The sequence below is a fragment of the Acomys russatus genome, chromosome 3, assembly GCF_903995435.1.
Source record: "Acomys russatus chromosome 3, mAcoRus1.1, whole genome shotgun sequence".
Classification (NCBI taxonomy): Eukaryota; Metazoa; Chordata; class Mammalia; order Rodentia; family Muridae; genus Acomys; species Acomys russatus.
The window spans coordinates 24,802,226-24,874,314 of NC_067139.1; the positions used below are offsets into that span (position 1 = coordinate 24,802,226).

The 72,089-nt window shown below is 43.0% G+C and overlaps 1 protein-coding gene across 2 annotated transcripts; it reads left to right on the plus strand.

The window, feature by feature from the left end:
* Positions 1–5,595: 5,595 nt before the first annotated feature.
* On the plus strand, positions 5,596–35,424 carry Tmem170b (transmembrane protein 170B). Of its 2 annotated transcripts, XM_051170426.1 has the most exons (3): positions 5,610–5,783; positions 28,216–28,386; positions 34,440–35,424. In XM_051170426.1, exons 1-3 carry the CDS (start codon positions 5,687–5,689, stop codon positions 34,568–34,570), a joined length of 399 nt encoding a protein of 132 aa, XP_051026383.1. In that variant the 5' UTR covers positions 5,610–5,686; the 3' UTR covers positions 34,571–35,424. The 2 variants fall into 2 exon arrangements, with proteins under 2 accessions (XP_051026391.1, XP_051026383.1); XM_051170434.1 differs by lacking the exon at positions 28,216–28,386 and having other exon boundaries at positions 5,596–5,783.
* Positions 35,425–72,089: the final 36,665 nt, after the last annotated feature.

The window sequence follows — 72,089 nt, forward strand, 5'->3', positions numbered from 1 at the left end:
AGATACTTAGGGAGGGAGTGAATTATCTTTTCAGTTGATTCAGTCATGGCTCAAACCTGATATTAGATTACAAGACCTTGGAAATATTGGGGCTTCAATCTCTTACAAAGGCAAAGGCCAGATGTTCATCTTTTCCTAGTTTTATAATCTGCTCAGCATTTTTGGGGAAAAATATATGTAATTTTGTGTTACTGAATGTACATACATAGATCATGAGTGCACACCTATATGTTATATAATATATTCAATACCTTTTACTAAGTACTTATACATTAAATATTATATATACGCATATAAAAACACCTGAAGCTGGTCATTGTGTGTGTTTATATTTATCTCACAGTTTGTAAAACACATTGTGGTGGTTTGAATTAGAATAGCCCCATAGGCTCATATATTTGGACTGCTTAGTCACCAGGAAATGAGACTGTTTGAATGGCTTAGAAGGATTAGAAGGTGTGGCCTTACTGGAGTAGCCATGGCATTTTTGGATGAAGTATGTCACTGGCAGTAGGGGTGGGGGTGGGATTCTGAGGTTTCAAAAGACCATTCCAGGCCCAGTCTGTCTCTGTCTCTCTCTGTCTCTCTGTCTCTCTCTGTCGCTCTCTGCCTGTGGATTAGGATGTACCTCTCAGATACCACTTCAGCACCGTATCTGCCACCGTGCTCCTTCCATGACTAACCTCTGAAGACTGTAAGCCAGCCCTAGTGAAATGCTTTTCTTTATAAGAGTTACCTTGGCTATGGTGTCTCTTCACAACAGTAGAACAGAAATGAAGATAAAGCTCAAACCTTAAGATCAGGTAGTTACACTTGTTCAGCCTGTGACAAGGGGTCTCTTTACCTGTGCTTCAACATACCTATGTCAGCGTTGTCTGTTGACTGTCCTTTCCTATGAAATGCAAATGTATTGTATCTAGGGCTCTTGATGGACTCATCTGGGCTCCAGTAGTCATGGAGTCCATCTCTGAGGCTGGCTTCACTCCCATGATTGTAACTTTTCTTGGTAGACACCTGCAGCATCCTTACCGTTCTCAATTTACAGTTATTATTCCCCTTCCCAGCTTCATACAGTTTCCTCTTGGGGACTTCCTATACGACATCTGACCTAGCCATGCATCATGGGCTGCAGCTTTCTAGAATCTTGGTACAAGACTCTGTGATGACCTTATTTTTGCACGTTTCATGCCTGAAAAGCTGTATCAAGTGGTCAATGCGACCTAGCTCTGATGTTAGCTCTTGATGAACCTGGCTGACCCCCTTGAACAGTTTCATTTGCCTCTGTGGGTGGAGCCTGGTGAAACATTTTTCTAGGTGATTGATTTTGAGCCAGGAGTCTCTTCAGTGGATAAGAGCTATCAATAGTAACCATGACATAGCCTGAACACTCTCCTGAATTCTCTCTACCAAACAACTTAGTACTTTACGTTTGAATTCAGCCACACTCAAGTTCTCGGGGGCTGACAGAATGCGATTCTCTACCAGACTACAACAGCAATGCTCTCTCTCTCTCCTGATTCCTGATAGAATCCTTGCTCGCCTCTGAAACTCCATGAGCTGGGCTGTCCACAGCTGCTGGCATTCTGCTGAACTCCCAGCAGGAGGATCATTAAGCACGGCTTGCAGCTTCGGAGGGCTCTCCTAGCTCAGACCTCCAAACTCCTTCACCCCGCTCCTACACACCTGCTCCAAATGCCTAAGAAATGCATGCTCAACTTTATACAGCAACAGCTTCACTTCCTGGTATGATTCTTCTGTATTCCATTTGTGGAAGGAAGAGTGACTTCTTGTTTAATTTTTTTATTATTTAAATCAGGTATGCGCACAGGTGCCCCCAGAGGCTAGAGGGTGTTGGGTCATCTGATGTGGGTGCTGGGACACAGACAGGATCTCTAGAAGAGCAGCAAGTGCTGTAACTGCTGCGCCACCTCTCCGGGTCCCAGCTTTTTGTTTTTAAAGCAACCATCAGTGAGGTTGAGTCAGGTTGCAGCAAGCTCAGGACTTCTGTGGGTGGTGATTCCAGAGCCTTCACACTGACGCCTAGAGTTTTCTCATGACATCACCTCATGGCTGGGCGGCTACTCTGATAGTTAAGTGGCAGTCTGCCTTAGGAAGCATGACTGGCTAACTGCCACAGACTGGGTAGTTTAAATAATTTATCTCCCATAGTTCTGGAGGCTGGGAGACACAAATAAGGGTGCCATCAGACTCCAGGTTTGTTGAGGGTCCTTTCCTGGGTTGCAGATAAGCACCTTATTGATGCGTTTTACAAGGATGATAAACCATCTCTCTCATCTTTTCTAATAAAGGTATCAATCCCATCCTTGAGGGCTCCACTGTGATGATGTAATGATTTGGGAAAGTGTATCCACTTGGAGATACAAACACTCAATACACAGCATGGCCTATGTTGAGGTTAAGGTTTTCAGGTCTGTTGTATGTGTCTGAGGTCAGATCCACACTTTCCCCAGAACCGAGAAGGAAATGATGAAAAGATGAAGTTTAAATCTGCTGAGTTTTTTTTCTCCCATCATGCACAGCTTAACCTGGCTGAAAATTGGGAGAGAGTCACAAAATCCTTGTACCTGTATTTGGCTGAGGAGCAGTGAGCAGTGGTAGGAGGGCCCTTTTCAATGTCCACATTTCATATGCTCAAAGTGATGAGCCACGTGACGATATTATAGTTTTCAAAGTAGGAAAATATAAGCAGGTGTTGTCCTCTCAAAAGTCTTGTTTACAAGCTCCCTTTGCTTGTTCTTTAGAAGAAATGCTTACAAGGTAGCAATTTTCATCTGGCTTCACCAAAGTCCATATTTAAGTGTGACAGTAGTACAAACTAGTGTCTGCCATCATCTATAGATCCAGATTCTACTCTAAGTGCTTAATGGCCCAAGTGTGAAGTACTCCGGTCCTCGAACTCTCTCAAGAAACGTTGCAATGAAATGTAAGCATAATGTAATACCTTCTCTACAATGAGCAACATGAGACCTAAAATGAAATACTAAAATGCTCAGACTGTGAAACTGAAGCTTAGAGATTAACAACCCATTGCAACTAGATGCTCACATCGGCTAATGCAGTCAAATTAGGGTGAGAACTCAGTCAAGTTAGGCTGAGAGCCCAGAGCTGTAAGAGTAGACAAAATATACAATTCTACTGTGCTATGATGGGGGAAGAGAAGAACAGTTATGAGGAAGTGGGAGTGTGTGGCTTTTGGATTGCCTGGAGTTGAGTGGATAACAGGCTCTCAGCTGAAGTGCTTCCTGAGTCACGGTGACAGACATCCTCAGAAACGAGCATAGACTCGGACTCAAATGCTGTGTAGGTACTTCCTTCAGCTGGGAACACTGCTCCGTGGATGGAAGCAGGGGGACTCACAAGAGAATTACAAGAACTTACAACAGAGTGAGAGGACTTACATAACCTCCCTGAGGTTACATAAGCAGTAAACAGTTGCTGGAGGAAAGGCTCTTGTGAGACGGGGGTCATGCAAGTGAGGCCGATGACAGGCAGGTGTTAGGTAGTGTCAAAACACTGTCAGAACACATTAAGAACACTGCTAGTGTTAAGGGTAACCAGGCTGGACTCAAACTCACAGTGATCCACCTGCCTCTGCCTCCCTGAGTGCTGGGATTAAAGGAGTGCACCACCACACCTGGCTAATGGTAATGTTTTATTGTGGGCTTTCTTTCCAATATCCATCTAACAAAGATGCTGGGAATGGCTTGATTTGACCATTTGGCAGGTGTCCACTCCCCCTTGTTGCTCTGTCAGCCTTGAGCCAAAGGACTTCCAATCAAGCATTCAGCCAGTCTACCGGCACCAAGCTTCTGGAATATTCCATGGATTGCTATAGGAAAGGAGCTCCAAACGGCTTGCCCTGTGCTTTTTGCCATATAATCTTTGATGAACTCTAGCTGATCTTGCAACTATTTCCACCTAGGGGAGCGTCCCACCCTCCCAAGCCTAGTAGTAGGATGATTGTTGCTGATACAATAGGGACTGCTGTGTAGTTGGCACAACCACAAACCTTCATTAGCATGCGTGATTTTCTGTGGTTGTTGCAAACATCTCTCCTTTGGCTACTTAGGCAGGGTTTCTGGTTCATTTTGTAAGCTTGTGACAGGAGAGTTTAATAAGTACCTCTGAGACTTGGCTGTAAGTCTTTCACTGAGTGTGGCCATACTCCCTAATAATGTCAAGTCCCTTCACAGCACCATTAGGTAACTTTCCATTCTGAACTTGAACGCTAGAGAGGGAGTAGTTTGTTAGGACAAATCTGTATATACATTATTGCCATTTTTAAAGTGCTCACCACCAGCAACAATATTTAGGCAACTCGACCCTTCAGTGTCTGGGCAAATACACCTGATTGGTTTAGCTATAGTTTCTTCAATTCCCTCTGTTAACTTTATTAGCAGAGCCTTTGACAAAAAGACAAGAGTTGGGTGAGGGGGGGTGGGGTGGGGTGATTAGCACTTACGTTTTTTGCAAAACACAAATTTTAATTTTTCAAATGAAAAGGTCTGAAACTTCAAGAAAGAAGTAACCGGCAGAATTGGACTTAAGATGATTGCGAGGTTGACCGTGGATTTGATGGTGGACAGGTCGAGGGGGCTGATTTAGTTTAAGGCTGAGTGGACTTATAACAGAGTTTCACAATTTTAGATGAAAAGAATCCTATCAGGAAGAAGAGCTAGAGCCAACCTTGGCCAGGAGGATTCGGACACTTGCAGGGCCTTGCATCAGTAAGCGATTTCAGATCCTGCAGCCATGGGAGTTCAAGTTCTTACTGCCAGCAGGAAGGATGGTTGAAATGACAAAGAGGATCTATTTCTGTTTCAGTGGCTTTAGCAAAGGAAGTGAAATATCCAGGTCATTGGACAGAAAACCCCGCAAAGAAAAACACCCCAACACTGGCATTTACACCTTTGCAAAAAGTTGCTCGCAGACGCCCTCTCGGAAGAGAGAAGGATCTGGAGCCGCAAAGCACTGTCTCCAAAAACCTAACGACTCCCCTGCTCCACGCGCAAAGCTCTCACCTCCGCCCAGCTCACAAGCTCCTGGTCTCTGGGGGCGCGCAGTCCGCAGGGGGCGAGGGGCGTGGAGGCTGGTCCCTCGGAGCAGCCAATCAGCAGCGAGGCCCGGCGGTGGCGCCAGTGACGTAGGCAGCGCTCCTTCCGCCCCACTGCGGGCGGACACCTGGAGCCGACAGCCACCGGAGCTCCAGGCTGCTGAGGGCGGCGCGCGCGTGCGTGCGAGGCCTCTCACCCGGGGGAGGCGGGGCCGAGGAGCGGACACGCGCATGCGCGCGCCCCGGGGCGGTCGCGGGCGGAGGGGGCGGCTCCTCGAGTGTCGGCGACTTGAAGGCCGAGCGGCAGGCAGCAAGCGGCAGGTGCCGCGGCCGGGCGCCGCTGCCTCGTCGCGCGTCCCCGCGATGAGCCTCGTCCCGCGGCCTGCCCTTGCCGGCTGCCGGTCCGCGCGGGCCTCACGTCGTGACCCGGGCCTCGTGGCGTGGCGGGCCCCCGCGGCGCGACGCGGGCCCTGAGCGGGAGCGGCGGTGCCTCCCGCGGCCCAGGCCTCGCCCGCCCGCGCTCCTCGATGTCTCCCCGGCGGGGAGGACGCTGCCTGCGACACCCGCCGAGCGGCGCCCCCCGGAGCGCCCCGCTGTCGCCCCGCGGGGACGATGAGGGCGGAGGGCGCCGACCACTCGATGATCAACCTGTCGGTGCAGCAGGTCCTGAGCCTCTGGGCCCATGGCACGGTGCTGAGGAACCTCACGGGTAATACGCGAGGCGGAGGGAGCGGTGGGGACTCACTCCACGGGTGTTCGTGGCGTCCGCGTCTCTGGCCGGGTGCCGGCCGCTGGAGCACGCGCGAGTCGCGCCAGTGCCTAGACTGGACACAGTTCATGTTTCTGTCATTACCCCTCTACCCCCACCCTCCCGTGCTCGCGCCCGCACACACTGCTTCTTGCAGTTTCGATCTTTTTTATTGTTTCTTTTCTTGCTGACAGATCTCAGATCGAATGCAGCCCTTACATTGCCTCATCGCGGTGGACCGACCGTTCGTTTCTTTTTTTGTAGAGAGAGATGACTAAGTAGATTATAGTGGGTCAGGGGCTGGGCCAAGGTCTAGAGCAGTCCAAACAGTTGTCTGTCTCCTCTCCTCTTTCCTTTTGTCTGACTGTCTCCCTCTGGCCTCAAGTTGCAGTATCTGTGACATTTGAGAATTCTGTGTATTTCCCTTCATTAATCAAGGTGTTTGGGGATTGGGTTTGTGGTTGTCAGAGTGATCATTAGTACACACAGTATTTTCATCTAATCTGTTGGCTTGCTTTGTGAAGAAGCTTCTGGTTTTCTTATGTGGAAGTGCTTATATGCTTGAGTTCTGAGTTTTAGAAATCGCTTCTAAAGAGTAATATTGCCTGGAAGTGGCAGGATTAACAGTTTGAGTGGTGGTGGGGGGGCGGGGTGGTGGTGGCCACTTTTCTGAAACAGCAACAAAAACCCCAAACAGAAACTCCCGGTTCCTTAAAATGTCTTAACTCTGATTGAACATTACTATTTCAAAATCTGTGTGATAGCAAATTAATAGCTATTTGCTATTTATAGGTAGTATTTATAGGTAAAATCTGGCGTGATACAGAATTGACATGTTCAAAGAAGAAAATATAATGGAATTATGTACCACGCGGGACATTTTTCAGGGTACTTAATTCCTTATTTATGGAAACTACACAACTAAAGGAGACTCCAGAGTCAGCAGACTCTTCTTGGTTGCATGAATATGGTTCTGAAAAGTTAAATCCACATAAAGATTATTTCTAGACTCCTTTATTTTACTTACGACCTTGTGTGTGTGTTTAGTCACAGTTCATATTTCCAAAGTATGAATTGTTTGTTAAAGTGTTGTGATAAAAAGACTTATTAAGAATAAATGTTGCCTATGTTAATGACCAGCTTGGCTCATTGAGGTACTTTACAGAAAGTTAGTTTGGGGAGTCTTAGAGTAAGTATGAAGGTAGTGGACCTGTTGGCAAGATTTCACAATATTTTAAAATAGTTAAGATTCTTATCATTAATATGGCTTTTCAGCTTCATGAGCCACCATTTGGTTACTGATAGCAGATATCAATCCTGGAGAGCTCCAGTGTGAGCTTAATAATTGTGTACAGAAAGCTGCAGCCTGCGGTCCCTTTGCCCTGCTCATACAGGGGACTGTAGTCATCCCATACTGCCTTGATGTTTAGGCAAGAAGTGTTGTCTGCTACGCCACATGCAGCTTCATCTGTTCAAATCAAGCAAGTAAACACAGCTCCCAAGACAAGACGGTAAGTCCACCATGTATTGAGTGTCCTCTAGATGTTACTCTTTCTAAGTTAGCAAAGTATATTTTATATATAAAGCAATTGCCCATGTTACAGTGAGCAGATGGGGCTTCAGAGCAAGCCTGCCTGCAGAGAGCCTTCCCTTTACCTCTGTAGATGCCTCATTCAGCTGCCTCCCCCTTGCTCCATCCAGCAGGGTGAATTTCTTGCTTCTCCTGCTACTTCTGCTCTTTGTACCTACTTTTGTTTTTAAATGCATTATAATTGTTGTCTCGTCTAGCTTGAGTGTTTTGAGAGTACGTCTTCTGTCTTGCTCATTCATTCTGAATTCTCAAGTCCTAGCATAATCTGGCACATAGTATGTGCTGAATCCATGTTTATTGACTAGAGATTGCAAAATAATACCCCGTGCAGGATTTAAGCATACTGCTGTGTTGTAGTTCATCTAGGTCTCTTGGACTAAATATACCATTAAAGTGCACCGGGATGCTTAGGCAACCTTTGTAGACAACCATCTTTTAAACTTGGAAGACAAGCAAATACATATTGAATGCATTTGTGTTTTGTGCTGGGTACTGCCTTCCATGTTCTTTATTTGATAATTTCAACAGTTTTTAAGAGATTGTTTGTCTTCACTTTACAGACATTGAAGCAGCGAGCGAGCTTCTGTTTGGTAGCTAACACACGAGGAAATCCTTACATTTTTCCCAGAACGTAACATGTATGGTTAACTCAGAAAACATATTTGGCATCATAACAAACTTGTGAGTGAAACAATTAATAAAAAGAAGTATAGTATAAAATCAGGCTATCTTGGATTATGGCTTGAAGGAATTACAGAAGTCTGAGTATTGAAAATTTAAATACCAAATAAAAGGGAAGTAAGCTCTCATTTCTGTTCTTTGTACAAATGATGAAGTGTAATGTTACTCTTTTCTTAGGATTTTACCCAAGAGGCAAGACTCTGGCCCTGGAAAAGCAGTCTTATATGTGTGCTACTTTGAGAGGAATAAGCTTAAACTAAGAACTGGAAGCATCCTAACCTAGAGCAGGAACTGCTTAGTTTTACAGTCTCTGAAAGACTTTGTCACTCCCAGCAGCCTGTGGTGAGAGCTGCTTAATGGCAGAGGCTGGGCTGGAGCTTGTCCTGACTCTTAGTTCCACCCCTGTCCTTCCTGCCCCAAATAGCTACTTAGTTAAAGCAGGAAGGTCTGAGAGGTAGTAAATCCTAATGATACTTAAGATTAGCCTGACACATAATTTGTCCTAGCCTGAGGATATGTGTCTCCAGTAGCTGGGCCCCATACATTCCAGGACATCACACGCATGCGCACGCGCGCACACACACGCATAGGCAAGCACACACCATGGCTGCCTGATGCTACATACATACTTATGGTATGGATTAATTTGTGGTAGATGCCGTAAGATGCTTAACATTAACACAAAAAAACCAGAAAAATATTAACTACACACTGTAATAAAATCTCCTGTATCATTACTTCTGCACTCTGGTGCTATTAAGCAAAACTCGTGGCTGAGTGAGCACGAGTTGAGCACTACTAAGGCAGCCTATCTGATAGCTAACCGTCAGTCTGATAAGAGAGATAGATCTGTATGTCCTCAACAGAGATGATTCTTGCTTTGAGTGAGAAAGAGCAGAACAGCATAAGATGTCATTTAAAAAGTGTGAGTTGTTTGTTCTTAGAATTTTCCATTTACTACTTTTAGATGGTTGGTGATGCTGGTAGCCAAAGCCACAAGACTGAGATCCTGAAGATGGTTGACTAATTTTTCCACTAAATAAAGGATGCTGGGAAAATGTAAGAAAGTGTTAAAAAAAATAAATAAAACAATGCTTTCTAAATTTTGAGTGGCTGTTGATTTTTAAAAGTTACCGACCCATATTTATTGCATTCCCCATCTTAGAAATCCTCTCCGGTTTGGCCAGCTGTTCAGTGTTTCTGTTCTGGAGACACTCATGAGGGTTCTCAACGAGTAAGCCATTCTCACATCCTGTGTTTGTGACAAGATGACCACTGTCCACAGTCGCTGTGTGTCTACCCTTTTCTCTGGTATTAATTTTTAGGATTCCTGTAACCCGAAATTAACCCTGAATAGGTTATAGGCTTTTTTTCTAGCCTACTAGGGAGATGAATAGCTTCCTTTCTTCATTCACAAGTATCTTTTTCTATGAATGTGTTCTAAATTCTACCCCTAAGTGGAAGCCCATACTATGTCTACCTTTTCAGCTTTGTAATTTGATGGTTTTTTGTTTTTAAATTGCCAATTACTAGCTGTATCTTTTTGTTTTCCTTAACTAATTTGGCTCCCAGTTTGTATTCTGATCCAAATTGGTTACTGAGGATTTAGAGAAGAATTTTTCCTTCAGGAAAGGCAGGTCCTCAAACTGCTGGCCAAGCATAGTGGGGTTAGTGCTGGGAAAGGGATGTTGGGCCCTGGAAGAAAAGTAGATGCTGTCTTAGGTTTGTCCACTTTCTCTTTCACAGCAGAAATTGTAGGGGCAAGTATACCCTTCCTTCATTTTATTGGGTACTAAGTGTTGAGAGTCTGCGGTCCAATATTTAATGAAAGATAAAAGCTTATAGTGCTTTGTCAATATACATACATACATACACACACACACACATCCATACACAAATATATATATACACGTACATACACATATAAACACATGTTTATATACCATTCATTTTGTGTGTGCATGTATATTTATGTACAGCTGTTCCTCAAATTATGATATAGTTATAATCTGATAAGTCCACTGTAAATTTTTAAAATTATGAGTTAAAAATGGAGTTAATATAACTGTATTACAAAAACGAGCACTTAGCCTGACCTATCTTAAATGAGCCACATTGACCCCTGGTTGACCAGAAGTCATCTAACACAATGTCTCATTTATCATGCACACAGTGCACAACAGAGTGGTTGTGTGGACATAGGCTTACAATATGGTAAAGTTGAAAATTTGTAAGTTGAACCACTGATAATTTGTGGTCTCCATTTTCCTGTCTATCTTTATTTACTTTTAGAATATTCATGTACATACTAGTATAGTTTCTGTTTTTTATAGTTTTATAGTTGAAACTGTTTTGCTGTCAGCCAAAAAGGGAGAAGTAGTTGATACATGAATGTGCAGTCAGTGCCTCCACTGTTGTTTTCAGGTAGGTGCACCTGCCTCTGTGTGGCTGTGTTCACTGCTAGGTTGTGCCCTTTGCTAAGGCAGGCATACGTAGAGAGAGGTCTCAGAAACCCACTGGTGTTACGTGGTCAGGAGCTGCAGCTCTAATACCAGAGCCCCTGCGCTAGTGTATTGAGGATTCATTTAAAGATTATGTAGGTTATGCTTTTTGACTCTTTAATAATAAACTATATAATAAAATTTATTTTATCTTTGTTTCTTTAGTCACCAAGCCAGTGACTAAAGAGATAATTAGGAAGACAGGTCAGAGGTGTTGTGCTTCTAGTAACTATTTTAGGAACCCCAGACCAAAAGGGAATGGAAATTGTGTCCAGGGAAAGAAGCCAGAATAAAAATGATCAGGTGTGAGAGGCAAGCCATGTGTAGCTACATGACCTTATGTAGCTACGAGAGGAAAAATCCTAAACATGGCTACTCAACCCCCTAGTGTGCCAGAACTAAAGAGTACATTTCACATGTGTACTCCTGTAATCAGTGACTATATGATTTATTATCTTACTGTGTATGATTATATAAGGTATGATATTCCTATTATGTGTTTTAATGACCTAGTATTTAAGCAATAACATTTGATCATAGACTACACAGTGGTGACAGCAACACATTTAAGAGGTCTCATTAGGCTATCAATTTCATTTGGTGACCTTGAACTAAGTAGACTCAACTTAAACTTTCCTCTAAACTTTATGGAAGTTGGAAAAGCTAGATTTTATATGAGTCTAAATGCTTATGCTATCATATAAACTGTAGAAGTAACCTAGGAGCACATATGTACTTCCTATAGGACTTAAAGATGATGGAGTGCACCTTCTGAGTGGGGACTGTGAAGACATTTCAGCTTACTGACATACTCTGTCCTTGCCCTTCCTTTGAGGTGCTGTCCCATGTGCTTGAGAGTGCATTGATTGTTCTCATTTTTTCATAATTTGCTGTGGCTTATATCATCCTTTATCAAAACAACATGTGTTTAGCATTTTAGTTCTAAGGATAGGGACATGTCCATGTTAGAAACTTTATTTGTAGGATATAACATTACCCAAATCTTTTTAGTGAGCAGGACATGGCTCTAAGAACATTTTATGTGGTTTTCGTTGATTCTTATAATATTCCATGTGGTAGGCACAATAACTCCATCTTTAAAGTGAGGACCAGTCATGGAGTGTGCTTGCCCTTGCTTAGAGAGCATGCAGATCAGGACTTGAAGAATCATCACTGTCGAGCAAACACTGAACTCCCTGGGCCTGGAGCTGCTGTAGACATAGAGGTGTATAGCACTCGGTGACCACCCTTCCAGGCCTCTTTTTTGTTTGTTTGTTTGTTATTGTTTTTCGAGACAGGGTTTCTCTTTGAAACCTTGGCTGTCCTGGACTTGCTTTGTAGACCAGACTGGCCTTGAACTCATAGTGATCCGCCTGCCTCTGCCTCTGGAGTGCTGGGATTAAAGGCCTGCTCCACCACCCACAACCCTTACAGGCCTCTTTTGCCGTGAATATTAGCTTACAAATTTGAACTACTTGCTCATGCTGAATTACAGTTCTCTCAAATTTCGTAGCTCAGAACAAGGAGCATCTCACAGGTTCAGCTGTTCAGGAATAATGCTGGTTTGAACTGCTCCAGTCTACCTGTCTGTGCTCTGCAGACTGCCTGTTGACCAGAGAGAGAGCCTCCACAAGCACGTTAATGTAGCAGGGGGCAGGAGGGCTTCCATGGGACTGTTGACGGTTGTTTTCCCCTCAGAAAGAATGGAGGAGTTGGACTAAAACAGAATCTACAGAGTCCATGTAACCAAACTTAGATGTGTTATTGTGTAGTCATGCTGTATTCTGTTGGTCACACAGCACAGCCCTGTCTATTATGGAAGGGAAAAGCCAAATCCAAACCAGGATTGGCTGGACAGCTGAAGGTCTCCTAGAAGCTAGCTTGAACACTTAAGAGTGTGGGGAAAGGAAAAGAAGCCTTCAGAGGAAGGAATGGTGTCAGCATAGAGGGCAAGGGCATGCAGGCTCAGAGAAACAAAAGGGGCATGATGGAAAGCTGCTTGACATGTAAAGTCATACAGAGTAGCAGTGTGACGCCTCCTCAGGAGCTGATCCAGGGCTGTTGACTGGGAGCCCCAGGCTGGCCATTGTGGTACATTCTGATAAGCAGATACAATGATCTTGTAGGACTGAAAACTCTCAGAAGTACTTCTTTATGGCTTGTTGACTTTGGGAGGGACCAGGAATAGAATTTTGAAGAAAACAAAAGAGTGAAGAATGAACTTGTGTATGTTATGGTAGAAACCAAGGAAAGGACAGCTGCTTATAGAATGTTCCAGGCATACTGCGCTAACATGAATGATGCCCTTGGATGTATGTGTGTCGAGCAAAGATTTTTTGTTTGTTTGTTTTTGTTGTTTGTTTTCAAGCAGTAATAGGAAACTACGTTTCAATCCTTATATTCTCTCATCCCTCTGCTGTGTACAATTTCAAGCTGACATCATTGTAAATCTGTTGCCCATGGGAACCACTGGGGCTGGTTGTACAGTTGTGAGGACTTAGTCCTATGTATAAAGTATGGGTCTTCAAGGATTTTAAACAGCTTTCAGGTGATTCTGTTAGTGTGTGCTCAGCTAATGGGAATGTGTGCTTTAAAACTACTCAGAGTTTTGAGGATGATGGAAGTTAATGTGGCATATATACGATGACAGCAGACAGTGCCATATGAACAGTTCACTTCCAAGGGAAAGAGAGAACTCTCCAAAGGGATCACCTTTTAATATTAGAGGGTACTATCACAATTTATATGGAAATATTTTACTTATATGATCACTAGCCATAAAGAATGATTCCTATTAATGTAGTATATTTTAAAATTTTAAGTCATGTAGTTTTATTAAATCCAAAGTATATAGAAGAATTAAATACTTAGAATATCTATAAATACATAAAATTTAAGTTACTGGAATCTCCCTGACACCAAGCTAACTGTGGTTCTTCTAGATTTATGTCACAATGTGGAGTCAAAAGAAGCAAAATAATTTGTGTCGAGAATTGGCTTTTGTCCTTGGCTGCTTCTAGCCAGCTGTCTTGCTTTATTGTTTTTCTTTTTTTCTTTAGATCTGCTTGTTTTTATGTGTATGAGAGTTTTGCCTGCATACATGTATGTGTGTTACGTGTGTGCCCAGTGTCTGTGGGGAGGTTAGGAGAGACCACGGTATCCCCAGGAACTAGAGTGACAGATGGTTGTGAATCATGTGGGTGGCTGCTAGGGAGCAAACCCAGGTCCTCAGCAAGAGCAACAGGTGCTCTTAACCCCTGAGCCACAAGCTATCTTACTTTAGACAAGCTTGTATTGTCCAATCTTGCTTTCTTTACCCATAGCACTAGTGTCAGTTTTCATATTGATCTAGGTATGTACCACCATGCCTTTAATCCCAGCAGAAGCAGGCTGATGTCTGTGAGTTCAAAGCCAGCTTCATCTACATAGTGAATTCAGGACATCCAGGGTTATGTAGAGAGACCCTGTCTGACAAAACAAAACAGGATGATGATGATGATGGTGCTGGTGGTGATATAATAATTATAAATTTTGATATTAGGATAAAACTGACTTAGAAATTTTAAAGAGTTAAGGAAAATTCAAAAACAATTTTAAAAATTATGTGCATTGGTGGTTTGCCTGCATGTGTGTCTATATGAGGGTGTCAGATCTTGGAGTTACAGACATTGTGAGCTGCCTAGTAGGTGCTGGGAATTGAACCTAGTTCCTCTGGAAGAGTGGTCAGTGTGAGCCATCTCTCTAGCTCCAGAAAGTTTTATTAGGAGTCTAGAAAATAAATTTTCATTTGTATATAAGTGTCTCATTAATTTTTGAATTGTATCATTTTTAAACAGTCCTTAAGCCTTTTAGTGTGCTCACTTGTAGGATATAGTTAGAAGCAGGAAACAGTTTTGCTGTCTGATGACTGCTTCATAGCTCTCGGGACTGACGTTTCCATGTGCCTTGGATTGAAACCTGAGTTCAATATCTCCAGCTTTCTTCTAGTTCTGAAATGACCCTTGTTGTCATCCTGACGTGACATAGCTGCCTGCCTGTGACTGTGTTGTCTCTGTGGCAAACCAGACGTACAGTGAACTCTATGCTGAGTTTCTCTCCTTGTGGGCTTAGCGCTTGATCTTGCCATTCAGTATGTGGGTTTACACTTAATTTGACAGACATGTTATGTGTGGAGTTTCATCAGAAATTATGCTGTTGATAAAAAAGTTTTCTTCATAGTTTTTAATATAAGGAACCATATACGATGAGACTGAAAAATCTCAGCCATTGTTAAGATTGCTTTTAGGTCAGTGTCTGACTTTTAAAAATCGTGTGTTAGTGTTACTAATTTTTTTTTTTAAAGCATCACATATCTAAGTTAAGTAGCTAGAAGACATATAAGTAACGGCGTTAAATTATTTTATAGATGATCTATTCTACCTTCATATCAGGTTAAGATTTTTTTTTCTGGTTTTGTTTTGTTTATTTTTCAAGACAGAATTTCCCTGTGTAGCCCTGGCTGTCCTGGACTCACTTTATAGACCAGGCTGGCCTTGAACTCACAATGATCCGCCTGTCTGCCTCCCCCAGTGCTGGGATTAAAGGCATGCACCACCATGGGGTCCTGGCTACAGGTTCAAAAAAATTTTTAAATTGTTCCATATACTTTTTTGAATGAGTAATCAATATATAGAGACTGTTGTACCTTTAATAAAGAGCAGTTTTAAGGTAATTTAAATAACTTGTAACATTTTATATGAGTGAAATTGTGATTATTGTAAATGAAAAACCTGTTTTTCTAAATATTTCTTTTTTCTGTTCAATGTTACATATTGTAATTTACTTTTGAAATTATATAATTAGCAAGCAAGAGGGTAATTTAGTCTAAGTGAGTAATAAACAGTATTGCTATAACCTTTAAAAGGCAGTATGTTAAGCAGCTGCAGAATTGACTTTAAAAATTAGTCTTTTTTGTTAAGAAGCAAAATCAGAGAACTATTAGAGATATAAGTAGGTTTGTATGTTAAAGAAGTTTCAAGTGGGTGGAGACAGGAATTCGTCTTGAGTGATTAAAAAAAGACTTGTACTTCTTTAACCTTGTCACTCATTTCTTCATGGCGGTGGCGCTTCTGTCCAATATATTCTTGGCTAAAGAACTTGCTTTAATGTTTTTAGCACAGGAGCACTGGCTAAATTTTCTTTAAAAAAAAAAAAAAAAAAAAAGAGGAAGGAAGAAAAGAAAAAGCAGTAGAAAAAGATAAGTCTTGACTTGGCCTTTTGAAGACATTTTTGCTGGGTGTAGTTATCTGCCTGCCTTCCTCCTTTTTGTTTTCCTGAGGATGACATTGGCTTCCAGTTCAGCGTTTGTAGAGGCAGCATCTGCTTCCTCTGCAGTTTCTTTTCTCTCTAGGAAGCCTCAGGCTTTACCTTGCTGTTGCTTGGCGGTTGGTTCATGCTGCTGTCTGCATGTGTGTAAATGCTTTTCCCTAGTTGGTTTTAGATGTTTTGTTTTGCTGTGGAGGGAATACCATTTATCTGGCTTTGGATTTGTGACTTGATGTCTTATTTCTGGAAAATTTCAGGCACTATCTCTTCCAATCTTTTTTCCCTGTTGTCTCTTCTAGGATGCCAATTACATAAGTTATTTGAAGGAGCCCTGTAACTCTTGGGTGTATTCTTCTTTTTCCACTGTATTGTTTTTCTCTTCTGTTTTAGTTTTAATAATTTCTTTTGGTATATCTTTAAGTACAAGGTTCTTTGCCCAGCTGTTTCAAGTCTCTTGAGTTTTTCCTATCTAATGTGTTTTGTTTCAGTATCATAATGTTTCCTTTTAAAGCCAAGAGTTTGTACCTTGCTCTTAAAACTCCCTGCCTTGTGGATTTGCCAACTACGCCATCTTGGTCAGGTTCTGTTGATTGCTGTATTTCTCAACCGTGGATTTTCCTGTTTTTAATATCTGGTTTTGTTGTTGTTGTTGCATGTGAGATACATAATCTTTACTCCTGCAGAAGACCAGCAATGATGGAAGTTTGGTTGAGCTGGATTTGAGTTTGGCTGTTGCTATGGTACCCTTGCTGTACCACATGCTTCACTTTCCCTGGAGGTTGCTACTGTTGTCTTGCACTTGAGATGGGACCTGGGTGTTGAAGGGCTGGTCTTGGGTTAGTTGTCCACTGCCAGCTTTCTGTGGGGTCCCCTCATGTACTTGCCCACTGCTGAGTTGTTGCTTGTGACTCAGTGCTAGGCTCATTGTGGGAGTTTTGGTCATGCTTGGTATACTGGGGATTTGGGTTAGAACCTTCCCAGCATTCCTGCCTTCGTGAACAATGATGGCCAAACTTGGCTTTTGTCTATTCTTGGTCTTGGGTGGGAGTTTCTAGTGCCTTGAGCAGTAATGGACCCCTGCTTGGAGTAGAACCCTTGGTTTCCAGACAGTCTTCTGCGTCTCCCCTTGTCTGGAGCAGCATCATATTTTTATTTGTCTCTGGAGGGTAACAAGATTTACTGCCTTCCCCAGAAAGTGTTTCTCTATGTAAAGGATCCCTAGATCTTCCGATCTGGACTGTACCATCTATACCACCAGCTGGTTTTCTTGCCTCCTGCTCACCATCCAGTCTTCTTAGGGCACACCCAGGAGAGAACAACTTGCCTGTGTTTCTTGCTCTGTCATTAAACTCAGCTGACAGTATACACGCTGAGCTGGCTTCTTATTCAGGTGATGCCCATCTATGGGGATAAGGATCTTTTTACTTTGTTGCCCAATACCCTCCTCATGAGTTAAGGAGAAGTTTTGGTTTTTGTAATGTGTCTGTTAAGGAGGAGTGATAATTTTTGTAGCTTTCTGTATCCTAAATTCTAATTTACATTTACTGCCTTGAGTAAGCATAGATTTTAAAGTATGATAAAAATTGATGCTACATTTAGGGGAAATGTAATATATAAACTAAATAAAGCCATATAAAGGTATGGGTCATATCTACTTTATCTACTTGACATTTTCATGCATTTACTTTCTTTTGTTGTTGTTGTTGTTGTTTTGAGACAGGGTTTCTCTGTGTAGCATTTAGTTTATTTATTCCTCGTCTCTTGCTAACATTTGGATAGTATTATTATAGATGGATCAAATATGCTTTTACATGTGTGTAAACTATGGTCTTATCTATCCACTAGTCCTTTCTAGAAATCTAGGAAGCCAGATAGGATATCTCTCTTGTCCCCTCATCCAGTCTAGACCAGTGGTCATCCTAAATATTTCACAAGTTTTTTTTTTTTTTTCAACCTTAAGGGTATTATCTAAGTCCAGACCTTAAAATTTTTTGACTCTTGACATCATCTCACAATTGCTCATCTGCTCCAGTCTCAATTTCCTGTATCTACCAGAGTAGTAATGTTTTTAAAAGTTGTGTTTGGTTATATGACTTTTGTATTAAAATCTGCCGTAGGTCCAAGCAGGGCCATTGCAATCCTGAATACATAGGTGCTATGGCCACACCCCCACCGAGGTAGAGTGGGGAGAAAGACATGAGAATACTAGGAGGGCTACTTAGGAAGAACGGCATCAGCAGGAGAAGGGGGGATGAGAGAGGGTGATGGAAGTGAATAGTATAGTACAGTGAATGACCATAGGGAATTGTCTACTATTTAAAAATGAAAACTTCTTCAGTTGGCTCCCCAAAACCTTCTGCCTTCACAGTAAAGTGCACATTCTTTAGAATCTGTAGCACACCAATCCCTACCTGTTTTGGCTCCATTACACACATCTCCCAACAGTTTTTGGCTTTGGTCAAACGAGGGTTTTTACAATCAGATACAGCTGTGTGGTTTGAGTATCATGTCTTAGGGATGGTGGTCAACTGTGTGTGAAAATCACCTGGGAAACATTAGAAAAATCCCAATGCCAAGTGTGTGATTGACATGTACAAGGCATGAGACCCTAGGCTTAGTCCCCAGCACCAAATGACAACAACAAAACTAAATTGTCCTCTACAGCAGTGGTTCTCAACCTTCTTAATGCTGCAACCCTCTAATACAGTTCCTCATGTTGTGGTGACTCCCAACCATAAAATTTATTTTTGTTACCATATAACTGTAATACTACTACTGTTGTAAATCATAGTGTAAATAGCTGTGTTTTCATGTGACCTCTGTGAAAGGGTTGTTGGACCCACAAAGAGTAAATCGGCAGGCTGAGAACCACTCCTTGAAAACAAAAATCCTTACATTCTGTTAGCAGTGAACTCACTAAACATATTTGGCTTGATGAGCCATTTTATCTGTGCCTAGTCAGTCTGCCATTGTAGCATGATAGGACCCATGGGTGGTCTGAACATATGTACTCATAGAATTTATGAGATTTTATTCCTTGTATTTTAAAAACCTTTAAATGTACAGTCATTTTTAATCCATAGATTGTTTAGAGACAGTCTGGAGCAGATATGGCTCGTAGGCTATATTTACTTATTGGCCTGAATCTAGAGGCCTTAGCAAATAATGACTGTATCTTATTCCATAGTGTAATCAATGCATTATAAAATCAGAAGTTTCTGCTGTTAGCAATGTAGTGGGAACAATTTCTACATGTTTGGATTCTCTGGAATGAAAAAAAAACTTGCAATCAATTTATTTTAACACAGATTATCTTAAAATATTACACAAACTATTTATATAAAGTAGAAAATTATGAACAGTCCCCAAATTTAGTTTCTTATAGCTGTCAGATTTTTCATTTGAGGCTCAGAGTATGTTGAATAATGAATTTTTATATCTGTTTGCTAATTGTTTTATTAGAAAGTTTAGTTTCTCTCTCTCTCTCTCTCTCCCTCTCTCTCTCTCTCTCTCTCTCTCTCTCTCTCTCTCTCTCTCTCTCCCTCTCTCTCTCCCTCCTTACCTCTCCCTCCTTCCCTCTCCCTCTCTCCCTCTCTCTCCATGTGTGAGTGTATCCACACTACATATGTGTGTGTTGAGGGAATACATGCCTGCTCATGCACGGGGGCCATATGATGACATCAGTACCCTTCTCTATCACTGTTTTTTTAAGAGCAGAGTTTCTCCCTGACCTGGGGGCTTATATTTTCTCAGCTAATCTGGAGACCAGTAAGATATGGCCATTTTTCTGTCTTTGCTCTTCTCTGACCTAGAATTGTAGGCATGTGCCACAAACCCAGCTTGTTCTGTGCTGGGATCTGAACTCAGGTCTTCATGCTTGCATAGCAAGCATTCTTAACAGCTGAGCTGTTGCTCCAGTCTTATTGTTCAGTTTTTAAGGGCTAGATATTTAATGCGTATCTAACTATAGGTCTTATTCTTGTACTAGCATATTTAAATAAACATTTCTTATGTCATGGTCGCCTACTGGAGTGGTTTCCATCTGTGTTGCACATTATGACTACTGGAGGGGTTTGATAGAAGCATAATTGGTTAGGTCTTACCTCCAGGGAATAAGTTGTGCTTTAGGTAATTCTTGGAAGTAGCCATTAACTTAATAGAGTATTTTGTCTCCTTTGATGAATTAAGAAATATAATAAAGCCTATTTTTTTTAAAAAACTATGTTCAGTACAAATGTTCAAAAGTGCTTTGAACTGTGTTCAGTAGTGATGGCTCTAAATACTGTCACCTGTGGTCTATCTTATGTCTCTTGACACCAAGTCTTTGATTGGTTTCTACAAGGAGGGTCATCCAACATCTTGATTTTCTTTGATGTTTTCACTCAGTGTTTTCTAGATGTCTCAAGAGATTAATCACAAACCATGTTTGTTCAAATTGAGAACAAAAGCATAGAAGATAATGAGTGACTTGGTAACCAGGGCTGATGGCTGTTACAGATGGCAACAGAGCTATTTCTAGTATTGTTTTGAAACAAGAATAAATTATAATTCTCTCAGATTTCACCAAAGAGTAAGCAAACACCCTGCACTGATCCAGATGAAATTGGTTTAAGAGGAAGATTACAGATAGCCCTATCTGTAGCAAATGACCAAGAAAACTGTGTTGTATTGTGGGAGAAAACATGTCTCTTCCAGTGAGCTATGGTGATTATTTGCATGAGGCCTTAGAAGTGTTTACTTTGTACCTTGTAGTTTTTAGTTGTTTGTTTTATGTTTTGTTTAGCACTAGCAGTGTCACCTGATGTGGTCTCCTTCCTTTACTGCTTAGCTGGAGAAGCTTGCTGGGATATGGGCAGACAAAAGTCAGGGTGGGATGTGGGTGGCAACTCTGCATGTTCACATTAGCTGTGTAGCATGAACAGTTGCCTCCATCCAATTTTCCCAGTTCTTCTAATGTAGTGCTTTGTAACTACACTTTGTTCTCTCTGAGATAGCAGACATTATTGTAAGTTGCCTCTGATACAGCATAGTGGTCTAGGTCAGTGCTCACACATCAAGTCCAGAGTTGGTTACGCTCAATAAGGGAAATAGGCCATCTTAGTATTATAGATACTGCCTGTTAGCCAGTTGTTGGATATTTGTAAATTGTTGAACATTCTGGACAGGCTTTGCTACCTATTTTGCAATGCAGAGTTAAGCCTGGTCCTACCGTTGATGGATCTGTGGGCTTTATAGAATGCCATGCAGCCTTGCTTTGGTTTTAAACAAGCTCCATGATCTTAATGATCTAGCCTCTGTTTGAGAAGTTGATATCAAACCCAAAACATGGAGCTTGGTTGGATCAATTATAAAGCAAAGTGTAAAACTATGGTGAGCAGAGAAAGCTGAGTGTTTGAAGTCTTCAGTGGGTGTCTGTTGACGTGAGCTGCCCAAGTCAAGGACCAAAGCCTCACTCAGGCCCTTTGGGAATTGGCAGTCTTTCCCTCAGGTGAGGCTCAGAGTTAGCAAAGACTTCTTCTGGTCCAAGTATGAATGTTGATCCTGTGTGCAAAAAAATGTTTACCTTAGCTTTCCTGTCCCCTGATATTTGCATCCTGAAGATGGTTCCTGCCCAGATTAGCTAAACTTGCTTCCTTGTTTATCTGTATGCAACAACCTACCTCCTTGTTTGTCTGTATGCAATTAACCCTGCCTCCTTGTTTATCTGTATGCAGTAATACTGCTTCCCCGTTCAACTTTATTAATAAACATGCTGAGCTTCTGGGGTACTATGCCCTCTTGATCAGAGACTAGTCTACGCAATCTCTGTTTTTCTGTGTCCATGTGTTTGTTATTTGCTTTCTTCATGACTCCGGTCAGGTCAATCCCTGGAACCATGTAGTGTAAGCCCAAGACCACAAGAGGACGTCATGACATGCTGGGCTTGCATTTGCCTAAAATGTGCAGTATAATCAAATGAGATGTAGTGCTCTCAGTTCCACAGTACTGCATATAATAACAGGCTTCTATGGGTGAGAAGAGACTTTCGGGATTTTGGAGCGAGGCTCTACCATCATCTGCAGACAGCTGTTCCCCCTTTGAGAGACAGCTCTTGCTATTGGGCCTTAAAGGAAACCGAACATTTGACAATGGGCCACCAAGTTACCTTGCTACTTGAGCTAGGTGTTACCTGACTCACTAATTTACAAAGTAGGATGTGCACAGCAGTAATCTATTGTCAAATGGAAGTGGCATATATGTGACTGGGCCCAAGCAGGTCCTGAAGGAGGAGCAAGTTTCATGGAGAAGTTGCCCAAATGCCTATAGTTTCTGCTCCTCTAACCATGCTGTTTGTCCCCAAGCATGCACCTATAGCTTCATGGATGTGCTCTAGGATCAACTGACTAAGGAAGAGGAGACTTGGGCCTGGTTTATTGATAGTTTTGTGTGTTCTGATGGTTAGGAATCATCTAGAAGTGGACAGCTGCAGCATTATAACAACCCTTCTCTAGGGTCAACCCTGAAAGACACCGGCAAAGGGAAATCTTCACAGTGGGCATAACTTTTGTCAATATGCATGCTCATACATTTTGTTTGGGAGGAGAAAATAGTCAGATGTGCAGTTGTCCACTAATTCATGGGCTGTAGACAATGGATTGCTTTTATGGTCAGGGACTTGGAAATAGCAAGATTGGAAAAATGGTAAGAAAGACATCTGGGGAAGAAAGAAGTATATGGAAAGATCTCTCCAAGTGGAGGAAGCACGAGAAGATACTTATGTCCTATGTAAATGCTTAGCAGAAGGTGACTGCATCTGAGGAGTTCAGTACTCAAGTAGATAAGATAAGATGTCCCAGTCTGATCGCATTCAGCCTTTCCCCAGTCATCCTGTCATTATTGCCCAGTAGGCCTTGTGATGGCAGAGAAAGGGGCTAAACATGGGATCGACAACATGGACTGCCACTCACCAAGGTTGGCCTGGCTGCAGCATGTCAGGTTGGCCAACAGCAGAGACCAACAGCCCCAGATATGGCACCGTTCCCTGCGGTGGCCAGCCAGCGACCTGATGGCAGTTGACTACGTTGGGCTGCTTCTGCTGTGGGAAGGACAAGGCTTTGTCCCTACTGTAGTAGGTACTTACTCTGGTTTTGAATTTTTCTTTCCTGCACATAATGCTTTTTCCTAGGCTACCATGTGTGGTCTTACAGAATGCCGTATTCATTGTCATGGTATTCCATACAGAATTGCTTCTGATCAAGGAACTCACTTCCCAGCCAGCGCAGCAGGAAGCAAAGGGTTTGGAGGGGAGAACTGTCCTGCCCTCTGATCACCTCATCCACTGCCTCCACATGTTCAGTGACTTGGAAGTTGGTCAGACCTAGTAGTTGAGTTTTCTGTTTGTTTTAAATGGGTCTTAACCTTCAGACCTCTTGTTCCTGGAATTAAGCAGATGGTTAGAAAATCTACCAGGAGCCTTCTTATGACCAGTCACATCTGAGGCTGTATAAGGTCAAGCCTAAATTGTTTACTTTGAATATATTTCCTCAGGCTACCCTAAAAACCCCAACAGTTTTAGGAGCCTTGTGCTAGGAGCCAGAAACAAGTACCAAATATATGTTAAACCACCTCAGACAGCATAAAATTCACTAATTTATGGGTATGATTTGATAAATTCATTTTGTTTTACCACAAATCTCTAGACCCTCGACATCTTATAAAACTCAAAGTCTGGGAAGAAGGGCAGAAAGGAGGGTGGCCAAGCCTGTTTTAAAATGAATGAGTTAATTATGACAAATATAAAAGAATATTCCAAACAAACCCTGAAACCCTGAATTTAATAGATCCACAGGCTCCATCCCTCTCATTCTTTGTAGCCACCATTGTATTTCCTGTGTACTTGACCACTGGAGGTGTTTCATGGCAGAGGGTTCAAAGGCTTAGATGGCTCCGCCCCTCCAGTGTTGCTGCCTGCAACATGCATCTCTCTTTTGGGATGGTTCCACCTGCTGCATGCAGATCTCCTTGGCACATATCTCATGGCTCTGGCATCTTCAGCATCTCTGGATCTCCACTACAGGCTTGGGGAAGTTCACAGCTTTACACAGTGGCCTCTCAGAGGCTCTGTCACTAACACATGTTGCCTGGCCTCAGGAGCTGAGATGAGAAATCTTGCTTGTCAACTTGACTGTGTCTGAAGTAACAAACCAGTCAGCTGGGAATACCTGGGGAAGATTTTTCTTGATTGGATCACTTGATATGGAAGATTCATGCTAAATCTGAATCATTTGAGTTTGGAAGACTTAACTCTAAATCTGGCCCACACCTTCTGGTGGCTGCCCACATAAGATGACATCAAAGAAGGGAGCTATTGCTTTTTGTCCCTGAAATATGAGCACCAGACTGGGACTGCTGAGATACCCATCCAGCCTTGTGGACTGAACAACTACAGGATTCTCGGCTTTTCTGTCAGGAGACAACTATAGCTGCACTACCTACCCACACATAATAAATCCCCTTTGAATGTATGTCTAGATCCAGTCTGTCAGTTTTGCTCCTCTAGAGGACGCTAACAAATACAGCAGCTCTGTAGGCTCAATTTTCATAATAATTATACTTTATTATGAACTCACTGACAGAGTGTGCCTCACTTATAAGCCGACTAACCCAAACCATAGGAAAAGGATATTAAAGAACACAGTAATGAAACCGTAAGAATATCAGTTCTGCAGAATGATCCTCCCGATTAGTCAGCTGGACCTCAGCAAATCCACAATTCAACCAAGGTTGCTGCTGGAACCTGGAACAGCAGCAGAGGCTGGAGCCCAAAGCCTTGAAGCCTTCCCTGGAGCAGTTCTCTCTAGGGGCATCTCTCCAAGTATTGATGAACAGCTACAACAATCCCAAATCCTCTCTCTTAAGTCTCCTGTTTAGGGCTCATATATAAATCTCCTCTCAGAGTCTCTACTAGGATGTTTCAGCTGGCAACATCCAAGCTCCCCCACGAAGTGGTTCGACTTCTAACTGGAAAAACATCCTGCTCTCTCACTAGTCTGTTCTCCATCCCACACTTGGGCTCAACACAAAAACATGTTTATCTCTCCTACACTTTCTGTCTCTGCTTCCTGTCTGTGGAGGAAGAACTCCTTCACCTTATATCTTTCATGCCTCAAAATCCAGACCATGTACATGATGCTGCCTAGTTCAGCTTTCAGAATGGACCCTGGCCCTTTCTTTGAACTTCAATGGCAGAAGCTTCTATATGCTGAAGCTGTGGGAAAACTTGGCTAAATATTTGTTTTCTGGGAACAGAAAACCCCTTAGGCTTTCTCCTGTCACACGTTATATGCTTTGCCCTCAGAGTAGTGTGCCCTTTATTCCAATGCAGAGCACACAGCGTTGTTTAGTGGTGTTTATCTCTCTAACAGTCACAGTCTGTTTTTCAGCAAATGACTTTACAGCAGTCTTATGCTTCCTCCCACTCTCCTCCTCTCCAAGCTGCACAGTCTTTTCTTTCTGCTCTACTTGTTGTTTTTCTTCATTGTAGGCCTGCGTCAGCGTAGTCAGTAATAACTATACCACAAACTTGGTGTTGTGCTGTCTTAAAATTTCCTTTGCTTAATAAATTAGTCCATTATTCTTTATTCTGGCCTCATAGAAGTTCTCAGGACATGAGCAAAATAGAGCCACAATCTTTTTCAAACATCACATGAATAGCCTGTACCCATTTCCCCTCTTCCTCATAATCCAGGCCTCTACTGGTCACATTTCTCACATTATCTTCCACTAATAGCCATTAAGCTCTGCTTCCAACATTCAACAACTTTTCCAGCCTAAAGTTCTAAACTCTCTAGTGAAACAGTTATTCCCCCCCCCCCACACACACACAAATTAGTCACCTTGTGGTTCTGTGCTCTGCTTCCTTTCTTGCGGTGTAGGCACTGCTGCACACCTGGCTAGGAAGGATCCAGAATGGGTGGGGTTTGCAGGATCCTGGCTGGCCGATGGTGCCACAGGGAGAAGGCCTTCTCCAAAGATTCTGGTGCTACAGTTGTTTTAGATCTCCCAGTGAGACAGTGGCTCTCAGATGATACTCAGTGAAACAGCTTGTGTATGTTTATTTGGGGTGAACAAGAGGAGTGGGAAGGGATTTCCAGGGTGGCTGGGGCTGAGATGCTGGGGATCCTTTATTTTACATGGAGAAGAATTCCAGGTGCTGGGCTATGTGGGTACCTAGAGAATTGCTGGGGTAGTGGTCATGCGCCAGGCATGCAGGCTCAGAACAGGGAGGGAATTGATCCTTATTCTTGCCAGTCTCCAAATGAAGATTTTCAGGGTTTGGATAGTCATGACCTGACTACAGCTCCACACTGGCTTCTCCGGTAGCATAGTCCACGTGCCCAGTATCACCCTACTTTCTTTGTAATTAATTTCTGTTCCTGTTTCATTGTATTTGGTATGATAAGAACCATGACCAAAAACACTTTAGGAGAGGAAAGAGTTTGTCTTGCACTTTGAGATTACAATCTGTTGTTGAGGGAGACAAAGGCAGGGACACTGTTTGCTGGCTTGTTCTCTGGCCTGTGCTTATTCTCAGCTAGCTAACTTTCTTCCTCCCTCCCTCCTCCTCTCCCCTTCCTTCTTCCTAATTACCAAAAAAAACACTGTTCTCTTTTTCTGTAGTTATTTTTGTTACATGTGTACAATATATAAATAGAACCTGCTGAGCCTACTTGGTTTTGTTTGTATATGTTTTTAGGGCTGACCATTTGGTGTTGGATAACCAACTAAGAGGATGATCCCTGAAGAACAACTTTTCTCTCTTTCGGTAGTCATTAATTGCCTATAGCTCTTCATATAGGCTTGGGGGCCTTAGAAGGTTTTCCTCATTCACTGTGGCATGCTAACTGGCCAGCTAGCTTTCTTAAATTTTATTTATTTTTCTTTTGTGCATTTGAGTATTTTGCCTGCATGTATGTATGTGTACTGGGCACCCATCGATGCCAGAAAGGGACATTGGATCCCCTGAACTGGCACTAAAGGCATTTGTGAAGTACCGTGCTGGGAAGTGAACCTGGCTCTTAACTGCTAGGCTATTTATCTAGCACAGCGAGATTTCTTATATAGTCTAGGACAGTGCCACCCACAGTGAACTGTGTCTACTCAAAACAGTCATCCTTCAAGACAGTCCCTCACAAACAGGGTGACAAACCAGTGTGATCTGGGCAGTTCTTCAGTTGAGGTTCCTTTTTCCCAGGGACGCTGAGTTTTGCCAAGTTGATAATAAAACCTAACCAGCACAAATAAACAGTGAGAAATGACATTGGATCATATAATAATTCTGTTCTTAGATTTTTTTGAGGAACTGCCATACTGTTTTTTATGGTAATTACACTGATAAAAATTTCTACCATGATGTTTGGATAAACAGTGCTTACTTTAAAATGTGTGTCCCTTGCAGTGGCAGACAGTACAAGTAGCACATGCAGCAGAGGAGAGCCTTCCTCATAGAGTGTGTGTATACCAAAGAGGACCCTCTCAGGGGTGGCAGGACATGGAAGTCAGCTTTGCACATTAAACAGGTGCTTAATTACAGAGAAACTGGCACATTGTGTAAGGATAGTAAAGTGACAGGCCTCAGTCACTGAGGTGGCTTCTTGTCATTGGTGGATCTATTTTCTTCCTTTCTGGACTGTGGCTTGCATGTACAATGAGGAAATAGGTTTAGCTTCAGTTTCCAAAAAGCAGAAGAGACTCAGTGTGCTCCAATAAAAATTCCCAGGGAAAAGGGAATGCTCCAGGCAGTTGCTGCCTCTGTTGGATGTGCCTCTTGCGTGTGGCCAGGGAGATGGAGATACACAAGTACAGAGCATCACTGTCTATGGGAAGTGTGCAGGTAGTGCAGGAAGCATCAGAGGCCTGGAAGAAAGGAAGTGAAGGCTGGAAAGACAGCATGTGGGGTGTGCTCAGTCCCTGTGGTGTGTTAAGACAACATTGAACAATCCATTGGGAACACGTTGAAGAAAGCATAAAGGACAGGGAAGGCCTGGGCAAGACTATCACAGTGACAGGAGACAAGCTGATGGATTGCTTTCGAAATGGGATATGGAGAGGAAATGACAGGATAGCCTTCCCCTTCTGGGAGCATGGGTGGAATTCTTCCCATCAAGCCTTAACTAGCTTTAATGATAATCACTGAGTGGCTTACTGCAGGCTAAGCCCTTTTTATGTGCACTCTCTCCCTCGGTGTTCTCCCCAGCCCTGGCTGCTCACTGTTTGCCGCCTGAATCTTCTGCACTATACCTCTGCACCAGGACTAACACTGTTCCTTCCCTTTCAGAAATGTGGTACTGGATCTTCCTCTGGGCTCTCTTCTCCTCTCTGTTTGTCCACGGTGCTGCAGGCGTGCTGATGTTTGTGATGCTGCAGAGGCACAGGCAGGGCAGAGTGATCTCCGTCATTGCTGTCAGCATCGGGTTTCTGGCTTCTGTAACTGGAGCAATGATTACTAGTAAGTTGACTTGTTTTGTTTAAGGACATAATTTTACATGCAGTTACTGCTTTGGTAAGTACTTCCGTGTTGTAAAAGAAACATCATGTCTCATGTAGACTACGCCTCAGCATTTTATAGCTTAGGACCTAGAAGGCACAGGTGAGTTTATTTACTCACCAGGCAGACAGTTGCACTTCACTATGTGAAGATTTGCTCTGTGGGTGTTTGTGGGAAATGGCATTGGCAAGGGCATTAGTGGTTCATGTGAAAGTGGTGTATAAACAAAAGTAGTTTCTGCTTTAAAGACACCTACTAACTACTAAGGAAGGAAGGTAGGCACTAAAATATGCCAGTAACAGTTGTCATTTAAGAATGTGACGATATGGTCTTTGAGTCTGTGGGGTCATCTGCCTGTGACAACAGCATGTAATTGCGTTTCTTCCTGTACCAGTTATTATTACAAGATTTCTCTGCCTCAGGAAATGTACAGGTTTTCTGCTGAGCTGTCCCATGCATTTTCTTGCCTGTCACCTGGTTCTGCTTCCCTGGTTGTCCCCTGACACTGAGCTTGGCCCTACTCTGCCTTGTACTTCATAGAGTTAATTCTGGTTTCTGTGACTGCTGCCTGAGCAGAGCCTGGTTGTATCCTAGGAGCACCATAGCTGCTTTTTTTTTTTTTTTTTTTTTTTTTTTTTTTTTTTTAACTGGCTATGCCTTTGGCAGCTGCTGATTTCTCTGAGGCACAGACTTACATGGCACTCACTGCTGGCTGTCTTCTGTACTACTGGGAATTGCTCATTGCTGCACTGCATGTGTTTTGGGGCTCTCCACAAGGGACTTTTTTCTTTCAGTTGATTCTAGCCACAGAATGTGAGGATGGCCTTGCTTTTATAATACAAGGGCTCCCTCCTTCACCTCTTCCAGAGTGATGAACATATTCCCTCTGAAGAGGAAAAGTGGTCTGCCACAGTGAGATGCCTGTAAGAAATAGTGATTCGTCTCTTAAAATCCCATCTTTAGCCGGGCGTGGTGGCACACACCTTTAGTCCCATTACTGGGGAGGCAGAGGCAGGCAAATAGCTCTGAATTCAAGGCCAGCCTGGTCTACAAAGTGAGTCCAGGACAGTTAAGGCTACACAGAGAAACCCTGTCTCAGAAGAAAAAAAATCCCATCTTTAACATCTGGTTCCCTGGGTTGCCTTGTGTTTGAGGCATTGCGTGACTTTATCCTGTGGTTTCTCATCCACTTTGTCACACTTTGTCCTTGAAGCAAGCACCCAGGCACAGGCCCAGCTCCTGGGGTCCTAACAGAGTCACCTGGAAAGAGCCTGGGGGAGTACTGGAGGGTCTTGAAAGGACAGCCAGAAAGTTTAGATTTTTTTTTTCCCTACAGGCCACAGAAAACAAATGGATATTTTAATTTTTCCTTTTCTAAAGATTCATTTTGCTATTTGCCTGCCTCTATGTGTGTTCACTATGCACATGGAATACACATAGAGGCCAGAAGAGGGCATTGGATTCACTGGAACTAAAGTTACAGCTGGTTGTTAGTTGCCACATGGGTGCTGGGAACTGAACCTGGGTCTTCTGCAAAAGCAGTAAGTAATCTGAGCCTCTGAGTAGTCTCTAGGCCACAAATAGATACTTTTAAAGGGGTTAATATGGGACAAAGCTTTTCAGTAAGAGATTTTGTTTTATAACTATACAGAGTATATGAAAAGAAGCAGGAGAAAACTCTGAGAGGGCAGGGCCCTTTTTTCCACACCCACTAATAAAATACCTAGACAGTGAGTTCTCAAAGAATACTGTTGACTGGGTAGATGGGGCAAAGGAGAAAAAGAAGGAAGGAAGTAGAATCAAGAAGGGGAATAAAGGGGAAGGAAGAGACGCTAGGTACATGTAGACTGTGGACTATGTCAGGGTCTGAGCTAGGTGATGGCTATGCAGTGTTCACTGTGGGGACATTCAAAGAGTCAGGAAGGGACAGCTAGTGTGGGCTACTGTTGGTGTAACTGGGACTATGAGCAGAGGAGGGAGAAGGAGTTTGCTCAGATGTTGTAAACACTATGCATATGAATATGTCATTGTAAGATTTTGAAGGGTGTGTGAGAAATTTAATTCCACCTCCAATTATGTCTAATATGGCTGTATACATATAACTCACTTTGCATTCCATTGCAAATATGATATTAGTGATTTTTGAAACTGCAACGAAATGTTTTTAAACCCTTGAAAGTGTATGTCTGCCACAATTTCAGATGAAAATTTGGTTCTTGGATTAGAAGACACAAATGTTTTGTTAGTAATTTTTTTACTTGCAAAAATGAATTATGAACACTAATGAGAGTAATTAGCTGTGTATCTTTATTCTTTGTTTTTAAAACATCTTTCCCATTTTTATTTTATGATGTTTTGCCTGCACGAAAGTCAGTGCACCACATGCATGCAGTGTTCTCAGCCTAGAAGAGGACATTGTATCCCCTGGAACTGGATTTACACATGGTTGTGAGCCACCATGTAAGTGCTGAGAATCAAACTTGTGCCCTCTGGAGGAACAGTCAGTGCTTTTAACCACTGGGCCATCTCTCCAGCCACATGTGTCTTTTCCTAATGTAGCTTGTGGTAGTTTAACCATAGCTCTACATGGAATTCAGTGATTGCTAAATACCCGAATCATTAAGGTGCTGATGTGATGGATGTTGGCACTCATCCATTATTGCTTGTTACTTACATTTTTTTTCTAAGAAAAAGTGATGTGTTGTTGGGGTTTTTGTTTGTTTGTTCTTCTCATTTTTGTTGGTATTGGTACTGCCTGATTTGATTTACACAAAAAAGAGGTGAGTTGGGTAGTGTTAGGGAGTGGCTCCAGGGATGAGTACTTAGTGTTTTAAGTGTGAGAACCACAGTTGGTGCCCCAGCTCCCATGCAAAACTCTGGCTGTGGCCACACAAGCCTATAGCCCTGCACTGGGGTGGGAATGGGGACATTGTGATAGCCTAGCTGCGGAGTGATGAGCTTCCTATTCAGTGAGGTTCCCTATGTCAAGTGAGTAAGGTAGAGAGTGATAATAGAAGTCACCCAGGAGCAGGACACAGCCAGCATCCTTCTCTTACCTCTACATGTGAGCACATGCAACCTGCCCCTCCCACACAGACATGAAGATTTTCTTTTTGTTTTGTGTTTGTTTGCTTGCTTGTTTGAGTCAGAGTTTCTTTTTGTAGCCCTGGCTGTCTTGGAACTCTCTCTCTCTGTAGACCAGGCTGGCCTAGAACTCAAAGATTTGCCTACCTTTGCCTCTGCCCTTGAGTGCTGGGGTTAAAGGCATGTGCCACCAAACCCTGCTACAAATAAAGTTTTAAAAAGGAAAAAAAAAAAAACTTTATTTCTGTATACTGCCCAATTTTAGCTGTCTTAGAGCGACATCTTCTTGTTGGTTTAATTTGCATTTCCCTGTGTACTGCTGAATCTCAGCGTCTTCTTTCTTCACTCACTGTTCACAAAGCTTTCCCTTGTGCACATAACTCTGTGCTCTTCTCTGGCTGCACCTGTTTCCTTCTTACTGCATTACATGTGTTCACGCTGAGGACTTCCGGCTGGTTTGGGGTTTGCACATGACTTTTCCCAGGCCTTACAATTGCCTTCATGCAGTGAGTTTCTTGAGTAGAAGTGTTTAAACAGCAATGTAATCTAGCTTGCAGGTTTGTTTGTTTTTTCCCACTTACGGTTTATAATTTGGGGCTTCAAACAGACATTCTGATATATATCCTTTATTTTAGACTTTTATCCATTTTAGTAAGTCTTTAATTCATCTAGAGCCGGAGTCAGAAAAAAAAAAAAAAAAAAGAAGAAGGAGGGGTGGAGAAATGGTAAATGTTCTGCACTCAGGAGGCAATGATCTCGGTTACTCAAGCCTGCCACTGTAGCACAAAACATACACAGATGTGGGAAAATGAATGGATATCACTTGTACCAAAGAAAACAATTTCCAGAACAAGCATCTGTAGTCAGACTATAACTCATGCCTTTCCTAAGTCTACCTTTGCTTTTGGTGTTAGTTGGGGTCCCTTTTACATGGTAATTCAGTTTCCACCCCAGCACCCACTGAAATGACCCATCAGTTGCTGATCCGTCTGTGGGTGCTGCCCTCTTGTTCGCTGTGTTCTCATGTCCAGGGATCATCTCTCGGCGTTTGTGGTTTGTTCATGATTTTGTCTATTCTCTTCAGCAAGACCTCACTTCTTTGGTCTCTGGTTTTGTATTGTGTTGTGGCGGTGCCGTGGTGTAGTGTGTCCCAGGTAATGCGTCTGCTGAGTCCTCCCAAATAGGAGTATGGTTTTTGTTAGCACTTACTTGGGACGCTCTGGAATGTTAGGACGTGTGACATGTCCACCTAGGGAAGCCTTCCTTTCGTCAGCGACTAGAGTGTCTCAGTAGGAGACTGTGTGCTGTGCTTGAACCCTAAGCACCGTCTACCCCTGGTGTGCATTGCACTTTTGATCAATCTTTAGTTGGGCTGGTGTGAAGAAATACTGTGACGCTTGTTAGGAAAATTCACAGAGGCCTGTATGTGAAGACATGAATGGACTGCTGACAAGCCAAGCATCAAGTCAGATATAGCCTGAGACCGAAGAAACAACTGGAAGTTTAGTGAAAGATAAAGAACTTAAAACTCAAAAAATTAACAGAACAGTTACATGCTATTAAAGTGTAAAATGTCAAAATTGGCATAAGGAGAAATAGGCAGTATTAATAGACCACTAACTATATTTAAATTATTGAAATGCAGAAGGGCCTTTCCCCTGACTCTCCAGACCCAAGTGCAGTATTCAGTTCACCCCTACCAAAATTGTAAGGAATACCCCCCCCCCTTAATCCAAATTATTACAGAAAGTTGCATGGCTCTTGCTGAGACTAGTCCTGCCCAATGTGTTGGGAAAGTTTAAAAAGTTAAAGACACAAACGTGAGCTCATCAGCTATGAGAATACTGCTTCTGGAGTGCAGACATCACTGGCATCAAGGGCCTTTGCTGTTTGTCTTTAATTTTTATACATGGGAGTTTTGCTTATATGTACATCTGTACCACTTGTGTGCTTGTTGCTCATGGAGACCAGAAGACAGCATTGGATCCCTTGGGGTTACACACAGTCGTGTGCTACCATGTAAGTGCTAGGAACTGACCCAGGTCCTCTGAGAAGGTAGCCTGTGTTCTTAACCACTGAGCCATCTCTCCAGCCTGTGTGAGTTTGACAAAGGATGGCCTGGAACTCACTGAGATCCACCTGTCTCTGCCTCCTGAGTGCTGGGATTAAAGGTGTGTGCCACTGTGCCTGGCTCTTTATTTTTTCTTTTCTACTACTTCCTCTTTTTCCTCTTTTTCCTCTTTTTCTCCCTTTCCTTTTCTTTTTTCCCCTTCCCTCCCTCCCTCCTCTCTTTCATAGGATACTAAACCCATTCACTTCATTTTAAAGTTTACAGTTGTGGTTTTATATGTAGCATTTTGTTCTTTAATCCACCTGATGGAATGAGGTAGGAACTTGAATTTATTTCTTCCGGATGGCCAGTCCAGCACCATGAGCTGAGCTGTGAGACACTGATAGACTTTTCTGTGTCATGACTACTTGCTAGAATTAGTAGACAGAGGACCAGGGCCAGCACCTATCTTTTCCGTGTGTGTGTGTGTGTGTGTGTGTGTGTGTGTGTGTGTGTGTGTGTCTACATATATGTATGTATATTATATATATGTGTATGTATATATTTATTCCTTTTTTTAAGGCCATGAGAATTTATTCTGAAATAAGACATGAGTGACAATTGTTAATGAAAAGTGATTCTCACATTAAAAGTGATGAAAGCATAAACTATGTATTACAGCTTTCAGTTAAAAAAGTCATTTTTTAATTCAGTGGCTGCATGTTGTATGGTAAAGTTAACTTTTAACCAGTCACATGGAAAAGTATGTACTTTATCAGTTGAAGATGTATCAAGGTATTCTGCTTTGGTAAACTGAAAGGTGACTTTTGTGGTGGTCAGGTGATGCCCTGGGTGACCCTGTGCTCTGCTTTCCCCACAGGTGCAGCAGTGGCAGGCATCTACAGAGTAGCTGGGAAGAACATGGCCCCCCTGGAAGCCCTGGTGTGGGGCGTGGGGCAGACTGTACTGACGCTTATCATCTCCTTTTCAAGGATCCTTGCGACACTTTGAAGTTCTGAGGGAATGTCTTCATAACTAAGGAAATGGATGTACAGCTTCCCCGGAAATGGCATTCACCAGCTAAAATGCAATGGTACAAGTGGGGACCCAGCAAGTCAAAAACCTAAGGAAGACCTTGAGACCTGTGGAAAGCCTGCCCTCTGGCGTCCAAGCGATTGCACTACCGCACTGCACCTTATGTGCCTCCATCCCAGGCAAGGTGCACAAGACACTATGTGAAGCTGCAAGAAAAAGCACCTTGTTTAGCTGCCAATCAGGTTAACATTGGTGTTGAAATCATTGTTCTAAACAGTGTTGTGTTAAGTTACAGAAACGTTTTGAGAAATTGATCTATGTGCCAAACTTTTCTTTCTGTTAACACTGATCATGTGACAGTTCACAAGTGTAGATGTAGGTGAGTGCTGTGAATATACTTGACATGGATTCAGGTAACATAGTCAGATTTTGTTTTGTTATGCTAACTCTCATGAATACTGGATACTGGGCTTTCAATACTAAGGAAAGCATTTGGTTTTTAAAGCTGTGTTTCTGGGAGTTGGGGCTTTAATATGTCTATGTGTTGTTATTTAATTTATGTGAAAAACAATAGTCTTCTTAATGGAGGATTAGCTGAGCTGTTCTAAGGACTCAAATAGACTTGTAGGGTGCGTACTTTTCAGTAACTTAGACCCTTTTAATGGTTTCCCTCATATATCATATTCTATTTATATGGATTCAAAACCTTTATGGGTCAAACACATTGTCACTTGTGTCTCATAAAAATTTAATTTGAAATTTTATTTATAAATTTTGTAAGAAAAAGTCTGAAATGCATGTTGCATTCCTTGACTCTAAAGTTTTTTGCCTCATATCTCACAGAACACAACCTTCTAATTCATGTTGCGATGGTACTGTGTTGTATGGTGTGCATGTCTCCGCACTCTTTGATTCCGGAGTACTAACAGCTTAGAGAGTGGCCTAAATTAGGCTTTGGGATGAAGAATGCCTCATTTGTAGAAAAACAGTAAGTACCTCACATAGGATGAGCAGTAAACTCTCACTCTGTATATGTGGCAGTGTTAGAGATAGACCAAGTTAAAGCTGAGGAAAGAGTGTATCATTTTGCAAGTTTGGCAGTTGGTCTGAGTGTACCATGACAGCACAGATCCTTCAGCTGAGGGGTTGACTTTAGTGATGTGATTTAAGTCTGCGTTTCTGAGTTATTACCTGAGTCAAATAGTCTTTGACCACATTGATTAAAAGTGCAAATGTGCTTTGTCTACAGAGTCTTTTAGAAGGTTTAGAAAAATACGTAGTTGCTTGTAACGAATACAAGAAGTCGGGAAAGTACAGACCCTGGTTGAACTGAGTGTGTGCATGTGCGTGTGCTCATGTGAACCAATTGTAATTACAAATGTGCTTACTTAAAGGAAGATCCATTGTAGAGATTATGAATTCACAAGTAACCTAAAAAATAACTTAGCACCCTGAGCTCTTTACCTTACTTTGGTTTTAATACTTTTATGATCCATATCTCCTTTTCTATATCAAAAAGAATATAGTAATACTTTCTGGAGGGGCTGCTTTTGCCAGTGAGTAAGCCAGTTTAGATTTACTAATAATGTGGCTTGGAAATTGAACAACCCCCAAATCAACCAATAAGCAAGTCTACATCCTTAGAGTTGTCAGAGAACAAGTCTTGAAATTGATTCTTTTTATTGTGTACAGGCCTGCTGTTCTTCCCTGTGTTCTTTATATTATTAATGTTTTCTAAAATTAAATTTAGGCATCTTTTCCAGATAGCCATGGCTCTCCTTTCCTGTTAGGCTGATTTCTGCCCTAGTCAATAACTCAGAGCTTTGCATACCAGGATGAGAATCACTATCACAGATGTTGTCTTGTGCACAGAACAAATATTTATTTTTAACATGGTTATTTTATGATATAAGAAGGTCGTCAAGTTGAGGTAATATGGAGCCCATTGTTCATAACCTAAAATTAACTAGAAATGAACTTGAAGCATTGAATATGTGAATGAATGGACCAAGGAGGCTTGAGCTTGTGTTTGTGCTCTAGGATGAAGGTCTAAGAGGGTTACTTACCACTTTATAGACTGCCCCGCGGTCCTCTCACTGTCAGGCTGATGTGCATTAGGAATTGTGTTTGTATGTGTGCGTCCACTTTTAACTATAGGGACGTTTTTAGTTACTCTCTTCAGTTATTTCCATTGGAATTTTGTGTAACTATCACTCTTGGTATTCTGAAATACAGTGAGTAGTGTGGGTTTATGAAGCTGTCTAAATAGTTATTTATATGGTGAAGTTTTTAAGAAGTTAGCTGTTTCTTATAGAGACAAAATGTTCAATGATACACACACACACACACACACACACACACACACACACACACACACACACAAGTGTGTCATTATATACATATATAGGTAGCTATACATGACCACAGTCCAATTGGAAAGCTTTGTCTGATGAATATTTTCCTGTTCTACTGGAGACATTGGTATATTTGTTCAGTTAAATGATCTCTTAAATAGACTGGAGGGTATTTACAATTTTTTGCTGGAGACTTGTTTAGGACATGACAAAAGCTCTTATTGACATAGCCAGGTTTCATTTTCTTAAAACTCAGCTGTGGCTTAGCAGTAACTTTTTCCCTTTTACTCCAGGGCCTCCTGTAAGCTACTAGTGAAGCCTGGTAACTTTCCCTGGAAGGAGGTACCCATCATGGGCCCTGGCACTGGTTCCATTGGCTTCTCTGGAGACATCATTAATTTAAATCCTCATGTGTGTCATGCAGTATTGAAGACTTGCCCTGGATACTTTCTTAGTGTTTGCAGCACAGAATCCCACTGCTCCTTTCCTAAGCCGTGAGGAGTGTTGTTTTTGAAAGAAAGGAAATAAGGTACGCTATGAAGAACAAGGACACTGTAAGGTCAGAGAATGCCATAGGAAACAGCGCCGCTAGGACCTTCCATTTGCAATATGGAAGGCACGGTAGCCTCTTTCAGATGCCCAGGCTGGCACTCACTACCTAGCTAAGTTTGGTGAGTTCTTTTTTGTAGATCTCCTATGTACAAGGATGGCTGAAGTAGGATTTCCTCAGAGTCTACCTGGAACTGGAAAAATAATTCCAAACCTTAAAAAGGTTGGAATAGTACCTTGTTGCTTCCTGAGACTCATTCTTTTGTTTTGCTTTGTTTATTTGAGACAGGGTTTCTCTGTGTAGACTTGGCTGTCCTGGACTCACTTTATAGACCAGGCTGGCCTTGAATTCACAGACATCTGACTGCCTCTGACTACTGGAGTGCTGAGATTACATGTGTGCACCACCACGCCTGGCTGGGATTCATCCCTTTTTCTGTCCCATGACCTCATTTTTCTTTTCCCATCTTGTCCTCTGAATTGGGCATTTTACTGTCTTAGACATTGCTCTGAACTAGGTGGAAAAGGACTAGATTCTTAGCCAGTGGTGCAGGCTCGAATCTGGGCTCAATGTCAATTTTGTTCACTTTGTTTGGAGCGTCATGTAACTACTTTTAGCTTCAGGTCTCACTTTGACATTTGATTAATACTTCCTGTGGGTAAAACAATATGCATCTGACAGTAAGTACTCAAGACAGTCAATAGAATTTTAAAGCTATATTTTGCAATAGCCATTGGAAATAGTGTTTTGTGAAATTCACCTTCATCTATTTCCATTTGTGTGTGTGTGTATGTGTATTTAAGAAGGAAAAAAAATCCTTTCATATGATCTTCCTTTTGTCACCTCCTCTTTACCCCCTAAAGCCAACAGATAACTTTCTTCAGAATACTTTGGGGGGATAGGTGGTGGGCGTGACGGGGTAAACAGGAGTAAAAGACAGGTCTGGTCACCACAGGTCACTGTAGGAAGAGTCCATGTGGCCAGAATTTCCTCCACTGCCTTTTCCCACTTTCTTTGGTTTGACTAGAACATTCACTGATGCCACCATATGCATATTGCCCTTGTATTAGCTCCCCACCCCTCTGGTCATCTATCACCTGTCACCCTGAGCCCTGATACCCTGTGTCCTGTCACTGTTGGCACTGGCTCTTATTACCCACCCCCTTTTAAACTAACTTTAAAAATACATTATTGTAAACATGACCATTTTATAATACAAGAGGTAACCGGAAGCTGAGGGCACTTTCTGAAGTATCTGTAGATGACAGTGCTCTTGCCATTGAGACCTTTTTAAAGAATGTCTCAAAACAATCTTTGGAAACATCCCTATTTATTTTGTTTATAAGATACGAAGAATATGGGAAAGTTATTGAGGAATTTCTGATGATGGGTTTAGATTGCAGAGAGGTATGGTGACACAGGTTGAGTATAACTGGGTAATAATTACTGTTTTATTTTCAAGTCAGGAGTTTTATTCTTAGTGGTTAGACTTGAGGTCATCCAGTAATGTCCTCACTGTCCATAATTTCTCATCTATTTGATACTGTTCAGGATATAAAGGACATTATTCAATATTAAAATATAATGTATTTAAAATGTATAATACCATTTGTAACAAAGGGAAATTCAAAGAGAGAGGGTTGTAAGAGAGGTTAATGCACAAAGCCAAAAGCATACATGATAAAGTGCCCTGCGTTGTGTGAACATAGTTCCTCCATCCCATTAAGACTCTGAACTATCAGTGAGACACAAGTTTGCTAGTGCCTTGCTCCAGTGAGCGTGGGCCCTATCAAATACATGCACTTAAAATCGTGCGTTTTGTGTGTCGTGGGTCTGCCCTTCTCCCTTGAAGATCCCTGTTCCTTGTAGGTGATCCAGTGTGCTGTGCTGGTCTCTAAATTTGCCTGTCCCAGAACATAACTAGGATCTGTTTGGGAGGAATTAATGCTTAATATATGAAATGGGTTCAGTAAGCAAGGAGACGTGCTGGCTAGCTCTGTGAGGGTCATGGCAGCACTCACTCTTCTGAGCACGCTGAGCTGTGATCCAGAGTATTTTCTTCATCTAGGAGATTGGCTTTCACATTCTCTACCAGTGTGTGTGGCACATGTGCTGAACTTACAATGGCCTTTTTAGGTTTTGCAAACTAATTTCTTTAGCAGTTTCTCTCACAGTCTCTCTCCTTTCCAAAGCAGATGTCATACATCATAATTTAGACACATACAGTTCATTGACAGAAGCTGAAGTGCTGGTCTAGAGAGAATATTCAGTGCCTGTATTTATGCTGCAGTTATCTCATCAAAAAGGAAGTAGCTGGAGGCATGGGGGAGTGAGGTGGGGGCAGGGGGCCAGACCGACAGCGTGATGCTCCTGTGTTCTTTCAGTATGATACCCTGTACCCACACCTAGTGAAGCAGCTCTTCCCTTTTGAGAGATGCCTGAGTCTGTAATGTAACCTGGGAAACAGCATGACATAAATACCTAGAAAGAGGGACTCTGACGCACAACTAACAGAGCCCAATAGCCAGAGTACTTTCCCTCCTAGATGTGTATTGGGGATTACTTTTTCAAAAAATAACTTTTTTACAGCCTAACCTAAATGAACAGTAGCTTGGGAATACTACTGATATTAAAAGGGTTTTGTTGTTGTTTTGGTTTGGTTTTTTTAATTTTTAAGTTATGTTTTTTGAGATAGAGTCTCACTCTGTAGCCCAGACTGGCTTTGAACTTGTGATCCTTCTGTCTCAGCCTCTCAGGTACCAGGATTGCAGGTGTGCTTGGCTCCTTCTTTTTAAACCAAAATGTTTACGTTTTATCACTGAATGTGGTTGGGCTGGAATAGTTTTAACTATTTCTTCCTAGAAAGAAAAAGACTCTTGTTTGTATAGTTTTCCTTAGTGTTTTTGATAGTGGGTGCATTTTCCATCAGTAAGTTTAGAAATGCTCTCACTCTTTCCCCATACACACCTGAACAAATAGGAAGCTCCCCTGACGCTCATTTTAGCCATATGATCTGGCAGAATCTTCACCTGTGGTTTTAGCCTAAGTATTAGCCCCTGCCTTAAGATGACCCAGGACGAGGGAACAGCTTTAAAGTTACATGCTAGCGTGGCTTTGCTTAAGTAGCACAAGAATAGCTGAGCCAGCAGATACTAAGAAATGCTCTTTGAAATTGTGATTACTCTCAGCCCAGTGACAGATCACTTAGCTAAACCACAGTTTGATTTTTTTTTAAAGCTAAATGATGTCTCGGTGCCTTGAAAGGTAAGAACCTTTTGCAAAGTGGACTTAGGGAGGTCTGGGGATTGGCACCAATGAGCTGGCTTTGTGCCCTCCACCTGCAGTGAGATTCCAAAGCTTAGGGTGGGCCCTGAGACAAGACCAGCTACTAACTTCTTACTATCCTACCATCACAGATGACAACCACTTGTACTGTCTTTTACCACATGGGGGCATTTTCCTTTTCTTTCTCTTTTTCCTTCCTTCCTTCCTTCCTTCCTTCCTTTTTTTTTCCCAAGTAAGTATGAAATGGGAAAAATGTAGTCAAGCAAATTAAATGTGGGATTTTAAAGTTGAGTTTTATGGTATACTAGACCTTCTGTGTGAACAGTATTAGTTTAATATTGTGGTACAAAGGCAAACACTTTATGTAACCTTTAGATATATGTACCATCAGGGGTTTATTTTTACAATAGAAATACTAAATGTACTGTGAAGCTTAAAGACAGGAAGCATAGATATTGGAGGGTGATACTCAAACAGGAGCGTGTTTGATGAAGTACCCGCGTTATGTGAACACAAGTTTCCCTTCTGTTAAGACTATAAACTACACTGTATGAATTGTGTACTGCATGTTTACATAAAACAATTTCATTTTGAAGGATTATTTAAACTATGTTTATATGTAATACCTAACAGGCTGTAAATATTGTATACTATTGATTTTTAATTTTATATGAGCAATTTTTTTATTTCCCAAGTCATGTACAAATCTCATTGTGTATATAGCATAACTCCCTGGAGAACACAAATTTTGCAGTGAATTTTAAGTATTTTAATTGCAGTAAGCATCAGGTTAGCCTCAGAGATTCTGGTCCTTATTTTAAATTATTTTTCACCACACATTTTCTTCAAAGGGCAGCAATAAACATATGCAAGTTATTTTGATTCTTGAACGTCGGCCTGTGAAGATAAGACCGCAGTTCAATTCACTGCTGTACAGGAAAGATGCACAACTCACACCATCTAGCATCTGGTCCCAGGACAGCTTCTGAGATCCGCACATGGCTCTCCTCTTTGTAATATACAGGGTGAACTGCTGATAACACACAGAGCATCTGTCAAAGTGAACCCAGCACTTCAATGTCATTACACAGAATTTATTGGATTAAAGTTTGTAATATACAGTATTTTAATAAAGTTTCTGTATTCAATTTCATGCACTTATATATAAATAAACCTGTCTTTAAAAACTTTATACAGTGCTGGACTCTTGGCTTGTATACAATCTGTTTCCTCTCACCACATTCACAGTGTTTTCTCACAGGCCAGTGATGTAGCATGGAGTCACAGTACCTGCCTAACCTTTGGAAGATCCTAGGTCACAAAAACCATAGAAAATGCAATAACATGGCCTCTCTTGATCTTTCATCAGTTTTTTCTCAGCAGTTCCACCTGTGAACTTAAGTGTTAAAAAAAGTAAGCAACAAGTTACTAGACCAATCTGGCTTATTTTATATTTGCCTGTAGCCTCTTACCTTAAACCAACCCTGGGCCAGAGAAGCATTTATTTCTAAGAGTTACTTTTCTAAAAGTTACATCATGGGATTGTGTTGATGGCTCAGTCAGTAATGCTGGCTGTGTTCAGAGCTCCAATACGTATAGAAAACGCCAAATGCTGTTCTATGCTCATCCAACTCAAGCATTAGGGAGGGGAAGACAAGAGGATCCCTGGGGCTTGGTCCTTAGCCAGTCCTGATTCATAAACTCCAGGTCCAGTATAGATTCTGTCTCTAAAAATAAGATTAACCTAGTGAGATGGCTCAGTGAGTGAAGGCGCGCGACCCCACAGGGTGGAGAAAGTTTAAACATAGAGGCTGATAGAGGGAGGCATTGGACCTTGGACATTGGCCTTCACACATACACACACACGCGCGCGCGCGCGTGCGACCTTATGGAGCCTCAGGATGAGGACTATCAAATTCTAGACAGATTTTAGGTTTTTTAAAGGGATTTCTGAGGGAGGTGGCAGGCTCACTTAACCATCTTCTTGAAAAGAGAATAATAGACAGTCACTCCTTCAAATGTCACTGGGACAAAAACATTCTCATTTCTCCTTAAGAATTACAAAATTACTAAACACCTTTCCATACTGATCGTGATCAAACCAAACAGAAGCCTCAGACAAAACACACATCTTGTACAAACGCACAAAAAGTTTGTTACTTTTCTTTATTTTCTTGGATTCTTAATATTTTGAAACAAGTAGCTTTACATATTTTATATCTGCTAAGCATTGAAAGAAAGCACTAAATTTCAGACAAGTCCAGAAACAAAGAGAACCCAGAAAAAAAGACACTTGACTCCTATACCAAGCCTTGTGGAGGACAAGCCCTGCTCAGACAGGACAAAACAGCTCAGATTTACTGAAAGGGTACTCAAGTTGTTGATGTTTTTAAGCCCAACCCTTGTTAATTCATAAAATGGGGACAACAAAGGAAATCCACAAGACCTATGGTGCATCTTTCAGAAAGAAATTGTGTCTGCCTCCAGAAACATCTGAGAAGCATCTATGTTTGCACTTAACTTTCTCATTATTTGTTGTCACCCGACCCACTTTGGGCCAGTTTTATGAATCTCCTTCAGGCTCCTGTGGAGTTTGTAGAATGGAATTGCATTGGATAGTTTGGTTGCAAGGCTACACTTGGCCACTAGATGGTGCAATGGTTCTATTTATTTTTCTACTTCGGCGTCAAGTGGTCTGTACTTTAGGGCTTAGGCTTATTCCCTTAAGACACAGCTAATTGCTTTTAACTCCTAAAGATAAGTGAATAAGTTAAACATGAAAAAACTTCATGGTTTCTACATGCCATCTTTAACCAAATTTTACTTTCTGAAGAATGTTTGATACAAAGTTGGGAATTAATTATAAATTTTAAAAAAAATCACAGTTGTATTAATATAACCTTTAACTGTCTTTAGCCTGGACTTGATTTATACATTTTTCTTAAATTCTAATACTTAATACTAATGATATTTTATCAAATTGAATATGGTGCATAGCAAGTGACAGTTACATAGCTTACAGGAAAAGAGGACAAACTCCAAACATTCACAGCCTTACTGCACCGTGAGAATTGCCTCTCAAGTCCTGGTCTGCCACCCATTGCTTCAACATGGCATGTTGTTTAGTTTCTGTGCACCTTAGTGTAAACATCAGTAAACAGGGAATAACATACATTCTGCCTATAATTCGGATTCCTCCCATCAGCCGTTTGTTTTCAGGAAAGTTAGATATAATTCTAGGTCTTTGCTACAGGGTTAGGTAAGAAGTGAAAACATATCTCTTTCAAAGCCAGAACCAGATTCTGTGTCCTGGTGGCTATGGTGCATTTTTGAGAAGTTTCTCAGATTGAAGCTGTCCCATTGACTAGGGAGCTACTTGTATGGCAGAGCCGGCTGGGGGATTTTCTCTCTTTCTCTTTTTAGAATCAGTAATAGAGAAGAGCCTGTTACAAAGCAGAATGAATGAACTGCTCAGCCAGCAAATTCCTTGCATTCCCTAGACCAAATATGTCGAAGCTGAGGAAGCCGCAGTAGTGACTTAAGTGAGGTCCCCTGAAGGACAGGCATGACGTGCCTGTCAGCTGTGCAAGGTCACCAGCCACCTCAGATCCTGTTGCTAATGGCTCTGTTTATTGTTGTACAGAAATGACTATAGCTCGGACCCCCTGCAAGGCCAGTGCTTTCATGTCCAGACCTTCTGACTTGAAAGGCACATGTTACATTACACAGTGTACTCTGTAGGGACTGTCACTTCCATCTGTAGTCAGGACACCTTGAGAAGAGGACTTAGAGTTTTCATAGGCCCACTCTTCCTTCCTTGTCCTTTTCTGTTGGGACTCCAGATGGTGATGAGAAAAAAAAAATAGGAAATGAGTGAGGACAGTTTAAAGATTTGTCTGGAAGGCCCAGTGGATGTTTCCTGAGTGAGACGTGGTCCTCTTTCTAGTCTGACCTCACTGTGCATGAGATTCCATTTTAAACCTAATGTGTCTGCTCTTTTCTTCCCAGATGAACACAGAAGTAGATGAACTCACCCTGTCTTCTCAAAGTTCAGGCTGACGCTGTTCATGCACCGTTTAAACAAGTGGATTATTCTCTTGCTTCCCTAGACTGGGACCGATCTGTCATCCTAAGCCCAACACTAGCCCTAGCTCAAGCTATAACCCTAATTGCAACCTCAACACTAGTACTGTGTTTGAAGTTTTAGTCTGAATAGTCTTAGACCAAACTTGTGTGACTTGAGCTAATTGTTTTTTTCAAGGTCATGAGACTGCATGAAAAGTTCAAATCTAAATCATAAGTTGTGTGTGCTCTCCACTCATGCTGCCACGTATGCCTAGAGAAAATATGAAAACATCTGTTTTTGGAAGAGCAATTCGTTGTCATTATGTTGTTTCTCATCCTCTATTGTCAAACCTCTTTAACATTTTTCATTTTATCTTCCCAGTCTGATCTTATTTGGAAAGTACTTTTGTTGTCCATTTAGGATATTTGTTGCTTCTGTTTGGGTTGCAGCCCAGGGCTTGGGGCACACTGGGAAAGCACTTTTCCCCTGGAATGAACCCTATGTGTGTTTTCCTTCTGCTTTCTGGTTCAGAATACATTTGTTAAACAAAGGTCTTTCATGGGACTCGGGCAGCTGGTTAGGCCAAGTCAGTTCTGAAGGCTGGCCTACAGTGGCTTCAACAGCCTTCTAGACTTGGGTAAGCCTTGGGGGCCAGTGGGTTCTTTGGACATGGGTTACTTCCTGGATAGCTGGAGCCAGCTCTTCAACATGCCATAAAGCTTTACCTTTCCACTTTATGAAGAAATCAGAAAGGCCTAACTGAAGCTCAGGTGGGATTCAGTTTGGTAGTGCTGGGGGCCAGGCAGTTAACCAGTTCCTTCATCATAACACACCAGTGTCACAGATGGATGAAAGTGTCCCTGTGTTTAAGGCCTCAACTAAACTATTTTCCTTCATAAACAAAACCAGACTGGATTTTAGACTCTTTCTTCTTCTACTTCTTCTCCTCCTCCTCTTCCTCCTGGACCAGAAAAAAAAAAATCACCAAGTCAAAACTAGTGTTTGTGGATATTTTGAGTCCAGCATAGACAAAAGAACTAAGGGGTCCCTTGGTTGTCATAGTAGTGGGATGCTGTGTTTGAGAGATGTCTGCAGAACAGGTCCTGGAGAATGTCAGCAGCTGCTTCCATGGCTGTGGTGGAAAAAGTGAGCAGCATGCTGATTAGCCCCAGTCAGGATCAAGTGACAACATATCAGATGTGACAGCGGGATTCATTTGTGGAGTCAGAGACCGTCATGGAAGAACTATGATAAGCCTGGCCTGAAATTTAGCCTGCAGTGGTGTCCCCTAAGAAAGACTAGTTCAGCATTACATCACTTCTACCATTGTAGAGGTGAGGGGCAGAGATAATAGATTGGTGGACACACCTAAGAGAATTTGTGCTTCGTGGTGAACAGTGTTATTTTACATGGCTCACCATGTTAAAATGCCCCTGTTTTCAAATGTGGATAAATAACCTGACTTCAGTCACCATTTCTGTGACGTCCGAAGTCGGGCAGGATCTTCTCTCTTTGCAATGTAGAAGAGAACTAAGGCAAAGAGAAACTAGATTTGGGATTTTCAAAAGAATTGTTCCCAAAAAGAACCAAAAGAGACTCTCGAGATAAGTTCCAATGTGAAAGCAGGATTTTCCTTATCATTGAAAATCTGAACAATCCAGAAGAAAATAAGTAAGAATTGGTTCAGTCTTTAGTATCCATTAGTGTTCTAAAATCTGGAAAGTAATGCGATTTGAAAAATAATTAAAGTTCCACCTTGGACAAAGTCACTTGGTCGGATTCCAACTTTATAGTGTAGACCTCAAGGAATTCTTTGGTTATCTTGGCTACTCCTCATCTGGGCTGGTCTCATTCTTTTGTTCAAAAATTGCCAAAATGCTAGCTTTTAACATAGTAAAATTTGTCAAAATGAACATCCATCTCTAAAACTTTTAATCTCCCTTTTTAACATACCAACATGGATCAGACCAAATGTAAGTAGCATGTGTTGAAGATGTTCCAAAGGGCATGGTGTGAGAGGCTTTTGTGCAGAATTGTCACTCCAGAATTCTTTTGATAAGGCTACCCTGTATAGTCCTGTCTTAGGGACTCATTATTCATACATGTATAGTTAAGAGGATGGAAGGTGCTAAGACCCTTTCTGGTTTTGTTTAGTTTTCATGAATACTCAGAAGAAATCAACAGCGGTGAGAAAAACTTCCCTAGCTCACCCTTTATTCCCTGAGAGCATTGTGAGCTTACATTTAAAGTTCAGCATGGTCTCCCCATCTCAAAATCTCCAGCCCTTTAACCCTGAACCGTGGCCAGAACTGGACCATCTGTTTTTACCCAGACCCCGCCCTCAGTGCGGCCCCTCTCTTGCCCTCCAGTGTTGCTGACCATCGTCTTCGTTCTCTGTAAGGCTCCTGCACACTAACAGCTTCCCAGTCCTACAATGCCATGCCTGGCATATCTATGCCTGGAATTTCCTAAATTCCATTTCCAGAAACAAGCCTGTTGGCTGGCCCTTGTTATTTATGTCCCAACTCAGTAGCCTATGAATCTGGGGACCCTCGGAAATCCAGAGTTGCATCTAGCACATGTCAAGTAAGAGGCACAAACTAGAGATGATCACAGTGTTTCAGGACCAGCCTCCTGGAGGCTGAGATGGGCAGAGGTGGCATTCCTGGTGCCTGGACTTGGAAATGTGAGTTTTAAAAAAGTAGATGTGGGGTCTTCAGCCCATAAAACAACAGAGATGAGCACTCAGGGTGAGGGAGCAGCAGGGACCTGAGTGTGGGGCCTACATGCTTGGTATGAGTATACATGAGAGAAGCTCACGGGGAGAGAGTGCCGTGTGGGACTCAAGAGTGAATGACTCATCATTGTATAGAAGAGGCAATGTTACCAGAGCTCTTAGGGCCAGAACCTGGACACCGGTACCCCTAAGAGCTAAGCTTGGTCATTTGTCCCCAATAGGACAGTAAAGCAAGTATTAGTGACAAGCAGAGAAAGGAGATGTATTCAATGTGGCCTCACTGGGAAGATAAGGAAGTCTAGTGACACCCTACTGACATAGGGTTAGGTTTAGGTGTAGCCCTACTCAGCACTGAGCTGCCATTGTCTGTGTTCCTGGTCTATCCGGCAAGGTCATCAGACAGGTCAGAGTGACGTGAAATCTCTTCCTGGGAAACAAGTCCCTCCTTTGGCTGGCACCAGCTTCAGGCCTTCAGCCTTCTCCTTTTCCCAGCAAGAGAGTCCTGGGGAAATTCCAGTTCCCTGGGGACCATTGTTCAGTAGTCTGATAGGCCAAGGGAGGGGCACACATAGCTCCCTTTAGAATAGCCCTGCTTTTACCAGGACAGTTCTGCCAAGAGCACCAGAACAATGAATTTGGACTTTACATTGCAGGCACAACAATACAGCTTTGTCCAAACTATTTTCAATGAAAAAAAAAAATACCACCTCTATCTGAAATTATAAGGTAAGGGATGGATCGCTGTCTGAGTCTGTTGGCTCTTGCCATGACAAGATACCTGAGAACATGCAGGGCAGTGGTGGCACACACCTTTAATCCCAGCACTTGAGAGGCAGAGGCAGGTGTATGGCTGTGAGTTCAAGGCCAGCCTGGTCTACAAAGTGAGTCCAGGACAGCCAAGGCTACACAGAGAGACCTGTGTAAAACCAACCGAAAAACCAAAAACCAACCAACCAACCAAGCCTGAGAGGAAATAATTTCAAATGAGTAAGCACAGTGCTGGCATCTAGTGAGTGTCTTCTTGCTGCATAACGGCGTGATGGAGGGTATCACATGGTGAGACAAGGCAAAGGACCAACTCAGCCCTCTCTTCTTAAAGCCAGTGATGCCACAAGGATGTCCCACTCTGATGACCTCAGCTCCCCCTGATTACTTCCCAAAGCCCTCACTCCAAATACCTTTCCCATGGTTTTGAAGGCAGAGCTTCCAGTAAACAAACGTTGGGTGGACATCCAGACCACAGCAGAGTCTGCTGTCTAGTTTAACATCTTCCTAGTGTCCCCTTTCCCAGTAGTAAGAACGATCACAGGTTTCCCTGTCTGATTCCTCAGTCTGATTCCACCTTCACCACTTACTTTGCTGGATGACTTGGGGAATGCCAGTTACTTCATTTCTTTGAGCCTCAAAAGCTTCAGACGTGAAATGATGTCCAAAGTGACTCCAACAATTTATTGGAAGATTGAACCAGTACAAGCCAGAAAAACAAGAACAACAACAAACCATGGCACTTGGGGCTGGGGAGATGGCTCAGCAGTCAAGAGCACATTGGCTGCTCTTCCAGAGGGCCCAAGTTTCGCCCCCCAGTACTCACAGGGTGACTCACAAACCATCTGTAATTCCAGTTTCAGGTGATCCAATGCCTCTTCCGACCTCTACAAGGCACTTCACACATGTGGTGCACATGTGTACACTCAGGCAAATGCACACATGAAATAAAATGTTAAGGAGGAAAGGAAACGGTGACAGCGGAGTAAAACACAGCTGCAAATGTTCTGTAGCTGTGCGCTTAGGGGAGGGCAGGCACTCTGCATTCTGTGCAGGACTGTTCCCCAGCCACACTGTAGAGGCATGGTATCTGCTCAGCTCTTTCCCAGCATTCCTGAGCCCATACTGTAGTGGTCACCCACAGCGGAAAATGGTGTGGCACTGAACGTGTGGGTTTTCTTTCTAGCTAGTGTAGACAGCAGTGCCCTCCACCCCACCCAACATCTATAGTAAAGACTACAGATTGAAGAATTGGACTGTTCCAGATCAAGGGCCCAAACCATCACAGGCTGTCTTCAGTCCCTTCAGTAGGCATATGTCGCCCACCTCTGTATCTGACAACCTTTTACCTATGAGGCAAAACCTTTAAAGCCATGGAAATGTGTCAACTCTTGCACACCAGTAGCTTCCACTCACCTACTGGCTAAGCAGGGCCATCGGCCACCACCCAGGACCTGTAGCAGAGACTTCCTCACCTTGTCGAAACCTGCCTGCCTGATGTATTTAGTAAATGAGCTGGTGTGACGTCCTTTTGTCACACAATTGTAAAACATTCATTTGATTGAATCCACAGTAGAAATTGTCATCTAAGGCAGCCATATTTGGATGGGAGTATGTTATTTTTAGCATCCCTTTGGAGAATGTTTTGCATGATAAGTTAACCTGTGTTGTTTGGCTTGCTATGAGACCCTCTCCTCCAGCCTCCCTTCTCTCTCTCTCTCTCTCTCTCTCTCCTTCATTAGCACTAGGGTTAGCTGCCATCAACAGAAAGCCACCTGGGCTACCTCAAGATGACATCTTCCTGAAACGTAATCTGCCCAGTGACCTCCCTGCAAAACAGACCTTAGATAACAAGAGGTGAAACCAATTGACCCCAGCCTGGCACTGCAGGCCTAGAACGTCAAAACAAAACTTGCTTTTGTAGTTTCTCTTTTCTCCTTTTCAAGGTTAGTTGGTTAGAGCAGGCAGTGCCTGATGGGCATTCTCTACGACGGTTCTCCTCTGGATACTGTGTGGGGCCCAAACTGTTGCAAAAGCGTGGGAGTCAACTTGCATAAAGTGAGGGTTCACCTGCAAGACCCAAAGCAAGCAGTTACTACAGGTCCAGGTCCTGCGTATATTTCTGTACCTGTTCTGTTGCTTCCATCCTCGCTGTGCCTGAAAACAGAAGCTTTTTCTGAATGGAAGGCCTTGCCTTGGTCCTCGTGTGATCAATCACTCCTTGTAGTGTAGTGGGTTTTCCACACGCCACTGCCGCTGGAACTCCTGCAGACGAGGCAAGGCCTGGGGAAACGCCTCAGTCATGAGGAAGAGTCCGTTCACTTGTGCCGGCTTATATTTGATCATCTTAACAGGCGCCCCAAGGACTACTTGGGGGCCGAAAGGTGTTCTTCAAACATTAAAGATTTTGAAATAAAAAAGGACCAGATGATTTTTTGTATTTAAAGTGAAATTTTTCAATGGCAAAACCAAAACCTATAAGAAAGGGGTAGAAAGGCTGGAGAAAAGAAAGGAGCCAGGAAGGGAAAAAAATTCTGCCGAGCTGGGAAAAGGCAAGTTGAAAGTTTACATGCACACAAAGAACTAGACATCTCAAAGGCTAGAGTCAGGCACAATTGTGATGGATCTGCTCTGGTCATCAGGGGTCCCCTACCACCATTTAGTGCCCAAGTCTTCAGGCTGTTGCCCAGAGACACACCACCAGGCTCCTGTCAGAATGTTGGAGTGTAGCCTGCTCTCTACTAGATTTGACGATGAAAGGATCTGTTAAAGAAATGGTCATTATCTGTCATTACTGACACTTTCTGAAGAAAGGTGAGGCAGAGGAAATACAAGGAAGGGGTTTTTTTCCCCACATGGGAGATAGGCTGTCGGCAGTTGGAAAATTAGCAAGACAAGGGAAATGGGTGATCTGACATCACATGGGGGCTGCTGAGGATGAAAAGCCTGGTCAGCTATGAAGGATGGGGGACTCTCAGAATAGCAGGATTCTTGCGGAAGCGAAGTGACACACAGAGGAACTCTGGCCCCAATCTCAAGGCCTCTTTGAGAAAAGCTTTTAGGCAATCATGAGTAATCTGTGGTCAAATGGCCAGTAATTGTGTGGCTTGTCCTCTTTCTTTTTTCCCTTTTTCTTTTAGGAGTGGAATTACCAGCACAGACACCTACTGAGCAGACTCCAGGGATAGATTCCCCCCAACACACACCCCAAGGGCTCGGTATTGAACTCAGGATTTCACTCATTCTAGGCAAGCTCTCCCCCACTGTGCTACATCCCCAGCCCTCCCAGGAACTGTTTGCACAGGAATAAAGTGACGAGGGTTGACCGGCAATATTGAATTTTTAACTTGTAGCTTAGAGCAGTGGTTTTCAACCTGAGGGCTGTAATTCCTTTGGGGGTGGGGGGGTCAAATGACTTTCACTGGCGTCACATATCAGATATCCTGCATATCACATGTTTACACTATGATTCATAGCAGTAGTAAATTTGCAATTATGAAGTAGTAACAAAATCATGTTATGGTTGGGGGTCGCCACAAAAAGGGGACCGGCACTCAAGGGTCACAGCATCAATAAGGTTGAGAACCACTGGTTTACCCTTTAATTTCCAAACCCTCTGGCACTGACATAGATGCTCTCTTTTCCAAACTCTGGTCAGGCTCTCCTAGGTCCTCAACTCTGAGTTGTACTTTCTATTCTTTTTTTTTTTTTTTTTTAATTAAAATAAAATTACCCAAGCCGGGAGTGGTGGTGCACGCATTTAATCCCAGCACTCGGGAGGCCGAGGCAGGAAGATTGCTGTGAGTTCGAGGCCTCCTCTTAATGAATTGTCTTACATATACGTTAAATATATAAGTATAGCCTTGAGAGTCTATTTAGTGTGGCTTGCATGTACGTGATTTCAGGGATGACTTCTTGGTATCAGATAACCAATTATGGGGCTCCATCCTGGGCTCCATCCTGGGCTCCTGCTCTTAGCATCTTTTGGTTTCATATAGTTCTTTGGGTGGGAGCCCCATGAGATTCCCCCTTCTATGGTGGTGTGTCTGTTAGTGTTGTCCTTCTTCAGTCTTGTTTGGGCAGCCATATTATCGAAGCACCCTGGGGGTGGCTTCCCTGTCATTTAGAGAAGACACAATCTCACAGCAGATTTCCTGGGCCTTTGACTTGTACTCCCACCTCCTCTCCTGCTATGTTTACTGAGTCATAAGCGCAGGGGTAGTGTTATAGTTATCAATGTAACTCTTGGGGTTGGGTACCTCGTGACCACTTGTTCCCCACATTTTGACCATCTGTGGCTTGCTATAGTGGTGTCTGTTTGTTGCAAAAAGAAACTTCTCACCATTCTTAGCCTTGGCCTTTCCAGCCCGGCTTAGCAGAGTGTCCTGGTGGGGCAGAGCTGCAAGATTACCCTACCCCCCCGCCCACCCCATGTCTCCTTTCAGTACTTTTTCTATTCACTGGCCCCTGACTCTGCTCCTTGGCTGTGTGAATCTTCCCCCATCCTTGCAAGGTTTGGAGTTGAGTCCAATCTCTGCCTCTACTGTAACAGTCAGTCCTACAACAGTGATCTCCCTTACTTTAGCAGGTGCCAGAGTAAGTTTATCTATACTGAGACCTAGTAGGGGGATTGCCTTATTGTCACAGAGCTAGTAAGACTGAGCAAGGCCTGAAAATAATAAAGAGTAACACAAAGAGAAATGTGCCAGGGAATGGCAGGCACGTGAACAAATACACTTTTAAAAATTCATGCCAAGGTAAAAGAAGGGAAGGAAAGAAGCAGGTAGAGAAGGAGAAAGGGTGGGAAGGAGGGAAAGAAGGAGATAGAAAGAGTACTCCACTCCAACTGGGAAAGAACAGCAGGTCATCCATTTGCTTAGATATGAAAGGAATTTGACGTCTTGCCATTTTCTGTTTCTGAGTGTTGGTTCACACCTGCTTACACTGGACTGGGCTGCTGAAACAATGACCCTCCTGGACTGTTTCTGTGGATCCAGACCTCCTTGGTGTAGGAGTCTTTTCTGCTCAACCAGGAAGTGATTTTCAAGCCAAGTTAACTCTGGCAGTTGTTACAAGAATATTGATGCCAAGTTACCCTGGACACATAACCTCTGTACTGTGATAAAGTTTCGGTCTGGGGGTCCCCCCAAGGCTCACGCGTCGAATGCTTGGTCACCTGAGTGTGGTACTATTAGGAATGTAGGAACCTTTAAGAGCTGGAATGTTCTAGGTAGAAGGTCATTGGGTTTACCCTTGAGGGGATTTGAGACTAGCCTTTTGCTGTCACTGACTCCTGACAGCCACAAAGAGAGCAGCCCCCTCTGAGGTGTGCTCTTGCCGTGCCATCTGTGTCATCACAGGCCCAAAACAACAGGGTCAACAGACCACTGGCTGAAACCTCTGAAACTGGAGCCTTGGGCCTAAAGTTAAACCTTTTCTGTTATGAAGGTGATTTATCTTGAGAATCTGTTACAGTAATAGAGATATGTCCAAGGCAAACTACCTGATCAAGAGAAGATTTATACGGTATAAAGAAAAAGAGGACAGGTGTTTTGGAAGATTCCAGTGAAGAGCAACCTATGTCTTAGCCCAGACAAGTGTTTCCATAAGTAGGAATTCCAGGTATCATTTTAGGGTAGCCATCAATGAGCTTGCTCTGGTCAATAGAGAGCTGTGGTGCTCACCTCCAGGCAGCCAGGAGCTTCACTGGGGACTCCATCCCAAAGATAGAGGGCTTTAATTCTGCCCACGTGAAAGTGCGTTAGTCAATAGCGTTTTTGCTGCCATAAAGGGAATTGCTAAAAAGAAACCTTGGCCTTGGGGCTGGAAAGATGGCTCAAGAGTTGAGAACACTGGTTACTCTTCAGGAGGACCCGAGTTCAATTCCTGTATGGTACCAGCATACACATGATGTGCAGATACACATGTAGACAGGACACCATTTGCATAAACTAAATTTTTTTTTAAACCATTTAAGAAAAAGTCAGGGGAAATGTTTTGACTCTCTTTTGCAGTGAAGTTGTTTGTTTGACTCTTAGGAAACTGAGTGGTGAGAGCGAAGTGGAGGAAGTGGAGGAAGAAGATTGAGAAGACAAACGTTGGCACCAGCACCTGGAAAATGATTCCCTCTGGGTGGAAAATGCTTCAGTCATTTCTCTGAGGTGAGACTGAAAGCAGAGAAATCATGCAGAAACGCACACGGAAAATCCAAGCAAGAGTATTTTTAGCTGACTGACCTTTTAGTGAGAGTATTATCTCCTCGAAAAGGAAAAATTATCAACAGAATGCTGTTACTAACAGGCAGGAGGTGGGGACAAAGCAGAGGTTGAAACACTCAAGCCTCTGCGGCACACTAGGGCTGAGGTACCAGCAGCGTGTCTTTCCACCTGAGTAAGACACGGGCCTTTGTTTGTGTGTAACCATGTCCCCAGTAGATAGAGTGTGTGTGGAAATTCTGGATTCCCAAGATATCTTCTCTCCCTTTCCTTTCTCCGTCCTCCCTTCTCTCTTCTCTCCTTGTCTCTCTTCCTAGCCTTCTTTCCTTGTTCTCGTTCATCCCTCTTTTGCCATATTCTGCTGGGTTTGGGTGGCTTCCTTTGCCACAATAATTGTGAATTATTTGCATACTGCTTTCTGCAAAAACTCGTTGATAATCAGTTTGTTTTCAAAATTCTCTACCGTCTCCCACATCAAGGCAATTCCCAATAACATTATGGGATGGGCAAAGTTTGGTTCTGGTTTGCAATCTCTCTACCTCCTTTTGTTGTTGTTGTTGGCTTCTCAGTTCTACTTCATTTCTCTCTCATGCTCAAGTCCGAAGAACCCAAGGGTCTCATGACCTGCGGGTTCGTGTAGTAAAAATGTAGTTCTTGTGGCTTTACTTTCATCACTTTCCAAAATAGCCATTTTCCAGTGACCTTTCATGGCTCTCATTCCTTGGCATAGCGGCTACTGGCTGTTCCCATAGCAATGAGTAGAGTGAAGCCAACCCACACAGGGCCAGGATAGCTGATGCCACCTTCCGTCATCTGCAAACATGGCTGAGGAGTGATCAGGAAAGAAAGATTGAATGTACTTAGTATGGAGTTACAAATACAAGCACCGCGAAATAATGGCTTTCTTAGAGTTCACCTCTCTTTTCCTCCCATTTTGATCTTGAAGGCACATTTATAATAATGAGCCAAACAGCCCTTCAGTTGTTAAGCTCCAGGCCCCTGTCACATTCACCCCCACTGCTCCTTCCACCCTGGCTGGCTCCAGCCATGCACAGGCTGTGACCCCTAAGAAACTCATGGCTAAGAAGTATGGATGGTTGGTCCTGGCTGTCAGCTTGATTGCTCTGAGGAGTGACTCATTAAACAGGGACTGGGAGGGGAAGACCTGTCCTCAATACAGATGACATCTTCTAGGCTCGGGAGCAGATATAAGAGAAGTCCAAGGGGAAATCAGTGTGCACGCACCTGTGTTCACTTCTTTCTGAGCATGCGTATCTACCCTGCTGCTGCCATGTCTCACTCATGTCACACTCCAAGTCCTCAGCTTTTTAAGGTGAACTCAATACCAGAGACACTCTAGGAACTTCCAGGCATTGGGACTACTGAGATATCCAGCTTCTTGGACTACAAACCTGTTGGGTTCTTTGCCTCTCCCATAAGCCATTGTTGGATTATCTAGCCACTCTGATGTAAACCAATCTAATAATCCCATTCATTATCTATGTCATCTATCTATCTACCTACCTACCTATTTAATTCTGCTCCACTAGAGAACCTTCCCTAATACAATGTAGGGTGGGTGGACTAGGCTAATAAAATCCAGAAAGAAGCAGGTCTGTTAGGTCACCAAGGAGACATGGAGAAGGAAGTTGGATGTCCCCTGTAGAGAGCAATCTGATGGCCCAATGTTTGAAACCATTTTTATACTGGACATAAACTCTTTTTCTGTCTGGGGGGGGGGGGGCGCGTCTTGTTGAGCTCAGTCAAGCCTAGACACTCACGACTAGACTTTTAAAAACTAGTAAGCTTCCAGGATGAAGGGTTCTGCAGGGGTCCAGATGTCCCGTGTATAGCAGTGTCCCAGACGCCCTTTGTGTAGCAATGTCTTTCCTGTGGAGCCAGAAAGTGTTGGCCACACCCTTTTCATGCTTGCCCAGTGTCTCTACTGGCTCTCCACACCCTTGGCAAGAGTATGAGGAACTTCTCTCTCCATCTCAAGCATATGCTGTCTTTACCTGCTCTTTTTTCTCTTGTTCATCAAGGAATAATGCATTCTTCCTCTTGGAGGCAGATGACTCCTTGACCTCTGACTTTGACTCTGAATCTGCCTGTCATCTCCACTGATCTTGTCCTGTCAGCCCCACACTCTTTCTTGAATGTATGCTCTTTCCTTGACTTATGACGGATGGACTTGTGTCGGAATAAACCCCCTCTAACTTGAAAATGCTGTGAGTTAAAAAAAAAAAAAAAAAAAAAAAAATGCACGAGCTACCCCTCACCTATCAACCATTCTTAGCTAGCAGCACAGTGCACTGTAGAGTGCCAGCTATTTCCCAGCTGTTGCTCGCGGGGCTGCCAGGGAGCTGCAGTGTGCCACCACTGCCCAACAGAGAAAGTAGAAAATGTCAGGGAAAAATGGATGAAAAATTGAAAATCCGTAAGGCAATTCCCATTCTATGCCCTTGCTCTCACGGGATCATAAAATCAGAACTCTAGTCAAACCACTGAAAATTGGGACCACTTAGACTGTGAATCTCTTCCGGCAGCCTAGGCATTGTTGTTGGAGGTTGGGCTGATGTATTTTGATGCTAATTGGACTGATGCTTGCTGTCTCTGTGGCCCAAGATTGCTATATAACCTTGCCTAGAAACTTATTCCTATTTGGCCAATAAAAAGCCAACACACCTGAGCAGGGCAAATGGGATAGGTGTGACTAAGGTTTGGGGCTTTTGGGAAAGAGATCCAGAAGAGGAGAGACTGGAGAAGAGCAGGAGGAAGGAGGCTGGCGCCATGGGTTAGGTGGAAGAGAAGCATATGGCTGGAGTGGAAGGAGATTTGGCCCAGACGATGCTAATTAGCAAGAATTTGAGATTATGGATGGGAGGTAGCTTGATAGAAATTATTACAAGCAGATTGCATGGGATTGGGGCAGGGTATGAGATACCTGCCCCAGTATGGGAGGTAGTTTAGGGGATTAATATCTGCCCTGCCCCAAGTAAACCAAGGCTATTTTAAAATATAACAGGTGTCTATGCTTCATTGATTGCTAGCAGGTTAGAAATACTGTCATAATAATAATTATTGGGAGAATAATAATAAACATTGTTAGGCATTACTTCTAAAATTACCATAACCCATCATCTTATTCTTAGAATGTATGCGGCGGAGCTTTAGAGCAAAATAGAAATCATGCCACGTGGCAGGTCCACGTGAGAGGTCTTTATTAGGGGAGAGGGATACAGAAACAGTCTCTGGGGACCCATGAGAGAAGACGGGGCAGGAGATGGGAGGAATTCTCTTTATAAGTCGACCTAGCCCATGCACAGAAAGTGACACGGATGCACACATGACATGGGGAACCTGAGTCCTGCTGGCCAGCAGTGACGTGTTTCTGATGCCGTGCTTACGGGGTGCATTTGGTGTTGCCTGTTTTCCTACAGTCATCAGGGTCTTTTGGGGTGTCTGTATCGCTGCCTTACTAACACTTACAACTCTCTAATTCCTAGACTGGTAAATGAAGTTTAATCCCCGGTCTTCCTTTGAGCTGCTAGCAAGTTCTCTTGCTTCTGTTCTCTCAGAGGTGGACTGTCCACTCAGAGTCGGCTCTTGGATGACTCTCACCTGCTCTTGCTCACTTTGGCTCCTCCCACCTCAGCTGCCTTGAATGACCAATCCAAAACATACTCCCTGGATTATAGTCCTGTCCCTCCATAGCATCCTCTTCCTGGTTCCTGAATGTTGGTGACACCTCCTGGTCTTTATTTTCTCCTTGTCTTCATATCATCTTGTTTACTTTGCCCTCACCTCCTCCTTTGTCCTCCTCTTCCTCCTCCCCCTTCTCCTCCTCCTCCTCCTCCTCCCTGCCTATATTGCATTTTCTCTGCACACAGTCTCTGCCTTGTTTTCCCTTTCTTTGTACTGGCCTCATGGCCCCTTTGAAGTCTTCTTATCTCTTCTTGTTCAAGCCCCATACATTCGTTTCTTCTTTCTTTGAATAATGGTTCTATGAAAATAGGTATGTAAATTATCTCTTGAGTCCCCATGCCCAGTTCTTTGGGCATATACCCAGAGGCAGAATTCTTAGATTATTTGGTAATCCTGTTTTTAATTTTTAAAAATATATTCCAGACCTTCCCCACAACAGCTAAGCCACACTCATTCCCAGCAGTGTGCAGAAGGTTCTACCGTCTTTAATCCTTGACGATACATGTTACTTCTGTTTTAGTCCAGCAACCATCCTAACGCAAGAGACGCTTCCACGCCCTTCTTTTCAGATCTCCATAGTCTCTCAAAAACTCATTATGGTTTCTGTATCTTTATTACGTATAACAGAAACACGACATTCCCATCACAGCAAATTCAAGAATCCATTTAACAATAACCAGGCACTGGAGTTGCAACACATCTTTATGTAGGATCCCAGTCCTCAAACATGTCCCGTCCTGTGAACCTCCTTGATTCCTTCCTCCCCAGACTGCAGCCTTGGAAGTTGGGGTGCTAATGGAACCCTCAGCTCAGCTATGACAGCTGCTCACAGGGCTCTATTCCCATAGACTGACTATTGCCTATGCCTTGCTGCTTTGGGAGTCATTCGTCTTAGATGGTTCTCTAACTGAGCAGAAGAGGCGAGCTTCTGAGCCAGTAGCCATGGGCCAGGGAGACAGAGATCCTAAATGACTCTTCTTTTGGCTCATCCAGTAAGAATCCCAGTCAACTCAGGTAAAGCAAACCATGCCTGTACCTTTGTCCTTTCCCCTCCCAACAGAAGTAATGGCTTCCTTCTTTGTACTGCCAAAGTCTTCCCTTCAATCTATAATTATTCGCTATAGTATTGAACAGTCAACCAGTCCTTAGAATGTCTGTCTGTCTTTACCACTAGAGTGTTCACGGGGTTTTGTTGTTGTTTTTCCTCCTTTGGACAGTACCTCATGCTCCTCCTGCGTCTGGTCATTCCCAATGTCCTGTGGGCTGGTAACAGTACCTCAGTCTTGAGCTGCTGAAGTTTTGGGTTGACCAACCCTGCCTGTTTTCAGGAAGACATGTAGATAAAGATCCAGGCCTGGAGAGCTAGGGCAGAGCACGGCAGCTGATAAAGATGGTAAGTGTGAGGTGAAAGGGAGACATCACAGAACAAGCAAGAAGTCGCCCTGTGGTATTGAAGCAGGGACCAGCCAAATGATCTGTAGCGTGTTGAAGGGAACTAACAGGGTGGGGATCTGGATGGGCATCTATGTACACACCGCAAAGATCTCAGTGGGGCATAGCCAGTCATCGGCTAGTGAGTGACTGTACTCTGAAATGTTACTCTGTGATAAGAGACAGCTCTTACAGGCGAGGAAGGTGGTTTTCCATGGGGAAGCCATGAAGGTCTGGTTTTTTGTTTTTTGTTTTTGTTTTTCTTTTTTGTTTTTTGTTTTTTGTGGTGAGACATTGAATCTCCTGGGACAACTGACAGCCCTGGGATGGGGCCAAGTCAGGAGAGGAAGTGGGAGGCGGTGACAAAAAGGACAGGTGGTTTGGCATCAGCTTTGATTGTTTCACTTGATCCTGTGTCACCACAGCCAAGCATTCCTAGCCTCTATTCACTGTACGCTCCCTAGCAGGGCTTACTTTATTTTGACATTTTCTATCACACGAATGTAAAAGGCTACCTGGAAGAATATAGTAGTTTTGAATCCTGTTCTGCCTTTGAGGCTAAAAGCAACCATTTGTCAGTTTCCAGAAACTTCCATGGTATATATTTTGCAATGTAAGGTACCACCTGATTTTAGGGACTTGGAAAGGGTGGGAGAGGACAAAGAATGTCACAGGGAGGTAACTGAACGGGAAGTTATACTTGGAATTACACCGGCCCAGGCCCCAGGGATGCCTGTCGCTGAACAAAACAGGAGCTACTGTTGAGCTTTCCAGTCAGGAGCCAGCTCCTGTCCTTGACCTGGCTGGCCCAGGGTGGGGTACAGAGGACGCCCTAGGCACTCTCGGAAAGGAAGAAACATGACTGTAATGTTACTTGTTTTGTCTCTCCTAGCACCCTCCTCCTCCCTCCCACCTCCCCAGCACAGGCTTGGGCACTCATGAGCACCATTTGTTCTAAAACAAAGGAAAAAATATATCTGTTAACAGTTCCCTCCCGGCTGGACTCAGGTAGTTAATATGGGGGCTGGTTTGCTTGCTGGAATGCCTGTGGATGGTTTTTTGTTTTTTGTTTTTTGTTTTTTCTTCTTTTCTTTTCTTGGGTGAATGCCTTAAGTAGGGTAGACACAAGCAGCCTGGGCTGCAGAGAGTGACTCTGTCGCTGATTCTTCTTTCTTAGGAGCTCCACCCCTGCGAGATACTATACAGAGAGACAGTGAGATAACATACAAGGTATGATGGAGGAAGGATGCCGTGTCAGCAGGAAGCTGCGCTGAGAACAAAGCAGCGGTGGAGCGTAGAATCTGAAAATAGCACCTGATGCTCTCAGAGCTGGGGAGACAGGGGCAGACTCCCAGAAACAATCTCTAGAGAAAACCCTAACATCTCAGGAAAACAAGTAGAGTTGAAATGGGGAAACTGAGTCTCAAAAAGTCCATTTGGGGAAACTGCCATTGAGCAGAGAGGCCAGCAGCCACTACTACCCAGGTTTTTCAGAGCATCCTAATGAGAACAATTTGCAAAACTCAAAACTGGCTGGCTTGGTAGGCTTTCTAGCCTACATTTTTTTTTTTTTTTTTTTTTCTGTCTCTAAGATCACTGGAAATGCCCTATTACTAGCAAGGCATTTTAAGCCTGGCATTTTTTTTTCTCTCTCAAAAAAAAAAGCCTGCTTTTAATTTAATGGTGCAATGCAGTATTGCTAGACAGGGTGGGAGTGGGGAACTGCATTGGAACAATCCGTCCTGACCTTTCTAGCAGCAAGGCTGCAGGAGGATGGAAGAGGGCATGTTCCAACAGCAAGGCTGCGGGAGGGATGGGAGAGGAGATGTGTGTCTAAGACCAAGTCTGGGCTATCTGTTTTACACTTCAGTGTCTTCTTCCAAAGCAGGTGCTCTCCCTAAGCCCTGCTGATTTTTTTTTTTTTTTTTTTTTTTTTTTGGGCAAGCTCGTAAAGACCCAATCAAGCAAGTCCAGTCCACCCGTTAGCTGAGAGCGGTGTTATCTTGTGCAGCATCTCTTCCTGGTCACATTAAGCATCTAATACAAACCATGCTGGGGAAAGGCTGTTTTTCGTTTTAGATTCCACTCTAATGGGTAGTTAACCTGTGAGGCAACTGCCTCTGACTCCACGATCAGCTTCCTCCCGGTGGCAGGCTCTTCCACGCACCTAGTTTCATCAGGGTACATATTGTTTACAAGGCACCAAGCTCGTGGGAGGTCCAGCTGGCCACCTTCCCTTTTGTAACCTAGAGCCTGCTGAACTGTGGGGAGAACAGGTCAGCTGTGGATAAAGCCAGAAGTGGGGGAGTTGGGGCGGGGTTGGGGACAGCATGAAAAACCTTAAGGGAAGGAAGCTGCCCTTTAGAAGCATTGACCTTCTGATTAAAGTAATAATTAAGCCACTCTGTCTGTTTGGAAGGTCTTTGGGCTGGCCTGTTAGCTTTCCAAACAAAAAAGCCTCAACTACAGACTCCAGCCCGGGACATCATCATCGGGGTGGCAGTGTTGTGTGAGGTCAGCGCCGATCACAAAAGCAAATGGTTTCAGCTTTAGACACTTGTCACAGCCACCTGCTTCTGTTTTATATGAAATTTCAAGATGAAAGATGTCTCAAATGCAGCTCCAGCTAGCCAAGGTTTCTTTGCCCACCTCACAGTTATGGAGGGGACTTGCAACACAAGTTCTGTATGTTGAGGAGAAGGGGACATCCGCACATGTGCTCTCCTGTATGTATCTACAGAACCGTAGTGGTCCCGGTAGGCTCCCATGGAAGTGTGGGTGAAGCCATTCCACTTTAGCTCTTCCCAGGCTGTTTGTGTGGCTCGGGACCCTTATCTCATTCTCTTCCATCCCACCATGCTTGAAGTCTTTTCCACCCCAGTGTGTGTGAGCATGATCAGGAGGTTAGAGTAATGGGATGGACAGAGCGGTGGACAGAGAGAAACACAGGAGCTCCAGAAAAAAGCAACCAGGCTCTTGGAAGGTCTGTTGGGAGCTGGCCTCTTTTTACTGGCACTGTGGAGATAGATACTTCCAGAGAGATGGCTTCAGAGATATCTGAGGGTGGAGGCCCCTGAGCTTCTGCTCTGAGGCTCATGGCTCTGTCTTGTTGTAGATGGTTCGAGTTCTTCCATTTGTTGTGTGGGAATCTAATTTTATTCAGTCTGGACCCCAGCCCATGAGACAGGGCTACCTACATTCACAACTCCTCGGCACCCCCAGGAGCAGGATCACACCTGCAGCTGAAGGTATACCTCATCAGTGTCCACCCACAAGTGTTTCTTAATCCATTCATTTTTGACGATTACAATTAGCTGTCGCATGTTATAGTCCTACTTCACAAAGGAGAAAGGAGAAGAAAGAACACAAATTATGATCAATAACGGGCTGATACATTGTGTGCTCACTGAAAATTCTAAGTGCAGCCAAAAAACAACAACAACAAAAACAAAACAAACAAACAACAAACAAAACAGAACAGGAGTAAAGGATGCGGAGGCCAGTTGCGATGGCGGAGGGAGTACTTCAGAATAAGCCTCAAGAGTATGCTTATTGAAGTAGCAGAAGGGGGACAAATGAGGGCTTCTGTTTCTTCTCTTGAAGAATTGATCTTATCAGTCATCGACAAAGTTAGGAAATATATTCACACACATATATCCCATCCCAAAGTGTGTAAACACACATATTCATCATCTCAGTATTTATATTCAAAGACATTTATGTGTACCATGATAGTAATATTGTTTATTTTGTAATTAGATTCATACATGATTATGTGTATATATATTTTATAATTTAAATACAATGTCTAAAGAGAAGTATGTGTCCTCAGGGATTTTAATACCTCATTTAACATCAGGTAGCTACACGAGAAGTTTCTAGGAATTTCCCTCCTAATGTGACCTAGTTACATCTCTCGGTAATGTAAATTATGGAAGGCTGTCACTTCGAACTTGTTCCTTTGGTCGAGGTTCATACCACTGCATGCAGACCTTAGCTCCCCGGGATGCCAGTGGTACTGAGAGCGGAGGAAGGCTGTTGAAGCTGGGCACTGCCAGCGCATCATCCCACATACCTCAAACTCCCAAACTCAAGCCCAAGCCAGAGCCCTGGTTCCTGTTGTCTTTGAAAGGTTTTAGTGCACAAATAAGCAAATAAGAGACAAGGAATGTCCAGTCATTGTTTGCCGAGTTTCTGGAATTTGGTGCATTGTTAGTTTAGTTGTTTAGGAAAGGCTCTGGTTCGCTGTTTATCAAACTGCGCAGGCTCATGAACAACTTCCTAGGGTAATGGCCCACATTCTCTGTCCTCCTGGCGTCTCTTGCCCAGCAAGGATCATTCAGGGCGGCTTCCCAACATCCTGTCTGGGAATGACCTTCTTTTCTCTGCTTACTAAGCCCCAGTGGTCCTTATTGAAATGACCTCCTGCCCAGGAAGGCCCGCTGTGGCGCCTGACTGGAAGCTGCCCTGGTTTCTAGGAAGTCACACACACACACACACACACACACACACACACACACACACACACACACACATGAAGATGCGCTCCTGCACTGGACGTCTTGTTCAGAAAAGGCAGAATGTTCTTCAGCAACTTCAGCAACATATGAAGCAGAGGCCAAGGCAAGGGCAGGGTACACAGGTAGAGGCCCGCCAGAACCGCAAGCCAGAACCGCAAGTCAGAACCACCAGAACCCTGGTGACTGTGGCAAGCTGAGGTGGCATGGGGATTTTTCCATGGGCATAAGAGGACACCGACTGTGTGTGTGTCTGTGTATGTCTGTGTCTGTGTGTGTCTGTGTGTGGGCAGTGTGTGCATGTGTGTGAAGTGTGTGTGTGTGTGTGTGTGTGTGTGTGTGTGTGTGTGTAGTGTGTGCATGTGTGTGTGTGTAGTGTGTACATGTGTATGAAGTGTGTCTGTGCATGTGTGTGTGAGTGAGTATGATTATAGGTTCATTCAGATGTAAAACTGATTGAGATGGCTTCAAAGCCAGCAGCGTTTAGCAGAAAAATAACAGCAGAAATTAATCTAAAATGAAATTTGCCTACCCTAAACATGTTTTAAAGCTGTTGTGATTTGGGGGCGGGGGTATGGTATAGAGCCTACACATATGCCTGCTCACCAGAAGAGGGCACCAGATCTCATTGTAGATGGTTCTGGGGTTAAGAGTACTGTCTGTTCTTCCAAAAGGTTCTGAGTTCCATTCCCAGCTATTGTGATTGTTTTCTTTTCACATTTTAAAGCAGCACTTCTCAACATGCAGAATAGGATCTTTTTGAGGAGTTGAATGGTCCTTTTACGGGGTCACCTAAGACCACCGAAAAACATTATGATTCATAACAGTAGCAAAATTACAGTTATGAAGTAGCAATGAAAATACTTTTATGCTTGCAGTCACCACAACATAAAGAACTGTCTAAAGGGTTGCAGCATTAGGAAGGTTGATAACCACCGTTTTAACATGTTACTGTAAGGGTCTGAAAATCGCTGAAGGAAGGCCCCAGACTCAAGTACTATGTCAAAACAAAGAGCGCTTATTCTGTAGAAACAGCCTGCATGTAAGAGCCACCATCCATACAAAATGGCAGGGAGCTCACAGGCTCTTTTAGGGGAATCCTGCTGTGGCTACATGACTAACTGGGATTGGCCGGTGACATGGACCTTTTAGCAATGTTTGATTCTCTCACCTTCCCCCTTGAATATTGTTCCATCTCGAATCCTTGAGTGGGGTTTAAGGGATGATACTGGGATTTTAACACCGCAAGCTGAACAGTAGAGTTGCAATTGGGCTCACCCTGGTCCTTCATTACCAGTGAGGATGGGGAGACTCAAAGCAAGAGGCAGGTGTGCTCTTTGAGTTTATTCTCCATCTCCAAAACACCCTGTGTCTTGGTTTGGTTTGCTGTGACAAAACACTATTGTGGCCAAAAGCAGTATGCTGAGGAAAGGGATTATTTCAGCTGACAACTTAGAGTTTATCATCAAAGAAATGCAGAGCAGAAGCCCAAGGCAGGAACCTGGAAGCATACACTGAGGCAGGGACCAGGGAGGAATGCTGCTTACTGGCTTGATCCTCATGACTTGCTCAGCCTGCTTTCTTATAGCAGTCAGGATCACCTTTTCACAGGTGGCACCACCCACAATGTTCTAGGCCCTCCCACATCAATCACTAATCAGGAAAATGCCCACCCAACCAGGCTTTCCTACAGGAGGTGTCTTATGGAGGTATTCCCTAAACTGAGAGTTCCCTAAAAAGAAGTTTCTGGATAACCCATCTTGTATGGAGTTGGCAAAATCATCATCACCACCACCATCACCATCATCATCACCATCATTATCACCATCATCACCATCATCATCACCATCATCATCATCACCACCATCATCATCATCATCATCAAGACAGCATACTTGAACATAAAAAAGAATCCCAAGGAATTAAAATAGTAAACATATTCACCTTTTAAAGATTTCAAGGACCAAAAAATTGGATGCCTTATAGAATCATGATTCCCACTTCAGGATGCTCAAGGTGCTATGATTTCTCTCTCTTTTTAAAAAATTTTTTATTTTAATTATTTTTTTTTACATTTTTTATTAATTTATTCATATTACATCTCGATTGTTAGCCCTTCCCCTGTTTCCTCCCATTCTTCCCTCCCTCCCACTTCCCCCCTTCTCCCCTCCCCTATGTCTGTGATTGAGGGAGACCTCCTCCCCCTATATATGCTCTTAGAATATCAAGTCTCTTCTTGGTAACTTGCTATCCTTCCTCTGAGTGCCACCAGGCCTCCCCATCCAGGGGACGTGGTCAGAAAAGGGGCACCAGAGTTCGTGTGAGAGTCAGATCTCACTCTCCACTCAACGGTGGAGAATATCATGTTCGTCGGCTAGGTCTTGGTAAGGGTTCGAAGCTTACTGCCTATATTCTCCTTGGCTGGTGCCTTAGTTTGAAGAGGACCCCAGGACCCAGATCTGCCTGTCATAAAGTTATTCTTGTAGGTTTCCAGGACCCTGTGGGTCCTACTATTTCCCCATTCTTCCATGCTACTCTCGCCTAAAGTCTCAATAGGATGTCCTCTTTCTTGGTAAATAAAGTTTTTCATAGTACGTATCCCTTGGACTAGTGTTTTGATATAAGTGAGTATATACCATTTGTCACTTTTTGCTTCTGGGTGAACTCACTCATTATGATAATTTCTAGATCAATCCATTTGTCCACAAATTTCGGGAACTCCTTGTTTTTAATAGCTGAGTAGTATTCCATAGTGTAAATGTACCACAGTTTCTTAGTCCATTCTTCTACTGAGGGACACTTAAGCTGTTTCCATGTTCTGGCTATTATGTATAAAGCCGCTATGAACATGGCTGAGTATATGTCCCTGTTGTGTGGTAGGGCATTTTCTGGGTATATTCCAAGGAGTGGGATAGCTGGGTCTTGAGGAAGCCCTATTCCCATTTTTCTGAGAAAGCGCCAGATAGCTTTCCAAAGTGGTTGTACTAGTTTGCATTCCCACCAGCAACGAAGGAGTGTTCCTCTCTCTCTACATCCTCGCCAACATGTGGTGTCATTTGAGTTTTTGATCTTAGCCATTCTGATGGGTGTAAGATGGAATCTCAGTGTTGTTTTGATTTGCATTTCTCTGATGACTAATGAGGATGAGCATTTCTTTAAGTGTTTCTCGGCCATTTGATATTCCTCTGCTGAGAATTCTCTGTTAAGTTCCAAGCCCCATTTCGCAATTGGGTTGTTTGGTTTTGTGGTGTTTAATTTCTTGAGTTCTTTATATATTTTGGATATTAAACCTTTGCCTGATGAAGGGTTGGTGAAGATCTTTTCCCAGTCTGTAGGCTGTCACTTGTCCCCTGCCTTACAGAAGCTTCTCAGCCTCATGAGGTCCCATTTATTAATTGTTGACATTAAGGCCTGGGCTGTTGGTGTACTGTTCAGGAAGTTGTTTCGTGTGCCTATGTGTCCCAGGTTCTTCCCCATTTTTTCCTCTAACTGAATTAATGTCTCTGGTTGTAAGTTGAGGTCTTTAATCCACTTGGACCTGAGTTTTGTGCATGGTGACAAATAAGGGTCTAATTGCAGTTTTCTACATGTAGACATCCAGTTAGACCAGCACCATTTGTTGAAGATGCTATCATTTTTCCATTGAATAGATTTGGCTTCTTTGTCAAAAATCAAGTGAGCAAATGTGTGTGGATTCATCTCTGGGTCTTCAATTCGATTCCATTGATGATCTCTCTTTCTAATCAAAGCCAATGTCACTGGCCTGTGACATCAATGAATCTCAGCCTGGTTTCATACACAGCTGTTGCCATCTTGAAGTCCTTAATAGTTTTATCTAACTTGGAAACTCTGATACAACGTGGGCCACAGGTGGAGGGCTGACTTAAGACAGGAAACACATCTACTGGTCCTTGATGCTGGCTCACACATAGAATCTGCGATGCCACATGAGCACAGAATTCTACTGAAAGAAAGTATGAGAGAAGGGTGTCTATGATGGACTGAAAAAGGGGGGACATTACTTTGTGAGGTTCAACCCTTGTCCCGTTTATGCCAGAACTTGTCTTGAATAAAGAATGAAGATCATGGCATCCTAAGAGACACAAACTGGGCACCCCACCATGTCCTTTCAGTTTAATTTTCCTCCCCTGACTTAAGCAAAGTGAAGATACAGGTTAGCAGGGAAAGAGAGAGTAAGAGTGCATTCCACCTTCAGTCATTTACATTTCGTTATTCTGTGTGTGTGTGTGTGTGTGTGTGTGTGTGTGTGTGTGTGTGTGTATGCAGGAGCTACAAGATAAGAGTTATGAACAATGTAATTTTAGTGACTGCACACATGTTAAATAACTTTATATTTGCATTTTTAAATAAACATTTTACAACGTAAAGGTCAGCAATAAAACTCACTCCAGACATTTTTAGATTTAATTTTCTTTACTTAGAATGACATTAAGTAACAGAGTAAAAGATTCAGAGGTGAATATGATTGAAATACATTATGTACATGTGTGAAAATGTCACAGTGAAAGCCATTATTATGTATAATTAATATATGCTGATATAAGTCAATAAACAAATTGATAATGAGAAAAACATATTTTGACAAGTTGACAGGTTGCAAAAGAAAGGGAACTTTTTTATACTATGGCACCTTCAACAATCATTTCTTCTTGCTTTTAAACAACTTACATATATATATACATACACATATATACATACATGTACATATATGTATACATATACATATATGTAGCTGGATCTACTGGTGATAAATCCAAGTTTTTGTGGAAACCCACGGTCTCTCTTGGCATGACTGGAGATAGCTTATCTACCTGTGTTCCCTTGGCATTTGGTTGGGTTCTATTTATGTGGTTATATTTGGGTTTTCCTGATACATATCTTGAAACATGACTCTTGCAAACACTGACTGTGTGGCAGAGAGCAATTGAGGAAGGTGAGGGAGCAGTCAACAGTGAAGGGAGAAAGTCCTTCACTATGGGCACTGTGAGCTCATTCCTCCTGCAACCTCTGGGAGGCAGTGTCATCTCATAGTCTGGTGGGAAGTTATTCCTGGAGATGTTAATCCTCCATTGTTTCTGGCTTGTTCTGCTCCTTGCTTTGATGTCCAGGAAAAGAAAAAGAAAATAGCCTAAGCAAGAGAGTTGCAAGAGAAGACGTGGTATTATCAATACTGTTCGCATCAGTCAAGCAGTAACAGACAAAAGATGCCTGTTAGGTTAGAGAGACTCCATAGCACAGGAAACACTTCAGAGAGACTCAATTCTAAGAGCTCTTATGGGTTCAGCTTGAATGTTGGTGTCACTTCAATTTGGGCAAGTATCAGCTGTGAGGCTTCTAGTACTGAAGAGAAATGCAGGAAATCCAGGAAAATACTGTAGATAGGGTTGATCAGGAGGCCTGGCAAGAAAAGCAGTGGATCTTGTCAAAGACCAGCTTCAGACCTTAGGATCTGTCTAGTCTTTAATGACTCTGACCTGGCTGTTCGTCTCATAATCTTTCAAGTTATCTAGAAACCAGAAATCCACTGTCTCTTCTTGAACACAGCCCCACTGATGCACAAATGACAGTTATGTAAACAAGTGATCACGGCCCAACACAAACTCAAACCCAAGGTCTATTTATTTAGTCTTCTAAGCTGGGATGGAAGTCTTATGCTACAGATATGAAATGCTAATCAGAGGTAAATGTAAACTTATGTAACACAAGATCAGTTTTGACCAGTCAACACAGGAAAAGCATGAGGTTCTGATAAACCTCCTAGTTGGCTTCTCATAAATTATGCACATAATAATTTACATTATTACATGCACACTTATAAAATGTCATGTTTATAAAATCATGTTGGCTTAAACAATGGTATGTAGCAGTGTGACCACTACTCTGGGTCCACTTAATTTTAAGTTTATGTTAAATGTAAAATGTTAGTGTGAATATGTGTGTTTATGTATGAGAGAGAGAGAGAGAGAGAGAGAGAGAGAGAGAGAGAGAGAGAGTGTGTGCCTTACTCACCTAAACTTCATCTCTTACTTTTGAAAGCAAAGGCACATACATACTATTTTTATTTATTTTTACTATTGTATCCAGCTACAACTGAAATTCTCTCTCTCTCTCTCTCTCTCTCTCTCTCTCTCTCTCTCTCTCTCTCTCTCTCTCTCTTTCTCTCACTCTCTCTTGCTCTCTCGCTCTCTGTCTATTTCTCTTTGTCTATTTCTCTCTGTCTCTGTCTCTGTCTCTCTCTTGTTCACTTTACACCCTGATTGTATGCCCCTCCCTCGTCGCCTCTTGGATCCACCCTCCCTCCCTTACTGTTTCCAGGAAGCTGGCAGAAGCCATGAGACTCTTGGGTCAGAGAGAAAGACCTCTGTTAACTATATTGAAACAAGTGTGTTACCTCCGACCAGAGCAGCACAGTCTGGCCTCTCTGAATGTTACTCCCTCAGTGGGTTTGCATTGCAGCTGAGCAGCACTGGGTCTGAAGGATACTAGCATTTCTCTAACAAGCCATAAGCAAACCTGGGGTTGTTCACAAGGCATCAAAACTTCATTTCTCTAGGTGACCTGTGAAGAATGGGTGACCTTGCAGTACTGACAGGCTAAATAGGAAGTTCATGGGTTCTAAAGCAGGTGTTGTCAAAACAGCCTATATTTTAAGAAGAGAAAAGAAATCGGACATTAATAAGTAGATGCAGATTAACTATTGAGATAGGAAGCCTACAATGTTTGTAACACTGAAACAACAGATGACAGGTTAGACCTTGTGAGAAAATACAACCAATGGGCTGGAAGGATTCGCAATGGACTTTATTCAAAAAGAAAAATATTGAAGAAGAAGAAGAAGAAGAAGAAGAAGAAGAAGAAGAAGAAGAAGAAGAAGAAGAAGAAGAAGAGAAGAAAGCAGCAAAGACAAAGGGAGTATGAGTGAACTGGAGGACAAGTGAAAGTAGTGTGTATGTGTGTGTGTGTGTGCGTGTGGATGTGCGTATGCATGCTAGTATATGCATATGTATACAGAGAGTCCTAGAGGCCAGAAGAGGCATGGGATCCCTAGGAGCAGGCATTGAGCTGCCTGGTATAGCTCAATGCTGGGAAGAACTTGGAGTTCACTTGGTGGAGGAGTTCATTCTCTTAGCAGACCTTGGGTGGAGTTCATCCTCTTAGCAGACCTTTGGCCTTGAGTAAATTACTCAATGTCCTGATGTTGGCATAAGCTCAACTGTAAAATGAGCTTCGAAATAATAGCCTTTGCCTTAGAGATGCTATCAGAGCTGAGGGAGATGATGCAAGCAAAATCCGCCATATGTAGTAACTGTTCCACATACTATTCATCTTGGTTTCCTCAAGGGCCTGTGTCACAATCTTCTCCATCCTTCAAATGAACAGCCCCATTCGTCAGCCCTGTACTTCACGAAATCAGCTTGTGGGGGGAAATGAGGTCTGATTAGGAAAGATCAGATCCATGAGGAGAACCCTAAGGGTGGAACATGAGTTTGCATGGTTAGACGCCTCCTGTGTTACATGCTCGATGTAGTAGCCATCTCATTTTAGCCCTCTACCCAGTTAAAGGGTCTCTACCTAACTTTGGAGGGTGTGAAAAACTGATGTCTGGAGCAGCCAGTCGATGTTTCCAACGGCTGGAAGCAGAAATCAACCATTGGTGTCATTGACCTAAAATCCACTTATGCAATAACTGTTAGGATGAAGTCGTATCCCAGTTACTGTCCTGATGGTCTGGTGCGGCAGGCTGAATCCTTGCCAATCCTTATGTCATGTATTAGGAAAACACAGCCAAGGAAATTCCCAGTCATGCAGCACCCACCTAATCTTAGATGCAAACTCAGTTCTTAAACAC

Bases quoted from the DNA above. Each gene is read 5' to 3' on its own strand.
- Tmem170b (XM_051170426.1), top strand. From the start codon at position 5,687: ATGAGGGCGGAGGGCGCCGACCACTCGATGATCAACCTGTCGGTGCAG. The intron at 5,784-28,215 runs GTAATACGCGAG...CTTCCCTTTCAG, and splicing joins GGTGCTGAGGAACCTCACGG to AAATGTGGTACTGGATCTTC. The intron at 28,387-34,439 runs GTAAGTTGACTT...CTTTCCCCACAG, and splicing joins AACTGGAGCAATGATTACTA to GTGCAGCAGTGGCAGGCATC.